Source organism: Octopus bimaculoides, chromosome 2 (assembly GCF_046866305.1).
Source record: "Octopus bimaculoides isolate indiv1 chromosome 2, ASM4686630v1, whole genome shotgun sequence".
Taxonomy (NCBI): domain Eukaryota; kingdom Metazoa; phylum Mollusca; class Cephalopoda; order Octopoda; family Octopodidae; genus Octopus; species Octopus bimaculoides.
Window position 1 is genome coordinate 150,604,677 of NC_142929.1, and position 72,089 is coordinate 150,676,765.

Consider the following 72,089-nt stretch of genomic DNA (forward strand, 5'->3'; position numbering starts at 1 on the left):
AAGACCAAGGGAAAAGAAAAGCTCACACTATTAAGAAGGGAGTCTTTGAGAGAGGAAAGTGTTGAAAGGCTAATGTACAACAGAGGGACAGGCACAGGTGTCTTGCTATAGAGGAGATATATAGCTGAGTAGATGAAAGGAAAGTAGTGATGGGGTGCCAGGGCAAACTCTAAAGGTACCAGAGAGTGAGCATAAGAGAGGATAGAGACAGTGAGTCATGGGAAGGTGAGAGGGGGGATAACAGAGATGGGGGTTAGGGATGGGAGTAGAGGTGAACATAATGAGTGATGAATGAAGGGGGTTATGCAGTTGAAGAGGAATTCCAGTATGAGAAAGAGTAAGGTGAGAGACATAGGAGTTGCTCAGGAAGAACAGATCAGATAGTAGTGGAATGATGGGGGAAATGTTGAAGCACTAAAGAGGTGGGGGAGATATAGTGGTACATAATGGGTTGTAGTAAGTTGGGTGTAATGATAGGTGTAAGAGGGCATTGAGAATAATAACAGATAAAAGAGGTGTTAAGAATGGTGTATAGTGGAAGGAAGAGAGCAGTGGCTGAAAACGTGTGTGTGTGTGTGTGTGTGTGTGTGTGTGTGTGTAGGTATATATCTGTGTGTGTGTGGGGGGGTATATGTCTGTGTGTGCACACATATAAACACATACAAAAAAAGCAAACACATGAGGGAAAAAGGAAATAGCAAGAGATTTAAAGATATGTGTTTTGACATACGAATAGTAAATGTATTGTAGCAAGAAGCACACTTCTGTAATGGTATTTCTTGAAAGAAATGAAAAATAAAAATAAAGAACAACAATAAAATATCTGGGAAGGGTGTGTTTTGTTTCTTTTCACAACCACATTGCCTCTTATATATATATATATTATTTGGCAATTGTTTTTCTCTTTTTGTACAGTTCCATAGGATTATATCTTAAATTGTTAAAGTTATGATTATGCTTTCAATTCTGCAGGGAAACTTTGAACTATTCTTGTTTCATATTTTCAAAGAATGAATTCTTTGCAAACAACAGTAAAAAGAAAAGTCTGTAATTAGAAAATGTTCATATTGGCTTTTTGTAATTAAATAAAACAAAAGAAAAAGAAATGGAAACTAATTATTTTCTTTTAATTATTTAACTTCAAACCAGAAGAAATTATTTCAGTTCTATTTTTGTTGTCCTTTCTATAGTGTATTTTTATATTTAACTTCTAGGTTGGATGTTTCTTTAAAGTTTTGCTATTAAAATAAGATTGTAAGAGTGGCATTGTTTCAAAACAGAAGTGTATTTCTTTAATTCTCAATTCTAAACAGTTGTTGCTGTGGTCATCATAATTATTACCCCTACTTTAGCGAAGGCAGAGGTATTGTTTTCAGTTGTGTTTGTTTGCTTGTTTGTCCATGGACAAGATATCTCAAGAACTGCTGGAAGGATTCAGATGCCACCTTCATGGATGTTTGGCCTCATGACTGGCACAAACTGATTAGATTTTGGCATCAACCTGGTACTGGACAAGGGTTCTGGATTATTTTTCCTGTTTTTTTTACTTAATTTTAGAGAGCAGTCAGGTTCATTTTTAGTATTCTCGTTTGTGAGAGCAGTCAAGTTTATTTCAGAATCATCTCTGACTAATTGTTGAGAGGACGTTCATGTTGCCTTGGCAGAGGTTTGCACTCTCTGAGAGCTCTTGTCCTCATCGTCATCATCATCATCATCACCATCATCACCACCATCACCATCATCATCACCATCACCACCAAAACCACCACCACCATCACCACCACCACCACCACCACCACCACCACCACCACTACCACCATCATCATTATTATTATTATCATTATTCATTCCTAGGTCAGTCCTTATAGAGCAGACAAGTCTATTAGTAAAAGCCAATCAAACCATGACCACGTCATCTTTTCTTCTGAAATAGTGTACTCCAGACATTACCAACTGTAACAGTAAGCTGGTGTTTGAGAGATATTTGCCTGCTATTTCTAGTAGGTCACACAATCACCAGTTATATGGTGAGGTGTGTTAATTTGTTTTTCATTTGTTTTAAAAATGTAAATGTTTGGCTTGAAAGCACGATAAAAATGGCAGTGGTACAAAAATTAGTGTTTATAAGCTTTGGGTCAGTAGCTTAGCAAACTTAAACATCCAGCCATTGAGCCTTAGGGTATTGTAAGTCTCAGTGAAGAATAAGAAACTGAAACACAAATTAACCAAACAAAATGGCAAATATTAACAAAATGAACAACATAATAAAAACAAAAATTCCTTACACTTCAGGGAAATTAAAACATCTTTTCTCGTGTTTTCCATCCTTCTTCACTTCCAAGAGATATGTTTATTATAGTGCAACATTCATTACTTCTGTGCTATCTTAGCAAAGATGATTTAGTATGTCAGAACAGATATTTACATGAATGTTTTAGGAGTATTATTCAAGTATGAGATAAATTTAAGTATGAAGTAAACTTGAGAGAAAGTAGTGCATTATGTATTTCAATTAAATAAAACAGCTGCAAATAGAACTGTTATATATCAGATCTGTGTAAATCAGTATTAGAAAATTTTAGCCTATAAACATCATGAATCACAGAGCTATTTCCAATTCAGTTCCGTTATTTAACCCAAAAAATCACAATGTACTGAGCTAAAGTAAAGAATAAAACATTTATACTCAAGAATAAGGGTAACAAAGTTGGTGACAGAACATTAAAGAGCCATTCTGATTCTTATAACTGTGTTGTAAAGTGGGTTCCTCCCACTGGTGTGATGTGTGACTGTTAGGCTGCTGCCATGCTGGGGCACTACCTTGAAGGGTTTAGTCAAACAAATCAACCCCAGCCAAAAGACTTTGGGCAACCTAAGGCTATAGTAGAAGACACCTCTCCAACATGTCATGGACTGGGACTGAACTCAGAACCATGTGGTTGGGAAGCAAGCTTCTTACCACTCAGTCACACCTACACCCTTTGTGAATTATTTCTAAATTAGGAACCAGCTACAAACTGTGGGATCAAATACAATTTGATTTAATTCACACCAGTGTTTGACTGGTGTTTATTTTATTAACTCCTGAAGAATGAAAAGTTCCCAACTGATTCTGTTGAATTATGTTAATAGCATCTTAGAAATTTCATTAGTAAAAATTATTATCCAGACAAATGAAACAAGAAAATATAAGATGTATTAGATATATACAGAGGTTGGACAAAATAATGGAAACACTTTAAAATTTCAAGCAAGTTTATTTTAATATGGAGTAGGACCGCATGTGGAAGTAATTACAGTTTGAATTCTATGAGGCATGGACTCATACAGAGTTTAAATTGTTTCTAAAGGAAATTTTATCCATTCTTCAGCTAAAACAGTCTCCAGTTCTTGTAGTGATGATAGTGGAGAATATCAACTCTTTACTTGTTTTTCTAAAATGAACCATAAATGTTTAATAATATTGAGATCTGGGGACTGTGGTGGCCAGATAAGATGTTCAACTTCACCGGAAACAGTTCCACAACCATAGGATGAATTTGATCAGATAAAATGCTTAAATAGTCTTTACTATTAATTCTGCCATGAAGGGAAACCATTGGGCTGGGAGATTTCCAAGATATAACCCCACCAGATCATTACAGATCCTCCTCAATGTTTAACAGTTGGAAGAGGGCAGTCTGGGTCAAATGCTTCTTTTGGCTGTCTCCACACATATACTTGGCTGGTGGTCGGAAATAAGGTAAAGGATGACTCGTCCAAGAAAATAGCATTCTTCCACTGCTCTAGGGACCAATTGTGTAGGTTTTTACTCCACTCAAAATGCTTTGCAATGTTTGTTCTTGAAAGTGGTGGTTTTCTGATTGTAGCCCTCCCGTGAAAACTGGCTTTGTGCAGCTCCTGGCAAACAGTTTTTGTGGAAACTGGGTTCTCGAGGAAGTCATTAAGCTCTGTAGTAATTTTGGGAGCTGTACTTTTGTTATCCTTTCTAACAATTCCCGTAAGAGTCTGACGGTCCCTATCTGAAAGTTTTGGTTTCCTTCCGGAATTTTGTTTCGACAATGAGGTTTTTCCATCTTTCTCAAAGGCTGTCATTACTTTCAAGACAGTACTTCTTGATACACTAAACATTTCAACTGTTTTCATTATGCTAGCACCTACCATACAGACACCAACAATTTGACCTCTTTGAAAGTCTGATAGATCTGTCATTTTAACGAACTTTAATTACCTTTTTCTGATGATATCTGAAAAGAAACAGAAATTTTAGCAAAACATATTAAGCAACACTAATAATAAATCAAAAAGCATAAAAATAAACAACCTTTTGATGGTTTTATAGATACTTCAAAATTATGATGCTATGATGCTAGGTGTTTCCATTATTTTGTCCAATAAGTACTGTTGTAAAATAGTATGATATTTGTTTTATCAACCTTAGATAGGTAAAATACGAAGTCAACAATCATCATCATCATCGTTTAACGTCCGCTTTCCATGCTGGCATGAGTTGGACGATTTGACTGAGGACTGGTGAAACCGGATGGCAACACCAGGCTCCAATCTAATATATTTATATTAATATATAAGCATATAATAGATGCATATATATGTGGATAGATTAATCCATAATACATTAACACAAGAACTTCAAGCATTGGTTCCTTACAGGAGAATGCACTTTCTTTTGACAATGATATCCAAAAGAGTAAAAAAAATTCTTTTACAAACTAACTTCTGACATTGTTACAAAGCTCAATCTTAGTAAGGTGCACGTTTACACACCTAGACAGTGACAAAATGCTAACAGATAAGCAGAAAGGCCACAGTGCTGGCTCCTATTCATGATAAGACCATCTAATGATAAATTCAATGGTAATGGAAATGCCAAAAAAAGAAACAACATCTCTCAACAGAAAGCATTTATCAGTGTTCCACACAGTTGGTTTTTGGAAATATATAAAATATAGGAACTGAATAAAATAAAAAAGAGAAAACAATTTATAGAATTCCTTGAAAACATAAAGTAAACAAGTAATCAGACCTCATTATGTGGTATGTTAATGAAATTTGACCACAACTGTTTGTATAATTAAAGCAGGTGTGTCTTCAGGTGCCTCACTTTCATTATTATTATCATCATCGTTTAACGTCCGTTTTCCATGCTGGCATGGGTTGGACAGTTTGACTGAGGACTGGCAAGCCAGTAGGCTGCACCAGGTTCCAATCTGATCTGGTAAGGTTTCTACAGCTGGATGCCCTTCCTAACACCAACCACTTCAAGAGTGTAGTGGGTGCTTTTTATGTGCTGCCGGCATGGGAGCTAGTCAGGCAGCACTGGCATTGACCACGTTCAGATGGTGCTTTTTACGTGCCTCTGGCACAGGGAGCCAGTCAGGCAGAACTGGCAATGACCCACTCTTGAATGGTGTTATTACGTGCCACCAGCACGGGTGCCAGTCAGGCAGCACTGGCATTGGCCACTACTACAATTTCACTTGATTTAACAGGTTTTCTCAAGCACAGCATGTCACCATGCAATTCAAGGCTACTTTTAAATAGACTGGTTATGTGACTCTGGTATCGGCCACAGCTATGACCTCACTTTACTTCCTGGGTCTTCTTAATCACAGCATATCTCCAAAGGCGTCAGTCTCTTGTCATTGCCTCTATGAAGCCCAACGTTCAAAGGTCTTGCTTCAGCACCTCATCCCATGTCTTCCTGTGTCTACCTCTTCCACAAGTTCCTTCCACAAGTTCCTTCCACTGTCACACCCTATCAGTGGAAGGAAGGAACCTGTTATTCACAATTGTTATTTTTTTCTGACACTAGCTCACTTAAACAGTTGAATGGGTATAAGGTTATGATCAGTAGCACACATTTTCCATTTTATAAGGCTATATAAAAATTATAAGGTACAAAACAATCAACTGAAATGTATGCAAATATAAAGTCTTGCAACTGACTGGAGAAATCAAGAATGTCGAAAATGAAAAGCCCAGCTAATTCTGGTTATAATTTAAGCCCTTGGTAACCTGGATTTAGGACTTGATAATCACGTTTTCCAGAATATACACAATGCAGAAGATAGATTTATTACTCACATTGTATGGACACTTCTGATGTAATCAACACCCCAATAATCACATCTTTAGACCATGTTCAATTTCCTGTTGCAGATGCTGTTGCTGCTACTGCTCTTCTTCTTCTTCTTCTTCTTCTTCTTCTTCTTCTTCTTCTTCTTCTTCTTCTTCTTCTTCTTCTTCTTCTTCTTCTTCTTCTTCTTCTTCTTCTTCATTAAATCAAACTTGACTGGAAAATTTCTGATCAAATTCATTTTAGACTTAAATATCCTCCTCTTTTTAGCAGCATCTTGATCTAGGTTAGAATTACCTTACCTGAGCTTCTGTTTTTTTTTTGTCCATCCTCAAACACCTTCCCTATCAAGAAGTGGTTTGAGGATGATTTAGCTGCTATTTCTGGAAAGCTAAATGACCATGTTGGGGTGTCATTGCCAGTTTAGTATTCAATCTCCTGTTTATAAATATGACCATGTGAAAAACTGCTATAATATTAATGGCTTCTGTCATGGTTTGGTTCTTAAATTTGATTATTTGATAGGAATTCTTTGTTGTAAATGACTTTTGCTTTATCGTGCTGGAACTGGCCTTCCATTTTATCCCACTACCCTCATTATTATGGACGAGTTTTAATTGTTCGTTTGCCAGTAATGTTTCATATTTTGAAGCTTCGCTGATTTTTCTTTCAGGAATATGTCTCCTCTGCTGATATACATCAGAAAAAAGACATACACACATGCACACACTCATCCACACACAAACACATATAAACACATACATACACACATATGCACATTCATGCACACGTACACACCCATAAACACACACACGCATATATATTATACTCATAGTAGGCAGACTTCTGCACATGTTTTCTACATTTCAATGAATGGTATTAGTGAACTTGAAGCTATGGGATTTATTTATTTTATGTTACAATCAGGCAATCACTGGTTTCGAGTATTTGTGACAGCAACAATGATAAGGGAGCACCGCTAACTCAATGCAGAATACATACCTCAAGTACTTCATTTGTAAAAGCCGTGGTTTTTCGCTTTTATTAATGTTTATATCTCCATTGCTGATACACATCAGCAAAAGTTACACACACACACATATACACGTAGTACATATGTATATGGGTCTGTGTTAAGAAGTTTGCTTCCCAACACAAGCATAGCATAGGCCCAGGAGTGGGTGTGTGGTAAGTAGCTTGCTTACCAACCACATGGTTTCGGGTTTAGTCCCACTGCATGGCACCTTGGGCAGGTGTCTTCTACTATAGCCTCGGGCCAACCAAAGCCTTGTGAGTGGATTTGGTAGACGAAAACTGAAAAAGAAGCCTATCGTATATATATATATATATATATATATATATATATATATATATACGTATGTATATGTTTGTGTGCATGTGTTTGTGCCCCCCCCCCAACATCGCTTGACAACCAATGCTGGCGTGTTTATGTCCCCGTCAACTAGCAGTTCGGCAAGAGAGACCAATAAAATAAGTACTAGGCTTACAAAGAATAAGTCCTGGGGTTGATTTGCTTCACTAAAGGCAGTGCTCCAGCATGGCCACAGTCAAGTGACTGAAACAAATAAAAGAATAAAAGAATAGCAAGGAAGAGCCAGTAGGGTCGGTCTGCCCCGGGCAGCACTTTTAAAGGAGCACCACTTTTGGATCTGCTGTAGGCAATATGTGTTTTTTGTGGGGTTTGGGGGTGGCAAACAGAAGGGCAGGACACATTAGTGCATCCCAACCACATGTGACACTTGGGCAAGTGTCTTCTACTATAACCTCAAGCTGATCAAAAGCCTTGTGAATGGATTTGGTAGATGGAAACTGAAAGAAGCCCATTATGTGTGTGTGTGTGTGCTCGTGCACTTGTGTTTGTCCCTCACCAATACTTGACAAATAATATTAGTTTGTTTATCTCTCCATCACCTAGCAATTCAGCAAAAGGAACAGATAAAGTAAGTAGCAGGATTAGAAAAAAAGTGTAAACACAGATCTGTCCATATGATCTTCCTCTTGGTGAGGTGTCATTCAATCTCAGCTCCCTGAGATACCAACTTCACAGCTCTTAACTTTCTTCTTTCTTCCTCCTGGTTTTATACATCTGCCTGGAGCATGACCCTCCTCTCCTTAATATCTGCCTTCTTCCATTGCTGGAAATGGGAAGAACTGAGGAACTGAAACCTTGCTGTATTCTGCTCAAAGAATTCAGTGCAAAGAAAAACAGAAGAGGAGATAGGAAGCATATTTGGTAACAGATGATGCAAAGCAGTTGGAATAGATAGCCATTATTTTAGCTGCCAAACATTTACCTAAAAGTGTAGTGATCTAGCCTCTGCAGACAGAACCAAAACCAACTGTTCTTAGGACAGCTATCTGATAGCAGTCAACCTTGTCTTGCACTTTAAACTGATCTAAATTGAACAAAACCTTACTAAAGCCGGATCTAATATCAATTAAGTCTACAATATATTAGATGAGGTGGAGATTGTTATTGATAGTTATACTTGGTTTTGCACAACTTCCTGGTGAACTCCTTTGCCAAAATGTTTAACACTGTGTTGAGCAGATTATGGGTCTTCAGCAGCATCACCAGTTTCTAGCTTGTAGAATTTGGAATGTCCCTGGTCTGCTGCCATCTGTTAACAGACAGCTGCCAAGAGACAGTTTCGAACAAGTTTGCCATGCTACAACAGCAACAACAATGATAACAACAATGATGACGACAACACCACCAACAGCAACAACAACATGGTAATGATGATGATGATGATGAGTAACAACAGCAGCAGTAGCTTTACAAAATATGATTATAATAAAACATGATAAACAAAAGATATTGTTTTCATCATGATCAACCTCATCTCAATTTCTATCCTAATTATTATCATCAATTGAAAAAGAATTGTCATTTCTGGTTGGTTTAGTTGTTGCTTTTGCATTCTTACTGTTTTGAATTGATTTTCAAAACTATCCTGCCCATTACCATTGTGCATTCTTCACCAATTCATCTCTGAGGCCTAACTTCTATGATGTGATCTTATCAATAGACTGAGGCCTACGTGATTTGTGTCTGAACTGTCAAATTAAAATAACAAAGTGATTAAGGAGACTCACCAGAGGCCAAATGGAAGAATAATTTTCAAAGCTATTCATAATGGATGCTTGACAGAACAGAAAGGTTGTAGACTACATTCCTTGAAGCAACAGAAGTGGATTGATGTTTATGCATTGTTTTAAACATGTGGTGATTGCATGGATAGGTGACTGGATTAATGTGTCATAGGTCAACATTTTTAGTGACAATAGGGTATGCTCTTCATCAAGACATTAGTTTCCTTCTATTTATCAATTCTGCTCAAAATATGCACAAACTTCACTTCACAAGTAAGGGATTTGCAGTTAGTATGGGAAATAGCATTTAGGTGAATAATCTTTGTTCCAAGAACCTTGGGTCTAAAGTATAACATTTCATCAATCCATGCTGTTAATCTGAATTTTAATATTTGTGATACTTCTAAGTATTACTTTGAATCATAATATTTTTTTCCACCATTTTTATCAAAAGAAGCAAGGTGTAAAATAATTGGTTTAAAACTTGGACACAAGGCCAGCAAGTCTTGCGGGAGGGGGTAAGTCGATAACATCGACCCCAGTGCTCAACTGATATTTATTTTATCAACCCTGAAAGGAAGAAAGGCAAAGTCAACCTCAACAGAATTTGAACTCAGAACATAAAGACAGACAAAATGCTACTAAGCATTTTGCTGGGCATGCTAACGATTCCACCAGACACTATTTTAAGGTGTAAAATAATTGAAATAAAATAATAATTAATTAATTAGTTAATGCATTATATATTACTATATTGATCAAATAACAGAATTTAATGATCTTAATCTTTATGCATAGCATCTTATAACCTTAGACAAAGTAAAACATTTGTAGTCTATTAAACCGAAAAATAAAGACCACCTACACTTTATTGTTGAGTAATGATATCCTAGTCTCACTCTTCCATGAAAGGCAAAGAATTTCATAAACTTGAATATCTGTTTGTTGTTGCATATAACAAATTTAAGAATTTTGCATATTGTTTGGAAAATAGATTTTACAGTTAAGTAGTTTTCATCTGTGAAATAAAAAAAGACTGAGTCAGACAAAGTTATGAACTTTCCTTGCAGTTCAAGCCTTAGTTGCAAAAAATATTATCAAAAATGAAAATATGTTTCAAATATCAAAAATATATAGAAATAGTAATTATTCATGAAACTATACCTGAACCATACAGGTAGCCTACACCAATCAAAACTATCCTGCCCATTACCATTTTATATTCTTCACCAATTCATCTCTGAGGCCTAACTTCTATGATGTGATCTTATCAATTGACTGAGGCTTACGTGATTTGTGTCTGAAATGTCAAATTAAAATAACAAAGTGATTAAGGAGACACACCAGAGGCCAAATGGAAGAATAATTTTCAAAGCTATTCATAATGGATGCTTGACAGAACAGAAAGGTTGTAGACTATATACCTTGAAGCAACAGAAGTGGATTGATGTTTATGCATTGTTTGTGGTGGCTGCATGGGTAAGTGAATGGATTAATGTGTCAAAAATCATGTAATCAGAATTTATAATGACAATGAGATATGCTCTTCATCGAGACATTATTCAAGGAATATATTTAAAGTGAAGTATGAATGATTCCAAGTAGAGCATAACATATGTCTATGACATACCAGTGATACTATATAATATTATTTTGCAAATTAAAGATTGAAGGTGGATAACATTAAATAATAAAGCAATAAAATAGAGATTCTAACATAGGCAAATGCAATAAACTTTTGTGAGAAGGGGAAACTGACAATATTAACCCTAGTAATCAACTGGTACTTACTATATTGACCCACAAAAAAATGAAAGATAAAGTTGCACATAGAAGATCATAGCTAAATACATTCCACTTTACCTACTTTACCAATCTGTCTCCCTACCAAATCAGATTAATAGGCTGAAGAATTAAAGAAAAATAATATCTAGTAAATTCTGAAATAATATTACAGTAGTCATAATGATATTATATAATAATATTTAATAAGCATCAATGATTCTCGACTTAACATTAGTTTTATATAATGCTTTAACATTAAAATGAAGGAAAACTATTATTAGCAATTGTAGCATTTATAAGAATCAATTAAATATAAGAACAAGACTTAACTTTTACTGTAAAACATTTTCTAATCCTGATATTTCAGCTAAAAGTGACTCAAATCATAGGTGAAGTGAGCAGGAGGAACATATTAGTTTGTCAGTGTACTTTGTCTAATTAATTGCACATTCAGATAAATACCTTTAGTTTATGTAATTGCTAACATCTACTGAGGTTATTTCTCACACTACTAATTTATAGACATAACACTTATAATAAAAGTATTCTATATGAAACAAAAAAGCTAGACAAAGAACCACAAGAATATAATTAATACTTTTGGCTAGTCAAATACTCTTTAGAATGCAATAAAATATTTCACATGAAACTAATAGGCAAATGATTAATTGATTATTCTATGGAGAAAATCTGAAGTAATCATAATACATATTTACTGAGACAACGACATATACACTAAATATGTAAATAGTCATCTGCACTAAAATCAACATGAAAACATAGCTTTTGTATATTTTCTATTGAGAGCAGAGGCCATTATATGAGATCCAGTCATAAAGTATCAGGACTGGTGTTATAAAAAGAAAACTACAACACAAACCAATTTGGCATCTAATCTTCTTCGAAGCAGTTCCCTTCTGAAGCCAGCATCGTTTCCATTATCCAGCCTCATTTCCATTGATGGATGCATTCCTAGAATTCCATTTTTTTTTTTTTTGAGAACAGCAGGCAGCTACCTTGTCACATTCTCTTGGATTTCCTCAATGTCTTTAAATCTTGTCCCTTTCAAGTGGGATTTGATTTTTTAAAAGATTCTTGGCCATGATAACCCTAAAGTTCTCATTTTCCACACACACACGTTTTCTCTACTGTTGTTACTGATGGAACTTCTGTGGTGTGATGAAATGACCACACTCTACACACTGTAATTCCAAGCACTGCTATAGACGATGGAAGTGAGTGAGAACATTATAACTTAGTGTACATCTGCACTAGTGTTTAAGGTCAATTTGTGCCAAGTGGCTTCACTATGCATACTTTAGCTCCATTACCACAGCAACAGTTCTGATACTTTTTGATTAGACATCATCTACATGAAAAGGAGCATGAATTCACAAACATGAACATATAGGCATTTGCATGGTCATGGGGGCCTAACATGTTTCCTTCAGGACAATATATTTTCAGGTTTGGTACTACTGCATGGCACCAATACCACATGAATAAAATTTCGTACACAGAAACTGTGAATATATACACTGGAAAAAGCTGAAGATAGGAAGAATAAAGTTTACATACGCACCTTTATGTTAAGCACAAACATTTCAACATAACATTGTGGAAACACTATGATGTAGCAGAGAGCTTCCTTCATTTAAGCTTATTAGCTAATTAAAACCAGATTATTTCTATAATAAATTTTTCCCATCCTATCACAGATATTAATGAAAGACTTCCCTGGTATGAGTATAAAGCATTTCACTATTGGTCTCAATGTTCTGAAAATTTCCTTTATATTTGTTAATATCTTCTATCATATCTATTCAGCTGGGTTTTCTTTCACTTCCATTGGAAGCAGATTTTCTATATCATATGCATTTCTTTTCAGCATCCTCTTGTACTAGAAAGGTCGTTTTTTTTTTCCTTGTTACAGAAGTGCTTTTCTCCGTAATGATATCTTGATTGATTGCTATACACTTCCTCACAAGTTGAAACCCTTCCCATCTCAATGTATTGAACATCTAATACTCTGTATCACTCCCAGTTAAGTACACCTATTGTACAGCTTTCATCCAATCCCCTTAACATGGCTCACTCCCATCATTTTTCTTCTAATCCTTCCAAGTGTGTCAATTATCTCATATTGTGTTATCTAATGTAACAGTACCCCTGTTTTGACATTCTTTTTTTTTTTCTTTCTTTCATTTTTTTTTTTCTTTGCAGATAACTTTCCAATACAAGGGAACAAGGCAACATCATTAGTAACTGAAAAAAATAATTCTTTCAAACAAGTCTTTATTTTTTTTTATTTTTCAATAAACAAATAATATAATAAAAAAAAAACAGTAACAAAAATAATCAAATTATGCCATTTGATATTTTTTGCCATAACTTGGTTATTTTAAAACAGTGAAAGAAATGTACAGATTAAGTAGAAAAAGTCAAGAAGAAAATTTGCAAAAATTTCACAGCTGCTTGGAGATTTTATCTGAGAAGGAAATTGGATCTATACTAGTTGAATTGAAATAATTGTTTGTTCTTTGTCACTGATTATTCTATATTCACAAGTATAACTAGAGATGCATACAATTTCGTCCACCCAGGGACACTGTTTGGCTTTTGCATACCTTGTGTTTTTTTTCCTTCCTTTGATTGTTGTAAAAGAATGCTAATAATCAAGGCCATGTAAAAATTCCACAAAGAAATGGCTGGGTAGTATTAATTTATTTGTTGTGAGTTTTAGATAATCAATTATATCCAGCTTTAAATTTTCAAAAATTTCAATTTCTGTTTTTCTAAACAACTTCCGATGAGGCATGTCATGTGTTTTAAGAATCTTGGAGAGAGCCAAGAAACTTGAAATATGCAAATTCATTAATAGCCATGTTGTTTGTCAAATATCTAAAGTTATCAACCTAATTTTTTATCTCTTGCTACAAATGGAAATCATCATCATCATTATCTACCTTTAATGTCCATTTTTCATTCTGGGATGGGTTGGACAAAGTTCCATAGTCTGTTTTGGCTTGGTTTCTATAATTGAATGCCCTTCCTAACACTAACCACTTTTACAAAGTATACTGGGTGCTTCTTACATGGCACCATCACCATTGCCTTTTATGTGGAACCATAATGATTCATGACTTCGTTGTTTTTAGTATAGTCCCACTGTGAGACACCTTGAGCAACTGTCTTCTACTATAGCCTCAAGCTGACAATGCTTTGTGAGTGTATTTTGTAGATTCCCCTCACACACACATGCATGCACACACACACACACACACACACACACACACACACACACATAATGTGTCATTATGTGTGTGTGTCTGTGTAATTTAAAAATAGGATAAAATCTTTATAAGAATTTATCAAGTAGTTAGTGTGAAAAACCTCAGAAGGGAAACATTCATAATTATTCCCTTTAAATATATTTATTTATATTAAGGGCACTACTACAAGTAAGTGCCTCATGCTATGAGGGATTCTTAAAGTCAAAAATTATGGTAGTTTTGACTTTAAGAGTCCTTCATAGCATGAGGCATTTACATGTAGTAATGCCCTTAATATAAATATATATATATATATATATATATATATATATATATATATATATATATATATATATATACAGAGAGAGAGAGAGAGAGAGAGAGAGAGAGAGAGAGAGAGAGAGAGAGAGAGAGAGAGAGAGAGATATGTGTATGTATGTATGTACTGAAAAACAGGAGATCACCAGAATTTTTGAAAAAAAATTTTTATCTATTTCAAAAAAGATTTTTTTCCAAAACTTTGGCAATCTCCCTTTTTCTCAATAACAATATCTGTACACCACTTCTAACACTCTAAACATGCATACATACATACATACATACACACACATATATATATTACGCACACACACACACACGCATATATATATATATATATATATATATATATATATATATATATATATATATATATATATACATACATATATATATGTATATGTATATATATGTATATATACATATGGTGGCCATCAATTTGCTTTCAGACATAACCACTTTCTTATTTCAGACATATGCCTGTCACAGTTTTGATAGGTTTCCTGCTATGGGCCCTCAGACTACTGCCTAACCCTGGTTTTCTTTTAAAATTTTCATAACAAATGTAGTACATAATTTTGTCAAGAATGCCACTAACAGTGACACCCTATTTGTGATATGTCTAAAATGAATTCTCAGTTCAGTAGTAGAACAGCACTCCTTCTTGATACATGGATGACAGCAATCTGGTGAGGCTCTTGGAGCTGTATGCAAATAAGCAGCTTCTGTCTAAGGTATATAGCTAAAGAATACCAGGAAGTCTTTTATGTCTGACATAGAATGAAGGTTTAGTTGCACACACACACAAATAGAGAGAGAGAGAAAGAAAGAGAGATAGACAGTTGGACAGACACATAGATAGATAGATAGATAGATAGTTAGATAGATAGATAGATAGATAGATAGATAGATAGATAGATAGATAGATAGATAGATAGATAGATAGATACACATATACATACATATGTATATATAGGTTGTAAGTAGATAAACACATTTAGACTTGAATTTAAATGAAGCACAAAATACAGATGATAAAAGAAAAAAGTTATTTAAATTCTTATCTCAACAACTGTTTCATGATAGCCATAACTCATGTAATAACCATGATCCTTACAAATATGAGCACCTTGTCATAGATGTGTGACCAGTGACAAGTCTAGATGAAATGTAATTGTTAATGTAATTTAGGGTTTCCAACTTACTTTAACAACTTCATCTGGTTTCACACTTATGACTACATGCATATGTATGTATGTATGTATGTATGCATGTATGTGTGATGGGATTCCACACAGATTTAGCATACTAAATTCTTTCGCAGGGCATTGATTGGTCTGAAACTTTAGTGGAAAACACTTGCTCAAGGTGTCACACACTGAGACCGGAACCATGCACAACACACACATAAACCTACATAAACATACATACATACATACATATATACATGCATGCATGCATACATACATAGTGACATACATTCATACATACATAATGACATCCATACATACATATGTGCATGTGTATGTGAGCATATATGTGTGCATGCATGTGTCAGTGTATATTTGTGTGTGCATCCATGCATGCATGTATGCATGTGTGTGTGTGTGTGAGATGCTATAGTGTAATGTGGTAAACACCAGCAAATCATTTCCCCCAACACCTTTTTAATTCTCGATTTAGCCATTGCATATATTCTTGATGTTTTTTTCTTGGCAGACAATGTAAATAAATTAAGTTGTTTTTATTCATGGTTGGCACATAATGTATATTTGTAATGTCTGTATACATAGGAAAGAATGCTATCCAACTAAAAAGATCTATTACTTTTCAATTTCATTGGATTGAGTATCTCCTATGTACACAAACATTACAGATAGATCAATGGGATATTATTAGACTTGTGATTATGTATATCTTTCTTCTGCATGACTATGACCATAGTAGAATACCATCTTGAAGAGTTTTAGTCAGACAAATCAGATCCTGTACTAATTTTTATGGTTTGGTACTTATTCTATCAGTTTCATTTTCTGAACAACTAAGTTATGGGGATGTAAACGAAATGACACCTGTTGTCAAGCAGTGGAGGAGGGTGCAAACACAGACAGAATCACACACACACAAGCAATATCTGGAATCAAAGAGCCTTAGAGTTAATTTAGCAAAGAAAAAAGTATTGGTAAGTAGGAAAAACAGACAAATCACAGATCCCTTCAAGGAGATGGCCCTGCTCAATATGTAGAAAAGATGTTCCCAGTGCAAGCTATGGACACATAAGAGGGGCAGCATTATTGCTGGATGACTAACGGAGAAGGTACTCTTTACATATGGCAGATGTGCAAGTATACTAAACATCAGGAATACACAAAAAGTAGACCCCCGCCTCATATGTCAGTGGGGATCCCTAGAAGTAATAGACAGTTTCCATTAGTTATGTTACCAAGTCAGTAGTTGGGGTGGTTATTCTGAAAGCATAGCTGCTAGAATAAGAATAAGGTGGGTGAAGTTCAGAGAGCTACTACCTCTGTTGGTAACAAAGGGCCTCTCCATTAGAGTGAAAGGGAAATTGAATGATGCCTGTGTATGAACAGCTATGCTGCATGGCAGTGGAACATAGGCTGTGACTACTGAGGATATACGAAAACTTGAAGGAAATGGGTAAAGTCATTTTTTTTCCGTCCTTGTTTTCGTATACATTTGCTGCTTTCTTCCAAGGAATCTAACACTCTTAGCTTAGTTTTTCCTTGGGGCTGGCGAGGTTGGAGCAATCTCGAGTATAACCAGCTGAAATTGCAAAGATAATCTGGAACTTGACTGAGGAAAGAACACTCCAAATGACCCTTCTTTTTTTTCTTTGTATCATCTATTTGGATGTTTTGTTGTCCCATTTTGAATTTTTATATATACTGGCTGTGTGGTAAGTAGCTTGCTTACCAACCACATGGTTCTGGGTTCAGTCCCACTGCGTGGCACCTTGGGCAAGTGTCTTCTACTATAGCCTCGGGCCAACCAAAACCTTGTGAGTGGATTTGATAGACGGAAACTGAAATAGCCCGTCGTATATATGTATATATATATATATATATATATATATATATATATATATATATATATATATATATATATATATGTGTATGTGTGTATATGTTTGTGTGTCTGTTTGTCCCCCCAACTTTGGTTGACAACCGAGGCTTATGTGTTTACATACCCGTAACTTAGCAGTTCAGCAAAAGAGACCGATAGAATAAGTACTAGGCTTACAAAGAATAAGTCCTGGAGTTGATTTGCTCGACTAAAGGCGGTGCCCCAGCATGGCCGCAGTCAAATGACTGAAACAAGTAAAAGAGTAAAAGAGTAAAGGAGTATATGTGTGTATGTGTGTGTGTGTGTGGGTGAGGGGCATCTACAAAATACACTCACAAAGCATTGTCAGCTTGAGGCTATAGTAGAAGACAGTTGCTCAAGATGTCTCACAGTTGGACTGTACTAAAAACAATGCAGTCGTGAATCAAGCTTCTTACCACACAGCCATGCCTGTGTCTGGTTATTAATTGAAAGTAGCTGCTTAATTAAAGACAGAATGCAAAACCCAACTCTAACGTTCTATGAGTCTTAAAAATACAATAAAGGTAAAACATAGGTAACAATTTCAAAATATTAAGAATCACTTTCTCTGAAAATTACGATTTCATGTGAAGAGAATGGATATTCGTTTTGGCTGGCAGGACCAGTGACAGCTAGGAACATGTTTCTGTATCATTACAACTCATCCCCATAGCATAATCAAAGTATCAGAAAATAAATCCCCAACTTGTCTGAATGTTAACTGAAGTTCACAACTGAATATTTGTAGCAGTTTTGAAATATGATGTGTATTGGTGGTGCTTTATGACATGCAGTTTATTGGTGTTTCTGTGTTTACATTGAACTGGTGTGTGAGAGAGAGAGCGAGAGAGAGAGAGAGAGAGAGAGAGAGAGAGAGAGAGCAACATCAACCAACATCTTCCTTGTGACTATATATCACACAACCACATATACATTACACCCCACCACCTCCTGGACACATTGGTACTTCAGTCAGCTGACTGGTCTGTGCTCTACTAGTTCTATTAACTATCCTTGACATCACATGTGCTTCATTGCTGACTCATCAGAAACAATTAAGTAAATGACTAAAATCATCTCTTAAGTATTGTCCTTCCATATGCTATGTACAACAAAAACTCACAGCCCTTAATGCTTCAAGTGTTTCATTCATAACTGCATTATGTCAGTTCAAGGAATAACACTTGGAGAAAACCACTAAGCACCACAATGCCTTTATTCAGTGTCGTAACTTCTACAAGACCATCAAATCAACTGCAAAGAATACCTTGGTGATTTATACAGCCTTCAAACTGCAGCTGATCCATTTAGCCTCTTGTCAAAAGGGTCCCTGCCAATTGTTGTATTCTTCTTTCCTATACTTTCAACCATAATGGTCCTGTGAGCACTACCTGCAAAGGAAAAAATCCCTCTAGATTATTATCAGTTATGCATGCAACTCCACATACCACATAAATCTCACAAACTACCCCTTTCTACTCTGAAATTCACCATTATGCACATGCCAAGTACAAAAAGAACTTCTAATTATTTTAGACCAACAATACTACCAACCCTGACAATATCCCTTCAATTACATTCAGACAGTGTGTCATAGGGTCAGTCAGCATACTCATCAATGTCTCTCATTCCATGGGGATATATCTAAATATTTAAAAATACAGTATAGTGCATCCCATGTTCAAGAAAAGCAACAACTCTGACCCTGCCAATTATCCTCCAAACACACAAACTTCCAACATATTAATGTTGATGGAGACAGTTGTGACATACTTCTTCCACTACCTTGAATATCTCTTCCTCCTGAGTAAAAAATTGTACAACTTTCATAAAATCAAATTTATTCTTTTCTACTCTAGGCACAAGGCCCTAAATTTTGGGGGAGGGGGCCAGTCGATTAGATCGACCCCAGTATGCAACTAGTACTTAATTTATTGACCCCGAAAGGATGAAAGGCAAAGTCGACATCGGTGGAATAAAATCAGATTTATTGGAGACCTACTCCACAATGGGATCTTGCCCACCAGACATAAAAGATATCTCATTACCCATCACATCAGCAAAATTGTTGACAACATCTAGAATGAAATTCTACCATAAAAACTGATTGTAGGACTCTTAACTCACCTGTTTCTTTTTATTCTTATCACCTACATTCTGGCTAGACCCCCTCCATACACCCATCTCATATATGCTGCACGCTTCCCACTTGATATTACACTCAAGTTCTCTATATCCAGAACATCAGTACTCTTGAACTCTCTTTCTGAGCATGTATATTTTTTAGAAATTAACTTGCAACAATTTAAGAGGTACCTGAGAAAGGCAACACAAATGATTAACAGGAAGTCAATCACAAACAGGTATCAACTAGAGCACCACAGATCTTCTGTCATATCTCTCTGCTTTTGCTATTATTATCATTACCTCTTCTCCTCAGAGTTTACTGACCTTGTAAAATCTTCTATCATGATCAAAGGCAACTTGAATACAATGTTTCGATAAGATCAAATATGATATGAACACTTCCAATAGCTGTGACTTTGACTACTAAGAAAGATCAGATTTCTTCCCAAGGCAAAAAGCTTCAGTTTGCTATGAAATTCATTCTTAATTACTCTTTTACTTGTTTCAGTCATTTGACTGTGGCCATGCTGGAGCACCGCCTTTAGTCGAGCAAATCGACCCTGGGACTTATTCTTTGGAAGCCTAGTACTTGTTCTATTGGTGTCTTTTGCTGAACCACTAAGTTACGGGGACGTAAACACACCACCATCGGTTGTCAAGTGATGTTGGGGGGACAAACACAGACACACAAACATATACACACACACACACAAGGCTTTGGTTGGCCTGAGGCTATAGTAGAAGACACTTGCTCAAGGTGCCATACAGCGGGAAGGAACCCGGAACCATGTGGTTTGTAAGCAAGCTACTTACCACACACCCACACCTGCACCTATAAGAAATATTCCTTTGTTTCTTTTAGAATCATTATCAATTACCGATACTATTTTCTTCTTTTTGTAACAAAAGACAAATTTCAATTCAATATGAATTATTTTGCATAAATCATTCAGCACATGCCCAATAACACAAGCTACCTAAATAGATGGAAGACATTGGCTCACTTCACTTTCCATTAGTTCATGTTTTTGTAATTTAGCAAATATACTTATACACTAATCACAAGTTAAAATAAGTTTATTTACATCATCCAACAAAGATTCTTTGAGATATTGTTTCTTCTCTTCAAAGCAGACTTCCATCAATCAATAGAAAACTATATTATAAGCACACATAATCTTGTGAAATAGAATCTCTTTTCTGTGAATAATGAATTATGAATAAGTATGAATGTATGTATACATGCATGTATACATGCATGTATGTATGTATGTATGTATGTATGTATGTATGTATGTATGTATGTATGTATGTATGTATGTATGCCTGCTTGTATGTATGTGTGCACGCGTGTGTCTGTGTGTATGAGTGAGTGAATAAGCAAAAGAACAGTGTGTTCAACCTATTTGGTTGGAATTCTATGTATTTAAGAAAAGTTTGACTTGGTGTCATATTTTTTAAAGATCATGGGTGCAGAGTATGTCTACATCAATAGATGATATGGATATGTTCTATGTCCTGGGCTCTTTAAATAATATGGAGCCAAATCATTTATCTGTATATAAACACTCACACGCACACACACACACACACAAGCACACAAATATGTTGAATCATTAATCCCTACACATTTTTTTCTCTCCCAAATGGTGCTTTTTATGTGCCACCAGCATGGGTGCCAGTCAGGATGTACTGGCATCAGCCACAACAATGATTTCACTTGACTCAACAGGTCTTCTCAAGCACAGTTCATTTCCCAATGATTGAAGGGTACTCTTAAATGGGCTGGTTATGTTGCACTAGCATAGGCCATGGTTATGGTCTCATTTGGCTTGCTGAGTCTTCTCATGCACAGCATATCTCCAAAGGTCTCAGTCACTTGCTATTGCCTTTGTGAGGCCCAAAATTCGATGGTCGTACCTGCTGGATATTTGTGACATCAGTGACTGAAAAGCTATTGTTATTCTATATGATGATAGGAGTGAGATTTGGCTGGTATGGAGCAACTGGACTCTTGCCACTGAGGAAGCACAGTATGTAGAAATCAAGTGATCCGACAGTTCTCAAGATCCAACAAGTGGTTCTCATCTGCTACAATATATGTCAGTGATTTTAGCACCATATGCTTATATGAGAGGACCTTTCGTCACTCATATTTATATATGTATGTATACATCTATATTTATATATGAAGGCACATGGCTCATTGGTTTGAGCATCACACTTACAATTATGAGGGCCAACTGTGTGTTGTATTCTTGAAGAAGACACTTTATTTCTCATTGTTCCAGTTCATTCATCTGTAGAAATGAGTTGTGACATCATTGATGCCAAGCTGTATCGACACTTGCCTTTCCCTTGGACTAGGAGAGAGGAGACTGGTACACATGAGCAACTGCTGCTTTTCTGCAGACAACCTTGCCTGGACTTGTGCCTCAAAGGGAAACTTTCTAGGTGCAATCTCACGGTCATTCATGACCAAAGGAGGTCTTCACCTTTACCCTTTTATATATATTTCTCTCTCTCATATTCTCTCTCTCTCTCTCTCTCTATATATATATATATATAAATATATATATATATATATATAAAAGAGAGAGAGAGAGAATCCCAGCTAGTCCAAGGGTGATATGGGGGTGGAACAAGGAGATAGATAGTGCTATAAAAGCAAGAAAAACAGGCTTGGAAAGACTGGAAAAATAGTGGAAGCAGAGAATTATATCATGTAACCAAAAGGGCAACTAGGTGTCAGGTTTACATAGAAAAAGGAATATCTGAGTGTATGAGATTTGCAAATGTTGTACAGCATGAGGATTAGAGGTGTGAGGTGTTCAGGATTGCAAAGCAGTGTATCAGAGAGAAAAGAGATGTGGTGGATGAGAAATGTGCGCGAATGGATAATGGTATGCTTGCACTTAGTAACTCAGAGAAGAATGATGCATGGAAGTGTTACAATGAAATGTTACTAAATGTGGAAAATGAATGGAAGGAGAGTCTACCAAATATCAAAGTAATTGGGGGACCAGCCATTACAGTTGACAGCAGCATAACAGAAAAGGTAATTAAGGCTATGAAGACAGGGAAAGCCCCTGGGCCATCAGGAATCACTGCTGAGATGATTAAAATTTTCAGCAATGTAGAATACAGCTTAGTCACCCATATAGTTAATCAGGTTATTCAGGAAAGCACCATCCCCAATGACTGGTCTAGAAGTATTATAGCTAGCTGCTACAAGTGTAAATGTGATGCCTTTGATAGAAACAAATACAGAGGCATTAAATTGCTAGACCAAGTCGTGAAAGTTACTGAGAAGGTTATAGCTCAATTGATTAGAAATTGAAGTAAACTAGATGAAATACAGTTTGGTTTTGTACTTGGGAAGAGTACCAAAGATACTATCTTCCTAGTGAGACAGCTACAGGAAAAATACTTGACCAAAAGTAAGACATTGTACCTAGTCTTTGTTGACCTGGAGAAAGCTTTTGACAGAGCTTCCTGCTCTGTTATATGGTGGTCTCTAAGGAAGTTATCAACTACTTCTAGTTGTTCACCCTGGAAAGTGCCAAAGGTTGTTTTCTACACATTTTCAGTGTTTATTGCTCCTGAGCATCTGCCACATACAAAATCTATCTTGCTAGTTAGCCTTCTTTTGATATTGCTGCACCTCTTATGTGTCCATAGCTTACACTGGGTACAAGTTATGGAGTTTCTACCTACGCCTTTTCTACAGATCGAGCAGAGACATCTACCTAAAGGGGTTTGTGTTTTGTCTACCTTCCTACTTATTAGGACTTTGGTTTTAGCTAGGTTGACTCTAAGGCCCTTCGATCCTAGTCCTTGCTTCCACACCTGAAACTTCTCTTCCAGTTCTAGTAGTGACTCAGCAATTAGGGCAAGGTCATCAGCCTAGAGGAGCTCCCAGGGGCATCCCCTCTTGAATTCCTGTGTTATTGCCTGGAGGACTATGATAAATAGGAGGGGTCTGAGGACTGAACCTTGGTGGACCCCTACCTCTACACGGAATTCTTCACTGTACTCGTTGCCAACCCTCACCTTACTGACAGCGTCTCTGTACAGGGCTTGCACAGCTCTCACTAACCATTCTTCTATCCCTAGTTTCCTCATTGACTACCAGATAAGGGATCAGGGGACCCTGTCAAAGGCTTTCTCCATGTCAATGAAAGCCAAGTACAGAGGTTTATCCTTGGCTTGGTATTTCTCCTGAAGCTGTCTTACCAGAAATATAGCATCAGTGGTGATTTCCCTGGAACGAACCCAAACTGCATCTCATCTAAGCTGACTCTCACCCTAATTAGTTGGGCTATGACCCTCTCAGTGACCTTCATTACCTGGTCCAACAACTTGATACCTCTGTAATTGTTTGTGCCTAAAGCATCACCTTTACCTTTGTAGTAGTTGACTATGGTGCTGCTACACCAATCACTGGGTATAACTCCTTCATGTATCACCTGATTAACTATATGGGTGACTAGGCTATAGCCGACACTGCCAGATATTTTGAGCATCTCTGCAGTGATTCCTGATGGACCAGGAGCTTTCCTTGTCATCATACTCTTGATCGCTTTATCTACCAAGGTATTGTCAATTAGGATAGCTGGTCCCTCTGTTGGGTCGACATGCAGCAGACTCTCTTCCTCCCATTCATTCTCTTTATTAAGCAACCTTTCATAGTGGCATTTCCAAACCTCTCTCTTTGCAGCCTTGTTTAGTGCAAGTGAGCCATCATCCATGCGGACACATTTCTCTCCTACGACATCATGATTCTCTCTCACACATTGTCTTGCAACATGAAATACCTCAAGTCTTTGGTCCTCACGGCGCAGAACATTGGCAAATTTTTCTTATCTGCTTCCCCTCTGGCTAAATAAACCTGTCTCCTAGCTTCCCTTCTGGCTATTTGAAACAGTTCCCTGCTACCACCACACTTCCAGTCCTTCCAAGCCTGTTTCTTTTCTCTAATAGCTCACACACATACACACACACACATGCATACACAGACATGCACTCACGCATGTACACGTGAATGTGTGTGTGTGTGTGTGTGTGTGTGTATGTGTGTATCTGTGTGTGTGTGTGTGTGTGTGTGTGTGTGTGTATGTGCGTGTGTGAAATACTTCAGAGACCTGACTGTGTGTCTATTGAGTTACATATAGAACAAAAGCAAATGCAATGGGCTGGGCACCTTGTAGTTATATTAGATGGGAGACCACCCATGTAGTTGTTTCAGTTTGGAAGACAACCACAACATAAGCCAAAGAAAGTGTGCAAAGACCATAATCATGACAACTTAATGAAATTGAGAATTGATGTTCAATTCAGGGAAGAGAAAGTTACAGATAGAAATAGATGTCTTTGATGAAGCTTGATATTGCCAGCTTTAAGGAAGCCAAAAGCCAGATTACACATTTAAAACATACTTTGAGATCTGGTGCATGCACCTGATGAAATTAAGAATTGGAAATGTAGACATTGTGACTGGCATTTCCTGTCAAAAGCTGGTTACATAAACCACACGAAATCACAGAGTAATTTGTGTAGTCAAGATGCATCTAATGATTATTTGCAACCTTTTAAAGGTAACAACACCTCTATTGTATGAGGAAAAAATCTGAGTAATCCCTGTTTGAAAAGACACATAAAAGTGCATAAGATTGCCATAGCACAAGGAAGCTATATAAACCCTCTGGAAGTTTGGAATCTTATCTGTCACACATTTGAAACTTTGCCAGTTAACTGCTGATCTTAAAAGTCATCTCAGAGTGCACAGATGTAATGGAGATTATCAGGATAATTGAGATTAATTGAGACAGCTATAATCTGTCAAGATGAAATGATCATACATGTACATACATATACACATATATTCATACACCTACACATGTACATATACACACACACACACACATATATATATATGTATGTATGTACATATATATTGGAGCCTGGTGTTGCCATCCGGTTTCACCAGTCCTCAGTCAAGTCGTCCAACCCATGCTAGCATGGAAAGTGGACGTTAAACGATGATGATGATGATGATGATACATATACACACAAACACCCACACATTTATTTATTCAGGCACTTGTATTATATATACACACTTGAACCCATATTCCATGTATAAATGTTTATATACTTCAATTGGAAGCAGAAATGCTAGAGATGTTAGTACATGCCTCTTGAGATTTAAACTTGGTAACTGTGCTTTTTATTTTCTCTTATTTTTTTTAGTAAAAATAAAATTTGAAGAGTTTTCAAATACAATTTCAAGATTATCACTAAAATGCTATTGTTTGTTCTGTTCTTGCTAAAATTATATATGTGTATATATATTTTTTTAATCTATAGTTTCTGTGCTTACATTTTGTAAGTTTCTTTTCTCTTTTCTTTTCTTGTTTGTTTTTCTTTTTTTTTTTCGTTTTGCTTTTGTTTCCTATAAGAATATCAACAATCTATTTTTATTTTATAGCACAAAGAAAAACAGCAGCCATTTTGGTTTACAATTACCATTTTTTTCCCCTTTTCTTTGTTTTTTTACATAAATATTTTTTCTTATTTTCTTCAACCACTTCTTCTCTCTACTCACCTTCACTCTCTTTATTCTCTGCTCTTTCTTCTTCTTTCTTTCCCTTTCTGTCTAAACATCCATCTATTCTATTTATTCTCTCCTTTTCTTTTCTCTTACTCACTTCCCTTCTTCTCTGTGATCTTCCTTGGTTTTGATTTTCTCTCAGCTTTAGGCTTCTTATATTGACCACTGCTCAGTTTTATTTCTCTCCCTACCTCTCTTCGCTCTCTCATTTACTTAATCCTTCTTCATGAAAAGTGTTATACCTATTACTGCTTATTCTCACTCCCTTCTTTTTTCTCTCTTTCTCTTCTCCCCCTCCACCATTATTACCTCAGTAAAATATACTCACACATAACATTCACCTGTTTGTAAACTATTTTCAAGCGTATATTTTATATTTCCAGCATTCTTATTACAGTATCAACTATTCATGTTGTGTAAAAACAACCTTGTACCACTTATAAAACTTTTGCAATTTCAACTAATGAAGACATTATTACTTGCTAGTGCATATTTGACTGGCAGAAATAAATATGTTGCTCAGAGCATTATTTTCAGGGAGGTAGTACAGATTGTACCAGTTGTAGATATAATCCCTCTCTATTGATCACCTAGTAGCATACATCAATGTGGCTGGTTTATAAAGCAAATGGTCTCATTCCACTATCAAATTAGAATGCAGATACCCAGGCGCAAGAAGAAAAGCTAGGCTCAACATTCCTAGCATAAAGAAATCTGACTTCAGTTTAATTCTATAGTATTTAAACCAGTCATATCTGGCTCAAATATTCCTCCTGTTTTATGCTTAAACCAACCAGATTTGGCCTACCATGCCTACCCTGTAATGTCATACTAAAAGTAAGCAACCACATCAACAAAATCTTAAACCCATGATTAATACAAAATAATGTGAATAAATAAGCATTACATTTGACAGAGTGATCTGTATGCTAAATGGATAAACTCCTAAATTCTATTTTCAATATCTTCCATGATCATACCAAAAATTTTTATGTGAACTGCTCTATTTTAATATTAATGTACAGAATGATGTTACTCTTATATCATTAACTGAGTCCAGTTGATTTTCTTAATGTAAGTTTCATCTTTCACTCTGTACTCCTCCAACACAAATCGCATCTTACCACAACCCCCACCCACCACCTTGTTGTTTACATATTTCTTTCATTATTGCATTCATCACACAATTGATGGTTAAAGCTCAGAGACTCTGAGATAGCTGGTCTACAAACCTACCATTTAAACTACAAAACACCATTGACCTAGTTATACCAAGAAAATTGAACACATTTACTTTTATATATTTCATACCCTGAAAGAAGGTCACATATTGATAAATAACAAAAATAAAACATTCACGTGTTCATCAATAAAGTATTTTTAGTGACAGTCATCTGCCTTAGCACAATTTTTGATACAATTAATACACTCTCAATATCTGAGAAAAATTTTCTAAAATATATATGACTCCAAATTTTAGCAGAAATCAAGCAATTTCAGGTTAGGGCATAAATCAATTACATTGACCCCATTGATCAATAGGTACATATTTTATCGACCCCTAAGGGAGAAAAAGTAGAATCAGCCTTGGTAGAATTCAAGCTCAGAATGTAAAGGCAGACAAAACGCCAGTAAGCATTTTGCTCAGCATCCTAACAGTTTGGTCAGCTGGCACCTTACATAAGGCTGTAAATAATAAAAGTGTGTAAATATTAGGTTAAAAAACTATTTGAATGGAAAAAGTAAAAGATTGCTAATAGAACTCAATCTCGCCTATTCTATATACATGAGAGACATTCTACTATTATACCAAAGCAATCCGTCGAATTCCTCCACTTGCCCTAAATTGTATACTGAGGGATTGAACCCTACCAAACAGCCATGCTTCCACTTTTAAGACACATATCTGCATGTGTGCGTGCGTGTGTGTGTGTGAATCCATATCATCCTCATTTAATATCCATTGTCTATACTGGCATGGGTATGTCATTATTCAGTTTATTTCAAGATTTCTTGCCAATAGAGAAAGAATCATTTTCTAACCTAGATCCGAGGTTCCTTCATTGGAACTTCAACATTAACAACAGGGTATTTTTGTTTGTATGTATGTATGTATATATGTATGTATGTAATTGCGTGAGTGTGAGGATACTTCTGCTTCTTTGTCTTGACATTGAATGGTTGTTATAAATGTCATTCATTTCCAATATTCTACAGAAATATAACTAACTATGGGGAAATATCACTTTACTTGGAAACAAGTAAGGAATGGCAGCTGGAAGGGCATCTAGCTGTAGAAAATCTGCTTCTAAAATCTCCGTCCAACCTATGCAGGCATGGGAAAGTGAACGTTAAAATGATGATGATGATGATGATGATGATGATGATGATGATGATGATATATACCAGGATTGTATGGATGTGTTGATGTGTGTATATAAATGTCTGAATGTCTGTACATTCTCTTTTTCTGCCTCCTCACTTACATTTTTCATCATTCAATCATTCGATTTTTTTTCTCTTTCTCATTGTATTTCAATTTTCTTTTTTATTCTCCTTTTGCTCCAACTATTCAAACTTCAATAAATACATGTCCTTTTTTCAAGTGATTTTTAATTGCAGTGGTATGCACTTTTGGTTTGCAGCTGACTAATACTCCATATACATATACGCACACAACGAGTGTGTATTTGCATGTGTCTGTGTGTGTGTGTACGTACATATATATACATACTTATGCATACATATATGTATATACACAAACATGCATATATACATATGTATGTGTATACATACATACTTATTCATACATGTTTGTATATACACATTTATACATATATATATGTAAATGCATATAAATGTGTGTGTGTGTAAAATACTATATAAATAAACCACTTGCTGGAAACTAGGTCAGAAAAAATGATATACTTCAAAATTGGTTTCTGTCAGTTTGAAAATTATTTATGTTTAAAATTGTTTCCTCAATAGATTGCTGTCAAATTTTCTCTTTGCAGATCATTCTATTTGAAATTCAACTCTTAACAATTTTCACTCTGAATTTTATCCCAGTCTTTCTCAGTTAATTTGTTTGTATTGTTGTAAAGGATGAAAAGGTTATATGGTCATATTTGATCTTGTCTGATATTGGTTTTTATACATTTTTCTGTTTCCATTCTCATTCTTGTAGGCTTTTGTATTTTCCCTGACTTTGTCTGAAGTAGAAGTACATTTCCAGTAACCCCTCTTTTCCAGAGTTCTTTGAACTGAAGGTGGAATGGAAGAAGTTATCCTCAGATCAGATAACTGATCTAAACGCTAGCAACAGAGAGGACATTATCTTTAAGCAACAGACTGTGGTGCAAAACTAGGCAAAAGATTTACTCTACCACCAAGAATTGGATCTGTCCCTCACAGTCTTTCACATAATTTCTGTTCATTATATTCCCTTTACAATTTTTTACAAAGCCTATGTCACTCACTTTTAAAGTCTCAACTTAATAAATAACAAATAACATCGACTTGACACATGTATGAAGAGAAAGGATGTAGACAATATATAATGTTAGTATAATTGTAATTATTCAGTTTATTCAACCATCTTCAGCTTTATGAATGCTTCATCTGTCAGACATCTATGCAGAACTATGAAAAGAAACAATGTTGAGATCTCACTGCTTAATTGGTTAGATACAGTCTATGAGAGTCACACACAGATAATAATAATTCACAACTGAAGAATAACCATACACTGCAACAGAGAAAAGCATTCTGTAAGGAATCTTCTCTGTAAAAATTCTATTCTGTAAGGAGTTCACTCCGTAAGGTTGTTGGCATTAGGAAAGGCATCAAGCCATAAAAACCACGCCAAAACACACAGTGAAGGGGGGACAAACATAGATACACAAACACATGCACACACACACACACATGTACATATATATACGACAGGCTTCTTTCAGTTTCCATCTACCAAATCCACTCACAAGGCTTTAGCTGGCCTGAGACTATAGTAGAAGACACTTGCCCAAGGTGCCATGCAGTGGGACGGAACCCGGAACCATGTGGCTGGTAAGGAAGCTACTTACCACACAGCCACTCCTGCGCCATTTAAAAAACATTGTTTAAAAGACTTTTGTGTATGTATATCTTTCATTAATGCTGAGACCAACAAATTTATGTGGAGGCCAATTAAAAATGGAAACTTTCTAAATGATATTAGAATAAACCTCGTATACAAAGTGGGTCTCTTTTATTGCATGACTACAATAAAAATCGTATATGTGGAGGAAAGAATCTGAACAAGAGACTGTTTGAAATGTGATAATACTCTTTACATATGTGAAATTTATACCGCTCTATTAATAGACTATAATTCAACCATATTGAGTCACTTGCAAAAGTGTCATAAGGAATATAATATTCACTAGTAGTCGAACATGACATTTAAAATTCTACAAGAATGATTCTATACCAGAAGTCAGTGGAAATTTTTGAATGGAATTAAATTATGAAAGAGAATCCAGCAATGAATGTTTGATTCTGCATTTAATATTGTTTCTCTCTTCTACATTTCTTTTCCTTTTCTCTGTCCTTTCATTTTGCTCTTCTGCTCATAGTTCATAAAATCTAAAGAAGTCTATATTTAATTTTAAAATTTAAAATTTCAGAATTTTGTAATTGCTATTTTTAATTCCTAAAACATATTTTAAATTTTTTACAAACATTTCTTTAGTGCAAATCTTCCAGACACAAGGCCCGAAACTTTTGGGAAGGGGGTCAGTCGATTAGATCAACCCCAGTACGTAACTGGTACTTAATTTATCAACCTCAAAAGGATGAAAGGCAAAGTCGACCTTGGTGGAATTTGAACTCAATATGTAAAGACTGATGAAATACTGTTAAGCATTTTGCCCAACATGCTAGCATTTCTGCCAGCTCGCCACCTGCTAAAAGCCATTATTATCATATGTAAAATAAAATACTTAGTGGCATTCCTTCTGAATTTATATTTTGAGTTCAAATTCTGCCAGGATCAGCTTTACCATTAATCTTTTCAGTCAATAAAATTAGAACCAATTGAGTGCTGAAGTTGTTATAACTATCTCCCTTCCCCACAAATGGTTGGGAAGCAAGCTTTTTACCATACAGCCACTCCTGCTTGATATTGTTAGGGCAGAAAGCTGGTGGAAACATTAGCACATCAGGTAAAGTGTTCAGTGGTATTTTGTTCATCTTCACATTCTGAGTTCAAATTCCACAGAGGTTGACTTTGTCTTTCATCCTTTCAGCGTCAACAAAGTAAGTACCAGTTGAGCACTAGGGTTGATGACTTAACTACTTGACTTAACTTCTCCTCAAAACTGCTGGCATTGTGCTAATATTTGAAACCATTGTTAAGGTGGTGAGCAAGGCATTGGGTTGACATTATTGTTATCATGCCAAAAACAATGCTTAGTAGTATTTCTTCTGACTTTATGATCTGAGTTCAAATGTTGCCAAGGACAACTTCCTCTTTTGTCCTTTCAGGGTCAATAAAATGAGTACCAATCAAACACTTCAGAAATTTCTGGCCTTGTTCCAAAATTTGAAATCATAAATAAAGTAGTAAGCTGACAGAAGCATCAGCACGCTGAACAAAATTCACTGAAGTTCTTCCAGCTCTATGTTCTGAGTTCAAAATCTGCCAAGATTAATTTTACCTTTTATTGTTTTGGGGGTCAAAAACATAAGTTCCAGTTGAGCACTGGGGTGAAAGTTACCAACTAGTTTCCTCCTCCAAAATTTGAGGGCTTGTACCTATAGTAGAAAGTTTTATTTCTAAATACCACCTTCCAGTTGGTCTTCTGCTAGTTATTATTGTTTTATGTATGCATATATATATATATATATATATATATATATATATATATATATATATACATACACATATATGTGCATATGTACATTTATTAAGATATGGTACAAATGACTGTGTGAACAATGAAGAAGAAGATGAAAAGCTGTATTAAATACACATTGGAGATGTTTATCTTATTTTTTGTAAGCTAAGAATTTCTCTAAATATTTCTCTGAGTTTCACATTCCTTATCTTTGGCCAGTAGTGAAGGTTGGAGCAAACATCATGCTTTCTGTCTGTACAGCTTCTTCCATAAAAAAAAAAAAACACATGAAAATTTTGAATATAATTTTGAGTTTTGATTGGATGTTGGAGAGGAAGAAATATTATATTTTTGTATTTTGCATGTGAGTGTTTGGGTATAAAACATATTTTTTCTTTGTTGGTAGAATGTATAAAAATACTGAAAATAAATTCTTTATTTGATAAAAAAAAATACGAGTAAATAAATATGTGAAAAAATTTAAAAATTATAAAAATGTCTTTTTCATATTTGCACTTCAATTCTACAAAAGTTAGAATCACACTCACATGCATGCACATACACATTCCAACACACATCTAAACACGTAGTTTCTTTTACACGGATGGACAGTCAATAAATAACTAAATCCCATTCGAATGTGAAGCTGATAGAAAAATGCATATTTAAAAAAATGCATATTAAAAAATGGAAGAATAATGTAAGTTGCATTATGGTGATGGAGCAATGAACTGAGTTGGATGGGCAATGGATAAAGATAAGTGGAAATAGCTGATGTATCTTAAAAAATGTATAAAATATTTCTTTATCAGATGAAAAATATATCAAATATATGATAAAAAAATTATAAATTTATAAAAAATATAGAATTAAAATAGTGGTGAAAAAAAATCAAAATTGATTTAAAAGGAGATTGAAAATGAAATCGATTAAAAAGAATAAAGATAAAAATAAGGCAAAATAGATTTTAGAAGAATTAAAATGATGCAAAGTGAAGTGACTCAAAATAAAGTAAAAGGAATTGGTGTTAAAAGAGCATTGATTTGGTTAGCAAGACTGTATGAAGCAAGGGGGTGTTACTTGGATAGATGTGCAGAGTAACCAGTAGTAACAACAGTTCTTGGGAAAGAGTTTATGAAAGTTGATAAAGATGGCTGTAAAGTTTCTCAATAGATATTTTCTATCCATTTCAAAGCAACGTTGCGATTATATGTTGAGGTGGCCTATAGTGAACCAAAACATACTCAGATATGTATTTCATGAATTTAATCCTTCTGATCTAAAATTTAAGTTGTTGGAATTTTTTTTGCAAGACAAGTGTTTTCTCATTTGCACAAAACTTTGCATTTGAACCTAAGTGAGACTGTTTCATAATAAAATGGCTGTGCACAGTTTACAATACCACAAGTAATTTGGAACTGTAGCAGTCTTCTCTTAAATTTTGTGTGTGTGTGTGTGTGTGTGTTATCTAAATATCATCTTGTAAAGCAAATGGACACATCATAAACAATGTTTCTTGGAGTCAGTGCATGCTCCAGGTCTTTCAACAATCAGAAACACTCACTCAGGTGACCCAACCAGGCCTGATCAAGCCCCATCTGTGATCAGTTTGTACTAACCCTTTCAAAGTTCTCATCTGACTCATAGCCACCTCTACTAGCTCCAGAGCCAACTTGGTGGCCTTCTTCTGACTGGGCCCTGTGATACTCAGTGTGTTGCAAGCTCTGCAGCTTTATATACATACATACATGTATATATATATATATATATATATATATATATATATATATATATATATATATATATATATATATATATATATATATATATATATATTTATATATACATATATATACATATACATATATATATATATATATATATATATATATATATATATATATATATATATATATACATATACATATATATATACATATACATATATATATATATATATATATATATATATATACATATATATATACATATATATATATATACATATATATATATATACATATATATATATACATATATATATATACATATATATATATATATATATATATATATATATATATATATATATATATACATATATATATATATATATATATATATACATATATATATATACATATATATATATATATATATATATATATATATATACATATATATATATATATACATATATATGTATATATATATATATATATATACATATATATTTGAGAGACCTGCAAGACACGGATGTGGAGGTCTTCAAGACAAAACTCGACGCTTTCCTCTCCACGATACCAGACAAACCAATGGCTCGAAATGAGACACAGTTTAGGGCAGCGATGTCAAATTCTCTTATACACCAGATGTGCCATCAAAACTCTTGATTGGACTATATCAGGTGCAGGAGAAGAACCATGCAAGGAACGTGAAGAGAGCAAAGCATAAAGACAGAAAATCACGGTGGTGCTCCAGCATGACCACACCCACTTGGCTGAAACCCATAAATATATAAATAAATAAAAAGATATATATATATATATATATATATATATATATATATATATATATATATATATACATAGTCCAACCCATGCTAGCATGGAAAGCGGACGTTAAACGATATATATATATACATATATATATATATATATATATACATATATATATATATATATATATATATATATATATATATATATATATATATATATATATATATATATATATATATATATATATATATATATATATATACATATATATATATATATATATAGCGCCTACATCTCTCTCAGATCATAACATTATAGAATTAACTATGTATGGTCCTAGACAACCCACTGACACCCACCCCACCAGGAGGACTCAAACAATATCCAACCTGAATTTCCAAAGGGCGGACTGGAAGTCAATTCGCAGAGAGATTCGAAATCAAAACTGGCATGACAGCCTTTCTATACAAGACAATGACCTCAAACTAAATCAATTTATGTCAACCATACAAGACATATGCACCAAATACGTGCCATATAGAAAGACCAGTAAACATGCCAATAGAATTCCTAGAGACAGCAAAATCCTTATGAGACACAGAACAAAGGTCTCAAACCAGTTAAATAGAGAACTGGAGGATAGGAAAAGGGCTAAATTAAAACTAACACTGTTAGAAATAGAAAACAAAATTAAACTCTCCCATGAAAAGGAGAGATCAGAGAAGGAGAAGAGAGCAGTAGAAAGCATAAAAACAAACCCCAAGGTTTTCTATAGATTTGCAAAAGAGACTGCTACAGTACAGTATAAGATAGGACCCCTATTCCTGCCTAATGGCTCACTGACTGCAGATCCCACATGGATAAGTGAAGTGCTCAGTACACAATTCAAGAGTGTCTTCACTTCTCCTCTGAGTCACATGCAGATAAAGAACCCAACTGATTTCTTTGACAATAGCACTCAGCAGAAAAAGACTGCATCCATTACCTACATCGACATTGAAGAGGAAGATGTGATAGCTGCCATAAATGAAATGAGCTCAAATTCGGCAACTGGCCCCGGTGGTTTCCCTGCTGCCCTCTTAAAGTCGTGTAAACAAGAATTAGCAGGACCACTCCGGATACTCTTCCAGAGTTTCCTTGCAAATGGTAAACTTCCCAAAAAGCTGAAGGAAGGCACCATATGTCCTATCCATAAAGGTGGAAGCAGAGCAGAGGCTGGGAACTACAAGCCCATCTCTCTGATTTCACATATTAGCAAAGTCAGGGAACGAATTGTCAGAAGGAGATTGATTGCGTTCCTAGAAGAAAATGATTTGCTGAATGAGACCCAGCATGGTTTGCGTCCAGGTAGAAGCTACCTCACGCAGCTCTTGCAGCATTATGACTGGGTCCTGAAGCAGCTACTTGACCATTCAAATGTTGATGTGATATATCTTGACTTTGCAAAAGGCTTTGACAAAGTTGATCATGGCTTGATATGTCACAAGCTGTGAAACCTTGGCATAGCTGGTAAATTAGGAGAGTGGCTGCATGACTTCCTGAATGGTAGAAGTCAGACAGTTGCAGCCAATGGAGAACTATCTAGGGAAACACAAATATTGAGCGGTGTTCCACAAGGAGCTGTTCTGGGGCCACTACTGTTCATAGTGGCCCTTCTGGACATGCCCACGGTCACTCGGACAGCCACTGTCACTAGCTATGCTGATGACAAAAAGATATCTCAGGCAATAAAGAATCCTGATGATATTGTAAGCCTGCAGAATGACCTAAATGCAATATATGAGTGGGCAGAGCAAAATAATATGCAGTTCAATGCAAAGACATTTCAAGTACTGCGCTACAAGACCACAAGTACCTCCCAACTGGCATACACAGGGCCTGGAGGTACTGCAATCCCAGAACCACAAACAGTAAGAGATCTGGGCATCAACATGTGTAGTGATGCATCATTTCACATGCACATTGTCAAGTTGACAGCAAAGTGCAGACAACTGGCAGGGTGGATACTGAGGACATTCCATACAAGGGATCAAAAAATCATGTTGACTCTATGGAAGACATTTGTTCTGAGCCACCTAGACTATTGCTCTCAGTTGTGGTCACCACACAGTGTTAAGCGGACAGCAGAACTCGAGGCAATTCAGCAGCATTATACAAAAAAGATCGCCACAGTCCAACAGATGAACTACAGGGAGCGACTGAAGGCACTAGGTCTCTACTTCCTGGAGCGCAGGCAGGAGAGATATGTAATAATATACATATGGAAAATATTGGAAGGACTGGTGCCAAACTTTAGCATCAAGTACTATAGGAATGCCCGCACGGGTCGCCACTGCATGGTGCCAAAGGTGCCGTCCACTGCATCTCACATAAGAACGAGATACTGCAGCAGCCTCGGTTTCAGAGGACCTCAGCTCTTCAATGCCCTGCCAAAACATTTGAGAGACATGCAAGACATGGATGCGGAGGTCTTCAAGACAAAACTCGACGCTTTCCTCTCCACGATACCAGGCGAACCAATGGCTCGTAATGAGACGCAGTTTAGGGCAGCGATGTCAAATTCTCTTATACACCAGATGTGCCATCAAAACTCTTGATTGGACCATATCAGGTGGGGGAGAAGAGCCATGCAAGGAACGTGAAGAGAGCACAGCATAAAGACGGAAAATCACGGTGGTGCACCAGCATGACCACAGCCACTTGGCTGAAACACATTTAATAAATAAATAAATAAATATATATATATACATATATACACACATATATATATATATATATATATATATATATATATATATATATATATATATAAAGTGAAGTATATTGCCACTTAAGTGTGGCTGACCCCTAGGGGTGGATGTTACTGTTGCTTTTAGCCTCAGGAGGACATTTCCTCCAGCTGGCTTGGGTCAGCCACACTTAAGTGGCAGTATACTTCACTTTATCGTGCAGTTACTGTTAATACTTCATTTAGAGAATTAACATTGCTTGTTTTCACCTTTTCGATATCAGTGAAGAATTTCACTGGAAAAGTATACATAAGATTGCCAAGAATTTATCTCTCTCATCAAGGATCAGTGGCTATCGGATGCTGACGAAGGGAAATAACCCTGAAACCCGGGTCCGTTCGTGCTACAGATCATGATGGGAGGGATAACTTCCCTTGGCAAACAGGACACAGTAGTGTGTCGATAAGCCAGCTGGAGGAGATGTTCTCCTGGGGCTAAAAGCAATAGTAACATCCACCCCTAGGGGTCAGCCACACTTAAGTGGCAATACACTTCATTTTATATGTATACATACATATACATATATATATATATATATATATAATTTGAACAGCAGCAGTTTGCAATGTTTCACCAAAAAGGGAGAATTACAAATATCACTACATGCAACTATGCTGTCAGAAAATGCCTACATTGCTAGAAATAAGAGCCAATGCTGACATGTTAGTATTAAGAATTCTCGATCAGCACTTTTCAAATGATTTAGGTCCCTGTTAGTGTATATGTTTTCATTCATGTGTATTAACTACCGCATTAGTGCATTTTTGCTCTTATTTCTAGCAATGTAGGTGTTTTCTAACACCCTAGTCACATTTAATAATGTGTGTGCGCATGTGCGTGCGTGTGTGTGTGTGTGTGTGTGTGCGTGTGTGTGTATGTGTGTGTGTGTGTGTGTGTGTGTGTGTGTGTGTGTGTGTGTGTGTGTGTGTGTGTGTGTGTGTGTGTGTGTGTTTGCATAAAGCTTTGCAGCTTTACATGTATGTATGTATGTATGTATTAGCTCAGAAGCAGCATTAAGAGTGTGGTTATGAAAATCTCTTTTGAATGCTCAAAGGTCTCCAATAATACTTGGTTGCCTCCATTAGCCACGTGATCTGTTTATCATTGACGGAGGATGTTCTAAATGCATAATAGCAAGAATAACAGCAGGGTGGAGAAGAGTTTTTCATGCTATCATCTCTACAGGCACCAACAGTGCTCTCTCTCTCTCTCTCTCCCAATGAAGAGCAGATTGAGTGAAATGTGACATGGCATGAAACTGAAACAAGCACCAAATATTTGCTTCAAAACATAGATTCTGTGCAAAAGTTTGGTGGAAATGAAGTAATCGTCATCCATTGATGCTTGTATGATGAAGCAAAGAAGAATTAGAGAGAAAAAAATGAGGAAATGAATAATAAAATATTATTGAATACAAAAGGGATGACTAATTTGGTATGGAGAATAACAGTTGGGCTAAGAACTGCTAAGCTAACCAAGTGGAAAGGATTTGTGGAATAGAGAGATCAACATAGACTTGAGAAGAGGTGATAGATGATCTCAGGAGGCTGAACATGTTGAAAAAGATAACAAGGTTGATAAAATCTATTGAGGTATTGTACTGGTGAAGGTCCATAACCAATGCAAGCATAGTAAACAGGACCAAAGATGGGCAGGAGCAAAGACAGAAGATGAACAAACACATAAAAACATATGTATGCACTGGCACTTAAATTAAAGAATCTAAACCTGTAAGATGAGGTCGATACAATTTTTGAACTTTAGTGCAACAACTGTACAACTTGTTTCTTCCCAAACAGAGTTCATCGAGCATTCATAAAAGCAAGGAATTGGTCATACTTATTGGTGTATCATGAGATATGGAAAAGAAAGACGAAAAAAGCTAAAAGCAATAAAAGCAGGAAATGGGAAGAGTTTAAATATTTGTAGAGAATACTTACGCGCTGTATTTGAATAGAAATACACAGAATATTGATTAATTTTATATTATCGAAACATAAACAATAGGTTTGATTATTAATGGTAATGACGAGTTCTATTCTGTCATCTAATTATAGGATTTTTGAATAATTGTATTTTCACAAAAAAAAGTGGTTAATAGGCTTTAATGTATATGGCTGTGAATAAATGGTGTTTGTACAAAGCAAAAAGAAAATTTGTTGATGTGGTTGGTTACAAATATAGGTTGGATGCACAGGGGATCTCAGTAAAAATATATAGATATTTCCCTTAGCGATTTGATGTATAGCTTTGTGAATAATTGTATGAGAGAGAAATAACCTCTCTGAGACTCATTAGTTGGTATGTCAGTTCAACTATCAGTTATTAGAAATACTTGTATGGAATGATGTGTTGTGGAAGTTAAACAAGCCAAACAAAACTGACAGATGAATTTTTGAACTGACATATTTACTCCTATGTTGGCAAACAACATTAATAAATTCAGTTCTTGATTTTTATAAGAGAAGTAAATGATTAAGAGGAGATGATTAGGGGGTTGCTGCTTTTTTTTTTTTTTTTTTTTGTGATGTGATGTGAGAGTGTGAGTTTGCACAAAAATCATATATATATGATCTTTATGCAATACTTGGGATAGAGAAATGTACTACTTAATTTTCATGGACAAGTAGCTGTCTGCACTCCATCAACATTGTAATATCACACCTTGGGTGTAGATTTGCTTCTTACTATTTTGTAAGATAAATGTGGTTCATTATCATTATCATCGTCATTTAACGCCCGCTTTCCATGCTAGCATGGGTTGGACAATTTGACTGAGGACTGGTGAACCAGATGGCTACAACAGGCTCCAATCTGATTTGGCAGAGTTTCTACAGCTGCATGCCTTTCCTAATGCCAACCACTCCGAGAGTGTAGTGGGTGCTTTTATGTGCCACCGGCACGAAGGCCAGTCAGGAGGTACTAGCAACGGCCACACTCGAAATGGTGTATTTTACATGCCACCTTCACAGGGGCCAGTCCAGCGGTACTGGCAAGAAACTCACTTGAATGTCTCTTCATGTGCCACTGGCACAAGTGCCAGGAAGGCGACGTTGGTAACGTCATGCTCGAATGGTGCTATTTACGTGTCACTAGCATGGAAGCCAGACAGCTGGTGCTCTGGCAACGATCAGGCTTGGACGGTGCTCCTAGTGATTTACTGGTACAGGTGCCATAAAAAAGCCTCGGGTGGAGGGGTTGCGCACATGTGTGAGTGTGTGTGTGCATGTTGTCCACAGTGCAAGTAAATCATTGTGGTTGGATGTCTTACTTATTATGTTCTTTTAAACTTATATGCACTGTTTTTAAAAATATTACTTTAAAACATTATTTAAACAATAACATTATTTCATGAAGAAAGTTATTTGAGTGACCAGGATTGTATAAAGCTTAAGACATTCAGAATATTCCCAGAAGAGCCAGAAATGAAATGAAAAATGTAAGCTTAAAACAACAAATTTTCACATGTCTGTACAAAGTGTTTTTTTTTTTTAAAAACTAAAATGTAAAGATACATATTTCATTCATAATTTCCACATATAACATTTCGAAATATATCGAAACAGCAGATATTTCAAGACAAAGCAGATTCACATTCCTCACTGAATGATCAGAAAGAGTAACTCAGAGAACTGGAATTATGAGCCTTTCAGTTACAATGCATTAAAGAAAACTCTATACCAGGCCTGGCCAACTCGAATTACATTGCGGACTACTTTAATCACAGAAAGGTTTTTGAGGGCCGCTTGTATACTGACAGAATTGGAAAGCAGTTTGCTTTCTAATGCTATTATTACAATAATGAATGAATGATCGTTGGTTCAACATGAAATATTATCGTTGCAAAAACAGTGGTATCTTTTTTTTTTTTACTTTCCATTACAATCTTTAATTTTTGATAAAATTTTAGAATATTTCTTTAAATAAACTCATTTCAAGAAAGTATCAAGTGGGCCACCAGATAAAAATCTGTGGGCCGCATGCCACCCATGGGCCTCGGGTTGGTCAGCCCTGCTCTATACTTACCATTGACTTCTACAGTTTATTGCTTCCTGGTGAATCAAAAGAAATTTTACACACACACACACACACACACACACACGCACGCACGCATATATATATATAGCTAGATACATATATACATACATGCTCACAACACACATGCATATACATACATATGCATGTATATTTGTATTAATGTTGAGGTAAATTTAGCCCTTTAATATACTTTAGATTACTATATTTTTTTGTAATTAGCTAATACAATATTCTTTATTAATTACATTATATTGTCTTATCTAATAATGTCGCATTTATTTTGCATACTTAGAGTTATATGACTTGCTTAAAATGGTAGAAAGTTATAAAACAATACATACTTCATTATCCACAATATATACACCTTTTTTTAATGTCTGCAGAAGAATAGCTCCATATTTTAAATAGAAAAGACCCTATAGCATGCAGTAACCAATTCAAAGCCTGCTAATAGCAAATAAAGTCAATATAGTAGTTGTATTTTATTTTGTAATTATTCTCAATTTACTTCTAGAGAGATTAATAGATGATATGAAATTGGCAGAATTTCAAACTCATCCATACTCATCATTATAAAGTTCTTAATAATGATCTAACACCGAGTTATTGTTCCACTTTTAGAAAATAAGAATTCTGGAAGTGGATTAGATAGAGTGTCTAAAAATACAACTATTCTCTTCCTAATTTGATCTATCTATTTATCTATCTATCTATCTATATGTATGTATATAACTTTATATGTATGTATATATATGTGTGTGTGTGTGTGTGTGCGTAATTCTCTGTCCCCTTTCTCGACATTTCGGTCAGCATCCTCCACTCCGCCCTTAGCACCTCCATCCACTACAAACACACAGACTCACACTCCTATCTCAACTTCTCCTCCTCCCACCCTAGACACACAAAACTTTCCATCCCCTATTCCCAATTCCTCCGTCTACGCAGACTTTGTAGCGACAGCCATGACTTTGAGACTCAGTCTCAACTCATGGCTCACCACTTTAGCCTGCGTGGATATCCACCCACCACCATCCACACCGCCCTTGCCAGAGCACGTTCTGTGGACCGTGCATCTGCTCTCTCCCCCCGAACCCGCCCTGCCGTTTCCCGCCTCCCTTTTCCCCTCACCTACCATCCCACCACCCTACCCCTCCAACGCTCCATTCTCCGAGCTTTTCGGCGCCTCCAGTCCGCCCCCTCCACCTCCCACATCTTCCCTAATCGACCCCTCCCCTCCTTCAAACGAGCCCACAACCTACGGGACCTCTTGGTCCACAGCTTCTTCCCCAACCCAACCTCCCAACCTGGCTCGTTCCCCTGCTCCCGCCCACGCTGCCGCACTTGCCCTTACCTCTCCAACACCACCCTCCTCACCAGCACCCATCACCGACCCTATCGCATCACCGACTCCTTCACCTGCACGTCTACCAACATCATATATTGCCTCTCCTGCTCTCTCTGCCAATCCCTGTACATCGGACAAACGGGGCGCCGCCTGGCCGACCGATTCGCGGAACACCTCCGAGATATCAACGTCGGCAATGACACCCCGGTGTCACGCCATTTCCGTTCTGCCGGCCACTCCTTGCGGCAACACCTGTCGGTGTTTGGACTGTCCATGCACAGGGGCCATCCGGACTCCCGTTTGCGCCGTGAACAGGGATTAATCTTCTATCTTCGCTCCTTTGCGCCACATGGGCTCAACTCCCCTCCACTCTTCATCTAACCCCCTCCTCCTGTCTCTCTCCCCCACCCTCCCTCCTACCACCCATCTCTCCCCTCCCCCACCTCCTGCTCCGACTCCTACTTCTTTGTACGTCTCTTCACCTCTCTTCATACTTCTCTCCACTCCCACTTCTCTTCACCCCTACTCTTTCTCTCCTCTCTCTTACTCTCTCTCACTCTCTTCTCTCGTACTCCCCCCTCTCTCACTCTTACTCTCTACACTCTTACTCTCCTACTCTCTACACTCTTACTCTCTTACTCTCTCACCCTTACTCTCTCACTCTCTTCCCCTCTCTCTCACTCTCTTTCTCTTCCTTTCTTTCTCCCCCCCCATACCCCTCTTCCCTCTCTCTCACTCTCTTTCTCTTCCTCTCTTTCTCTTCCTCTCTTTCTCCCCCCATACCCACCTTCCCCTCTTTCTCCCCCCATACCCACCTTCCCCCTCTCTCCAACCCCCTTCCCTCTCTTATACCCACCCTCTCTCCTCTCTTCCTCTCCCCTCCCATACCCATCTTCCCCCTCTCTTACATCCACCTTCCCCTTCTCCCTCCTCGTCAACACCCCCTCATAAGCTCATCCCACCACACCCCAACACACTCCTACTCTACCTTCCCACTCCACCCCATCCAATTCCTTACACCCACCACCCACCCCTACCCACATACCCCTACCTCTACCCCACACTCCACCCATGCCTTCCCCACCTCCCAACACACTCACATCACACCACACCAATACCCTCGCATCACACCACGCACACCACACCAATACCCTCGCATCACACCACGCACACACTACAACTGACCAACTACTTTCTCCCTTTCTCCCTTCCCCCATTTTCACACTACATACGTCAAGAACACCAGCAGTCTACCTCCCACACACAGCCCCTCGTTCCCGATCACCGTTTGTTATCTCCCCCTTTCTTAGCTCTCCTGAAATAAGAATTTCTAACTTCCGGTCAGCCATTGTTATGATCGGCCATTATTATGATTGACCGTTGACTGAACACTATTCAATTTTTTTCTCCGTGTTTTTCTCCTTGTCTCCGTATTCTTTCTGTTGAAGAGCGTAGCTCGAAACGTCAAAGACTTTCCGTATTCCCGAGCGTCATACTAATATATACTTTTGTTATTTACACCACCTGTCCTGGTCTGTTGTTATTTTTTGTATATTCTCCCATATATATATATATATATATATATATACACACACACATATACATGTACACATATATGTATATATATATGTGTGTGTGTATGTTTACATGTGTATATATATATATATATATATATGTTTATATGTATATATATATATATATATATATATATATATACACACACACACACATATATATGTATATATGTTTATGTGTGTGTATATATATATATGTATATGTATATATATGTGTGTGTTTATATACACATACACACATACACACACACACACACATATTTGATATGGCTTCTCAATTATTAAGTCAATCAACTTGTGTAGCAGTCTCCTTATTGGTTAATAATTTTCAATGTTAAAAATAAACTAAGCTCTATTCTCTGTATCCCCATACACGCAACTCATCTATCAAATTCAATCTTCTTGAGGTCTACTTATATTTTTGATTTAATATTCGGCAAGTCTATGAAGCTATATTTTATCACAAATTATTATTCTCCTCACAGATGTATAACTAGTCTAAATGTTTATCTCATTGATGAGATCTTATCAATAACTTTAATTATCAGCTGCTCAAGTCATAGTAGTGCCTTTTGTCCTTTATATTCATTCATATTGCACTTTAAGAAAAGCAAGTAATATTTTCTTTTAAAGATATATACATTGTCAGAAAGCAATTTGAACAGGCGTATTCTCTCCCTGATTGCTTTATGTCTTTGGCATCAAATTATTTTCAGCTTTGAGTTAGAACTGAGCACTAAGGTAACAAGGTAACTTTGGTTTTCTTATTCAATATTGATTACTTCTCTTATATTTCAATGTAGCTTGTTCAACTTCTTCAGAGTTAAAATATTAAAAGTTCTTAAACATAACTATAGATAATAGAGCAGTTGCAGAACAGACTTCTGATTATTGAAGATACTTTTTATAGAAGCAAGGTCGAACCTGTCAAGAACCATGTAAAGACTACCTATAATCCATCTGCTAATGATTCTAACACTATTTTCAATCATTCACATTATTTTCCCTCTAAGGCGGTGAGCTGGCAGAAACGTTAGCACGCCAGGTGAAATGCTTAGTGGTATTTCATCTGCCACTATGTTCTGAGTTCAAATTCTGCCAAGGTCAACTTTGCCTTTCATCCTTTCAGGGTCAATAAATTAAGTACCAGTTATGCACTGGGGTTGATATAATCGACTTAATCCCTTTGTCTGTCTTTGTTTGTCCCCTCTGTGTGTAGCCCCTTGTGGGCAGTAAATAAATAAGAAACATTATCATACTGAGCGAAACAGTTAGCAGTATTTCATATCTGTACATTCTGAGTTCAAATTCTGCTGAGGTCGACTTTGCGTTTCGTCCTTTCAGGGTCGATAAATTAAGCACCAGTTGCACACTAGGGTCGATCTAATCGATTGGCTCCCTCCCCAAAATTTTCGGGCCTAGAGTAGAAAAGAATATTTTCCCACAAGTAACAAAATCAGATTCCGATAAGAAATAACGGTAAAATTTCACAGAGACACAAGACAATGATTCTTTTTAATTTTGGCTCAAAGTTAGCAGTTTTGAAGTATGAGATCTAGTCGATTACATCAATGCTAATGCTGAGCTGGTATTTATTTTATCCACCTTAAAAGGATAAAAAGCAAAGTTAATCTCAGTGAGATTTGATCTCAGTATGTAATGATTTGGAAAAAAAGGCCACTGAGTATTTTGTTCAATATGCTAACAATTCTGCCAACTCATTGCCTTGAGACCCAAGAAGGTATTAAAACTTGACTGAAAAAAACTCAATCTCTACCCTCTCCAATGCCGCCAGGAACACTACATCATTTGTGTGATGTGGAAAATATTCCATCAATATTGCATAAATGATGTTGGCATCAATTTTAAAATCCATCCAAGACTTGACCCCCGTGCTATCCGTCCACTACAAAAATCGAACTCAGGACACATAACAACATTACATCACAACTACTTACCTCAACCAGTCCAGCTCTCTTTAATACCATACCAAAATATGTGAAAACGGAAATGGATCCCATAAAATTCAAAAGTTCACTGGACAAATTTCTTCAAAAAATCCCGGACCAATATCCTGCACATGGATATGTCTCCAACAATAATAACTCTTTGCTAGAGTGGGCCATGGTACCCCATATACGACTAAAAGACCTCACCAGGCGGCGCTATTAAATTAGACATGGCCTGGGCCTAAACTGGCCGAAACCTATCAAAGTTATCAAAGTTATACGCTTTGTAAACTAATTCATGTTTATGCATTCTCTTTGTATTTTCATCATTGATATTACAGATGATGTGCACTATCAAGGCAGATGCAAGAAGTATTTCGTTTTGCTCATATTCATTTGGTGCTGAAATTCATTCATCACCACTTTTGCTCTTCCCATCATTTCAAGGGTGATTTAATAAGCACCGATAATACATGTAGACACCTGTGTGGTTAAGGAGTCTGTTTTAAAACCAATGGATTCTGGATTCAATCCTATTGTTTGGTGCCTTGGGCACTTGACTTCTACTGTAGGCTGACCAATCTTGCAAGTAGAATTTGGTGGAAGAAAACTGAGCAGAGGCCAGCTGTACATGTGTGTGTGTATACACACACGCATACATACATACATACATACATACATACATACATACAAACATACATACATACATACATACACACATACATACGTGTGTGTATGTGTGTACAATATATATACACTATAAATATATACAATCTATATATATGCAAGTAAAATATATATAATGTGTGTGTGTGTGTGTGTGTGTGTGTATCTTCTCTGAAAGTTGACATGAGTGCAAAACTAGTGTTCTTCAAATGAAGTCCTTTGCAACATTGAAGTCCATGCACCAATTTACCAACACTGTTGTTAATCATACCATCAAAAATGCAGCAAACTAATGATTAATTCTATTAGAAACCAATAGGCAAGGCATGAACATCCCTTGAGCAATTCCTCAATAATGTACTCACTCATAAAGGCACAACACTTCTTACAAATTACTTCCTCATTTAAAGAAATTGAGTTAGTTACTAAATTATTAAAGTACTTGGATGATAATTAAGGATTATATGTTGAAGCTCTTCCAACTTTTTATTCTCTCACTTAATCACATATTAATGAGTCTTTCAATTAAATATATAAGATTTGCTTCTGTACTGCTGAGTAATATATATTTAAAATCTTAAGTCATTAATAACCTTGTTGAAATTCCAGAGCATTTCAGCATCTTCATCAAACTTTATTGTCACATTTCTCATCAGTCATCTGGTTCTTTTTTTTTTCTCTCACCACTTCTATTTTGCCATCCAAACCGTTCATTACTGAATTGCACTCTCTTATTTACCAGTCTAGATTTCTTGCTTGATGGTTTGTGTTTGTTGGGTTATGTACTAACCATTTATCCTTATATCTGTCTGTCTGACTGTTTATCTATCTATCTATCTATCTATCTATCTTTCTGTTTGTCTGTCTATCTGTCCCTGTCTGTCTGTCAGTTTATCTATCTGTTTATCTATCTGTCTATCTATCTATCAATCTGTCTGTCTGTCTGTCTTTCTGTCTGCCTATCTGTCTGTCTATCTAGCTAGTTATCTGTCTATTTATCTAGCTGTCTGGCTGTCTGCCTATCCATCCAGTCATTCATTCATTCAGTCTGTGGACTGCTCAGTCACTTGTACGTTAATTTCATGAGCAAGCTGTTCTGTTGATCAAATCAACTGGAACCCTCGTCGCCGAAACCGACGGAGTGCCACCACATTCTGAGTTCAAATTCTGCTGAGGTCGTCTTTGCCTTTTATTCTTTCAGAGTTGAGAAATTAAGTACTAGTTGCGTACTGAAGTCAATCTAATCAACTCGCTCCCTCCAGCAAAATGTTGTGCCTAGAGTAGAAAAGAATATACAAAACCATCTGAAAAGAGACGGTCTTGGAAGAGATATAGAGAAACACACACACACACACACACACACACACACACACACACACACACACACACACACACATACACACACACACACACACACTTGTTTCTCATCAAGTTTCTCCTAAGTGAAAACATAATAAACCAGATATAGTTTCTTGGGACTGACAAGGAAAAGTATGTGAATATGTATTCAAAAATCAAAGAGAAAGAGGATAAGTACAGTTCATTCCCACTGCGTGGCATCTTGGGCAAGTGTCTTCTAATATAGCCTCAGGCCAACCAAAGCCTTGTGAGTGGATTTGGTAGACGGAAACTGAAAGAGGCCCGTCGTATAGATGTATACATATGTATATGTGTGTGTGTGTGTTTGTCCCCCTAGCATTGCTTGACAACCGATGCTGGTGTGTTTATGTCTCCGTCACTTAGCGGTTTGGCAAAAGACACCGATAGAATAAGTACTAGGCTTACAAAGAATAAGTCCCAGGGTCGATTTGCTCGAATAAAGGCGGTGCTCCAGCATGGCCACAGTCAAATGATTGAAACAAGTAAAAGAGTAAAAGAGTATAACTACTTCAAAATCTTCAGCTTCTGTACACAGATTCTAAATTCACATTTATATCAAGCTAAGGTATGTTCTTTATTTTGTTAGTAAACTCCTCAGTGACAATCACGGGCTTTCAGAAACTAAAAATTGACCAGCTGACATGCATATTACCTATATACAGTCTGTATATAGAACAGTAAGACTTTTCTCAAGTTCAGTATGTGATATCGTTTTGTTATCTGCATTGCAATAATGGAGCTTTGAACCTTTGTTAGAAACTAACTCCATCCTTACAGAAAGACTTCAAATTATCAAAAATAGAAAAGAACCTAGGTACATGCACACACACACACACACACATACACACATGCATATATGGTACAGGATGTTACCAACTGTGTAAACAACATGAAATACGAAGACAAACGAGTTAAATATGCAAACAATAAGAGAAAAAATAGAAAACTGGACAGGTAAACACAGAGAACGGCCCTTCATCAGTTGTCGGCTGTCTATCTACTCCTCATTTCGAGCATTCAATGGCAATATGAGTCTTCAAAGATAGTTGCTCCCATAAATTCCAAAATTAAATTTTGGATTTATGGAGGGTCAAAGTTGGGAACAAAAACAGGACAGTTGAGACATACAAGGAAACTGAATGCAAACATGGAGGGTCATTAGACCAGAACGCGAGGAAAATAGTGAATGCTAGGAGAAATATTTTCTTTGAAAAGGAAAATGATAGAAGAAAGAAAGAAAACGTCCAGTCCTTTGAACGTCTGTGCAGGTAAAGAAAGATGGTCACGTGAGGAAAAGATGGACGATGGTCACATGTGAGCAACGAGAGAGAGAAAAAGAGAAAGAGGGGAAAGAGAGAGACAGATAGAAAACGGAGAAAAAGGGAATTAGAGAAGGATGGAAGAAGAAAACATATTACATTTATAGACAGACCATCAGAGACAAACTGACTGACTGACAGACAGACAGACAGATAGATGTAGATATTACTCTATTAATGCAAGAGCAGCGATTTATTGATTGATAATATATAAACCAGCAGCCACAACAGCAGCAGCAGCATTTTTGTATGTGCTTTCTTAGTCCTTGAAGTGATGAATTATTAATATTAACCTAGGAAAATATAAACATTTCCAAGGACTTGAGGGGTTGATAAACTTGTGGTTAGGCTTGAGATTTCATAGTATTTAATGATGAGGAATACACCTCCTCCTTAAGATGCCAGTCAACCAAAAACATGACTTCTACATGATCTGACCTATTTTACCAATAGCTAGATGAACTGAGATATGTGAAATGAAGGATGCTTCCCCCCACCCCAAGGCCTTTAAGCTGCTTGCTTGATTTAATCTAAGTACACAAGCTACTGAGAAACTAAACTAATGTAAATTCAATCTTAGTGATATTATTCACCATTAATTATTTTACCCTATAATTTGATTTAATTCTATATTTGCTTATTTTTCTAGTTGTTTAGTATATGATAGTGGTGTTGTCACTTCAGGAATAACATTTAGACATCTAATCTACCGTAGTGATGTCTTCAGGAATAATTCCAAACAAACATTGTAGTAATTTATTATGCTCAAAGCTCTGATTTTGAAACTTTTTTTTCTGGATGAGACAGACGAAACATAGTAGAGTCCATAACATTTTGTGGCAGTTCTGAGACTGGTGAAAAGAAAGAAGTTGTTCTCTGATCAAAAGCTGATCCGGAATGCTTACAACAGAAATGGACCTGTGAATGGAATCCATAGACCAAGTTGTGCGAAATTGGATGGCAGATTAAGTTTACCATGTATAAAAAATGTATGGTTCATTAACTGAGTTTTCACAAAGTTTCTGTCAAACCAAAAATGGTTTGGGCAATTTACAGTAATGGTAGAAGACATCAGCACAAGATATCATGCAGTAGGATCAAATCTAGAAACACATGATTGCAAAGCAAACTGCTTAACTACATGGCCATTATCAACATTTTTTATCATAAGGTGTTCTGCTTTTTAATTAGCTGGATTAATAAGGTTTAGAGAATCTATGCAAAAATGCATAGATTATTGCTTAAAGGGCTCTAGAAGGGATCTGAATTAATGGGAGAGAGAGAGAGAATATATACAATACATAAAAAATTTACATCATTATTTTAAAGTGCCTAATAACTGTAAAGCAATATCATATGGAATTAGAGCAGTCTTATACATTTCAGTGAAGTAATAAGATATAATGTATAGTGAGGTATATACTAACATACTTCACTATACATACTTTATATAGCAAACATAATGTATATTTATTAAAACTATGGTTATATCAAGGAGAAATAAGCATTGTTGAGCAATGCTTAAGTAAACCAAAAGAAAAAAAAAGGCAAAGGCACCAGATGCACCAATGCTCCAATTAATTCAAATTAGAAATAGATAATGTAATAAGGAGAGCAAAAGAAAATAACATTTTAGATGATGTGACAATGTGGAAATTATTGGTCTTCCTAATTCTTCTCCAGAACTTTGTACTCTCCTGTTCATGATATCCATTAAGTGATTAGCATACAACTGCTCAAAGTGAACATCAATTACATAGATTTCATTTAATTATCTCTGTCACTAAGCATAAGAGGGACAGAAAAAAAACGGAATGCATGTTAATTCTCTTGAAATTAACTGATAAAAAACACTACTTTTGAGAAACCTTCTTCAATAGAATCAATAGGCAGATATACTCCATAAAAATAAACCCTGAATAAAACACAGCTAAAATCTTCATACAACACACACTGTAAAAATTTTAGACTATGAAGATCACAACCAAGATCCAATTGTAAATTTCCAATTTAGATGTAGAAAATTCTTCAAATCTGATTGGATTAACTTTACATTTCTGTGTTGACAAAATAAGTACCAGTAATATACAAGAATTTAATGAATTAACTACAACTTTTCCAAAGAATTTGCAGCACTGAATGAAATTAAAAATTATATTATCATCCTTTCATTCTTTTGTGGGTTCAATAAAATAAACTCATGTCAATTATTATTATTATTATTATTATTATTATTATTGTTGTTGTTGTTGTTGTTCTTGCTTTTGTTATTATTATGTTATGTTTTGGTTTTGCTTTAACCAAGTCTCAACCAGAGAAACTGATCAATGAGTGCAAGTACTCCTTCACACAATCAAACAATTTAGCAATGTACACTCTGTAAAAATGGTTTTGCATTAGGAAGGACATCCAGCCATAGAAACCATGGCTAAACAGACTATGGAACCTAGTGCAGCCTCTGGCTTTGCCAGTTCCTGTCAAGCTGTCCAACCCATACCATCATGGAAAGCAGACATTAAATCTTGATGATGTATATATATATACAGAAGCATAGCCAGGTTCTAAATTTAGGGGAGCAAGCTCATAAAAAAGGGGCCATGAGACATACCAAACAATTTTTAACTCATTTTCCTTATATTACATAAAATATTTCATTAGTTATAGTATAGGCGCAGGAGTGGCTGTATGGTAAGTAGCTTCCTTACCAACCACATGGTTCTGGGTTCAGTCCCACTGCGTGGCACCTTGGGCAAGTGTCTTCTACTATAGCTTCAGGCCAACCAAAGCCTTGTGAGTGGATTTGGTAGATGGAAACTGAAAGAAGCCTGTCATTTATATGTATATATATATATATATATATGTATGTGTGTGTATATGTTTGTGTGTCGGTGTTTGTCCCCCAACATCGCTTGACAACCGATGCTGATGTGTTTACATCCCCGTCACATAGTGGTTCGGCAAAAGAGACCGATAGAATAAGTACTAGGCTTACAAAGAATAAGTCCTGGGGTCGATTTGCTCGACTAAAGGCGGTGCTCCAGCATGGCCGCAGTCAAATGACTGAAACAAATAAAAGAGTAAAAGAGTATATGTAATTGATTTCTACATTCATTAATTTCATGTTTCATTAACAATGTCATTATGTATGAAACTTACAGTTACTGATATAGGTGTGACATGAAAAAGATGAAACTCCATGGGATTGTCCTGTGTTGAGAGGTTATGACGTCAGAGTTTGTTTTGGTCCTTAAGATGTCAGTGGTATCACAGAGGATTGAGTTCAAAAACACGGGAGGTTGGTCAAATAATAACTCTTTAAAAGTTCTTCCAAGCAATTAACCAAAAAGGAAGAGAGATTCAACTTTTATTGCATTAGTGAACTAAAGTGTTAGAAATAATTGTTGCAAAGGTGTCAATTTTGAAAAATATGCTCAGGAGTAGTGGTCACCCCCAACCTCCACACCGCTTGCTCCCCTATTAGCTATTAGTGTGTATATATATATATGTGTGCATGTGTGTATTCAGTAAAAGAGACCGATAGAATAAGTACCAGGCTTTAAAAACAATGTACAGGGTCGATTTATTTGACTAAAAGATTCAAAGTGGTGCTCCAGCATGGCCACAGTCAAATGACTGAAACAAGTAAAAGAATAAAACGCAGAATAACATTAGAAAACCCTAAAAGTCCTCTCTTGTTCACATTCCTTCCAGCTTGAACTAACCTACATTAGTTCAAGTTGAACATTATCTAGTTAGTAAGGCGGCGAGCTGGCAGAAACGTTAGCACACCGGGCGAACTGGCAGAAACGTTAGCACACCGGGCGAACTGGCAGAAACGTTAGCACATCGGGCGAACTGGCAGAAACGTTAGCACACCGGGCGAACTGGCAGAAACGTTAGCACATCGGGCGAACTGGCAGAAACGTTAGCACACCGGGCGAACTGGCAGAAACGTTAGCACATCGGGCGAACTGGCAGAAACGTTAGCACACCGGGCGAACTGGCAGAAACGTTAGCACATCGGGCGAACTGGCAGAAACGTTAGCACACCGGGCGAGCTGGCAGAAACGTTAGCACACCGGGCGAACTGGCAGAAACGTTAGCACATCGGGCGAACTGGCAGAAACGTTAGCACACCGGGCGAACTGGCAGAAACGTTAGCACACCGGGCGAACTGGCAGAAACGTTAGCACACCGGGCGAACTGGCAGAAACGTTAGCACATCGGGCGAACTGGCAGAAACGTTAGCACACCGGGCGAACTGGCAGAAACGTTAGCACATCGGGCGAACTGGCAGAAACGTTAGCACACCGGGCGAGCTGGCAGAAACGTTAGCACACCGGGCGAACTGGCAGAAACGTTAGCACATCGGGCGAACTGGCAGAAACGTTAGCACACCGGGCAAAATGCTTAGCAGTATTTCGTCTGCCATTACGTTCTAATTTCAAATTCTGCCGAGGTCAACTTAGCCTTTCATTCTTTTGAGGTCAATTAAATAAGTACCAGTTATGCACTGGGGTCAATGTGATCGACTTAATTTCTTTGTCTGTCCTTGTTTGTCCCCTCTATGTTTAGCTCCTTGTGGGCAATAAAGAAATAAGAAACATTAGCATGCCAGGCAAAATGCTTAGCGGTATTTCTTCTGTCAAATTCCACCAAGGTCTACTTTGCCTTTCATCCTTTCGGGATCAATGAAATAAGTACCGGTTGTGTACTGGGGCCGATCTAATCGACTGTCTCCCACCCCCAAAATTTCGGGCCTTGTGCCTAGATTAGAAAAGAACATTATTTAGTTAGCTTTCAATTTGTTAATCTAAGAGAAACCAAAATATCTATGGATTTTGCCACAACCTCTACTTAAATGATACAAAATTTCATGAATCTATTTGTGAAACACTTTCAGAAAGAAATATGTTGAAGAAATCCTACCATAAGTTGTGACTATGATTTTTTTGTCTTTTCCACTAGCTGCTGAAGTTGTTGGTGGCGCTGTTGATTGACCCGAATTATTCTGTGATGCAGAATTCTGGTTCATACAATCATCATATTTGTCCATTTTACTTGCATTCTCAATACCTAAATACTCACGCACACATATGTATGTATGTATATATGTATGTATGTATGTATGTATGTATGTATGTATGTATGTGTGTGTGTGTGTGTCTATAAGTAAATGTATATATGTGTGTACGTACACAACTATGCACATGTGTACATATATCTATCTATCTATTTATATATATATATATAGAGAGAGAGAGAGAGAAAGAGAGAGAGAGCAAGAGAGAGAGAGCAAGAGAGAGAGAGAGAGATACATATTTATAGGGAGAGAGAAAGAGAGATATATATATGTGTATATATATACACATGTATATATATATGTATATGTATACACACACGCACATACATACATACAGACAGACATACAAACATACACATATATGTATATATATATATATGTGTGTGTGTGTGTATATATATATATATATATATATATGTTCACATGCATGCACACACATATATTTCTATATACAAAGCACATCCGTTTGCTTCTGTCTATTTTATATGTGAAATACCCCACCTCTCATATCCAATATTCTGCCAATCGAAATTCTTCTTCAACCAATTCTGATGCAAATTCCTTGAAGCTCTTTGCGAGAGAAACTGAAAATCTCCATGTAACAACTCGTCCATTGTTGTAGCACTGCAACACTCACAATATTGATTTATCTCTTCGTTCCTTCCTTTCAATCTTCTTTTCTTTTATACCCTCTTTTTTTTTTTTGTCTTCCAATTTCTGACAATAAGTATGCCAGCCTGATCGTTGAACCAATCTTTACAACTAATTTCTATCAGCCAAGCCTCACATTATAATTTCTTATTTTTCCTGCCATTTAATACATAAGAAATTCCTCCTGTTTCATTGAAGATTTTTTTTTCTTTCCCACTTTCTGTTTTGCTTCAAACTTCATCTTGTACTTCATGATATTCAAAAATTTCTTCACTTTAGGAATGGATTTCTTAGTGAAAGCCAAAATGTCACCAGACAAATAATGTATATGGTAAAACTATGTGACTGATGTATGTGTGTATATAACATATGTAATATGGATGTTATGTAATAGGCATACCAAAATAATGTAATAACCTTTGGTGTGTGTGTAGGAGTGGCTGTGTGGTAAGTAGCTTGCTTACCAACCACATTGTTCCGGGTTCAGTCCCACTGTGTGGCATCTTGGGCAAGTGTCTTCTACTATAGCCTCGGGCCAACCAAAGCCTTGTGAGTGGATTTGGTAGACGGAAACTGAAAAGAAACTCGTCGTGTATATATATGTATATATATATATATATATATATATATATATATATATATATATATATATATATATATATATACATATATATGCATATATATGTATATATATGTATATATATATATATGTTTGTGTGTGTATGTGTTTGTCCCTCTAACATCACTTGACAACCGATGCTGGTGTGTTTATGTCCCCCGTAACTTGGCGGTTCGGCAAAAGAGACTGATAGAATAAGTCCTGGGGTCGATTTGCTCGACTAAAGGTGGTGCTCCAGCATGGCCACAGTCAAAAGACTGAAACAAGTAAAAGAGTAAAGAGTAATATATATGTATGTATGTATGCATGCATGCATGTATGTATGTATGTATGTATGTATGTATGTATGTGTGTATGTATGTAAGTTGGTAGATAGGTAGATAGGTATAAGAATGAGAGATGACAAAGGAATGAACGATTATCTTCATTCCTTCGTCATTTCTTTTTCTTATTACTGCTCTATACTCAGCTAACATTTCATTCTGAAACATACAGTAATACCTCACTTTACAAGGACCCGTTTTACGAGACCCTGTCATCGATGCAGACACATTTCTCTCCTATGACATCATGATTCTCTCTCACACACTGTCTTGTAACACTGCAACACAAAACACCTCAAGTCTTTGATCCTTACAACACAGAACATTGGCAAACTCTTTTTCCTTTCTGTTTCCCCTCTGGCTAAATAAACCTGTCTCCTATCTTCCCTTCTGGCAGTCTGATACAATTCCCTGCTACCACCGGTCTTCCAGTCCTTTCATGCCTGTTTCTTTTCTCTAATGGCCCTGTCAACTACATTGTTCCACCACCACATTACCTTGGGTTGAGATGAGACTTTGCACCATCTACAGAACTGGTCAGTGGCCCTCAACAGGTTGTCCAGTAGAAACCTCCAGTTGTCTTCCCCATCATGTGATGCTATATCCTCCTCTACTTTGTCAAAAGCTTTGAGTAATATGTCTCTAAATCTCTGCCCATTCGCAGGATCCTTAAGCTTCCAGACCCTTCTTCTCCATGCAGGTTGTCTTCTGGGCATCTATTTTAGCCCTGATCCTGAAGTCGCTAACTTCTAGTCTTTGTTGTGGGGTGCATCCTTCACCTGGGAAGGTTTTGGCATTTATAAGTAGCCATCTTTCCAGTTTCCTTGTGAGAATGTAGTCAATTTGACTAGTATGTCTACCAGATCAGTAAGTGAATAGGTAACTGGCATGTTTCCTAATGTTAGTATTACAAACTTCAAGATCATTTGCATTGCAGAACTCCAGCAGCCTGGTTCACTCCTCATTGTGGGAACCAATACCATAGCCACCATGTATGCCATGGAAGTCCCTGCATGTTGTCCAACATGCCCATTGAAGTTGCCAGACACAAAGAGAAGGTCCCTGTCATTCGTTGACAAGGTAGTCTGCAAGAGGGTGTCATAAAATCGGTCTCTCTGTCCATTAGGTAGCCCCAACTGAGGGGCATACGCCAAGATAATGGTTGCTAACCCATGTTGCAGCACTAATCTAATCTTAAGTATTCTATCACAGACTCTGACTACCTCAATTACCTTATCAACCCATTTCTCCACAAGAAGTATATCCATGCCTCCGACCCCGTCAGTGTTCTCTGCCCAGAAAATCTTATACCTATATTCTTTGCCTGTGAGGAACCTAGCAGAAGCTAATCTCCACCTTACTTCTTGGATGCAGCACAAATCTACACATCTCCGTTCAAGCATCTCAACAATCTCACAAGACCTACCTTTCAGTGTGCCAACATTAAGTGTGCTAACCCTGAGGGTGTGGGAGGTGTGGGCCCATGAGACCCTGGGATGGGGGACAGCAGCGTCATAAACCTGAATAGAAAGCTCGCATTTGGCAGAACTCATAAACATACAATAGCCTTCAACCTGCATACACTACACCATCACTTCTATGTGCTGCATAATCACTACAATACATAGGAGATAAACCTTAAGTAGAGATAGGGGAACTTTAGAAGTGTTCGTGGGAGAGACATCCAATAGAGGTACAAGTAGTGGGGGTTGGGAGGGTGAGTGCACTCTGAAACAGCAAAAACTCAGGCTGCCGGTGTGAGAGAATATTATGATAATAATGAGATAGAATTGGGTATTTGAAATTCTTAACTAGAGCTATAGCCAAGAGCTTTCAGTCAGCCAATCTGTGACAAAATTAGATAAATGAATAAGTGACGATAATAAATGAGCATGAAAGAGAGGGAGAAAGAGGGGAGAGTTAGATCGAGCAAAGGGATCTTAAGTTTTTTTTTTTTCTTTCAAACATACAGCATGGAAGACAAAACTGTGTTTACATAGATAATGAAATAAATAGAATAATGAAATGAACTAATAAGGTAATTTTGATCTGCGCTGAAAAAAGAGAGGTTTAGATAAACTTGGTTGAAAAACAAGATTGCTTATCTGAACATCTGATTTTCTACTCCTTTTGGTGAGGTGTTAAAATGAGATAGGGGAATCTGAATGAGTTAGTTTATATAGGGTGGGTTGGAGTGAAGGAGATCAGAGGTAAGTGTTGGGAGAAACAAGTGTTGGAAGAAACAAGTGGTTATCAAAACAGAGAGAGAGAAAGAGAGAGACAGAGAGAGACAAGAAAGGCCAGAGTTAGGCTGGTCAAAGATAGAACATGAGGAGATGGAATTTTGAGATTTAGAGTAACATAATTTAATGAATGCATATAACATAGCTGCAAAACAGCAAAAACTCAGGCTGCCAGTGTAAAAGAATATTATGATAATAATGAGATAGAATTAGGTATTTGAAATTCTTAACTAGAGCTATAGCCAAGAGTTTTCTGTCAGCCGATCTGTGACAAAATTTGATAAATGAATGAATAGGTGACAATAAAAAAATGAGTGTGAAAGAGAGGGAGAAAGAGGGAAAGTTAGATTGAGCGAAGGGATCTTAAGGTTTTTTTTTTTTTGAAACATACTTTGTACTGTTGATTACTATTTCAGAATAAGGACCAGCTTCTTCCTATCACAGTATTTTTTCTCCTGTATTTTTCACAATAAACCATTTTATAACCCCACTGTTTTATCTAGAAGAAGAATTTTTCTTTTTCGTGATAAACATAATTATTTATTGTTGAATGTAATGCTTAGGGGAACATGAAATCATGTCCAATCTCAGTAACCTGTGCATTACTTATGAAAAGGAATTTTTCTCCCAACATGTTGCTAATCTTTGAAATCTAATTGCTAAATTTGTAATCTAATTGAAGTTGAGTATTCTATATTGTTACTTCTTTTGCCATTGTCTGTAGATACATATTTCAATACCTTTGTATCATGTCAGCAAAGTTCAGGGACAATTTCGTGTGTGTGTGTGTGTGTGTGTGTGTTAATAGTGAATTCAAGTCAAAGCCCAATTATTCAAAGTCATATATATACCATAACTTTACAAGAAAAATGAAACGGAGGAGCAATGACAGACATGTACCTTCAGCCACTTATTATATTAGAGAGAAACAGTAAAAGAAAAAAATTGGATGTCACATCATCATCATCGTTGTCATCATCATCATTTAACATCTATTTTCCATGATGGCATGGGTTATATGGCTTCACAGGAGCTGGCAAACCATAGGACTGCACCAGGCTTCACTGTCTGTTTTGACATCGCTTTCACAGCTGGGTGCTCTTCCTAACATCAACCACTTTACAGAGTGGACTATATGAGAAGTAACATGTATTATGCTGTATGGTAGTTAATATAGGTCGTGCTTCACACCTCATCCCAGGTCTTCCTGGGTCTACCTCTTATGTGTATATATATATATATATATATGTTCATATGTATATATGTATGTGCATAAGTATGTGTGGGGGTATTGTTTTTCTGTGCTTGTGTCTCCTTGTCTTGACATTGTATGATAGGTGTAAACCAGGTGAGAATTGGTAACAAAAATGACTTCCAGCTGTAGTAAATTTGCCTCAATAAACACCATCCAGATCTTACAAGAATGGAGAAGTGGGCATTAAAATGACGATGATAATGGTGGTGGTCATAGTGGCGGTGGCGGTGGCAGTGGCGGCGGAGGTGGTGACAGTGGCAGCAGTGGTGGTAGTGGTGGTGGTGGTGGTGGTTGCGGCGAAGGGGGGTGGTGGTGGCGGTTGTGGTGATGAAGATGATGATCACTTTCCTATTTTATTTCGTTCTTTTTCCTCTGTAAACACATGATTTATATATATATATATATATATATATATATATAGCTTCGACTTGAATGCTCTAATAATATAATGTCCACGAGTTGTTTTTAAAGATATCAAAATGTGCATTTACAGATAATGGAAGAAAGAAACAGTGAAGAAACATCAGTAAAAAATACTTAACTTTAAGTAAATTTGAAGCTTCATTCTATATTTTATGCTAAAGATTAATGCCGATAATGGAAGATAAATATCCCTTTTTATAAACGCAATACAAAATACTAAGCTTCCACAGGATTTGAACTTTTACCCTATGCTTTACATTACACAGTAAATAACTGTTTCTACTTTCTAAAGAAAAACAGTTTTATTGGATGGAAGTACCAGGGTAAAGAGTTAATAATATGGGGCACTGGCATGAAACATGATGTAAGGTGTACTCTTTTTTACTCTCTCCCTCTCTTTCTCCCTATGGACTGTGATAAACGTACAATTGTACTCTCGCTTTGGACAGTAACAAAATAGTAACAGAAGAAAAAAATGGGATCAATAGAGTTAATTAGAAGCTAGAATTGCTAATCAAAAAATGCAATATATCTTACATCATCATCATCATCATCATCATTATCATCATCATCCAGAGTTTTAAACCCAGGTTTTGTCCCCATTAACAGGGGTGGCCAGATCTACCTCAATGCCATAGCAACTGAGGTAGGTAGGTGCAGCCCACCCCAAAAATTTGGGGCTGGCTGGCTGGCTGGTGCCCATTCTCCTTTGCTATCGTGAGGCTTTTTTGGGGGCTGGATTTTCTATGGGGAGTATGCCTTTGGTTACCCCCAACCTCAGTTTCTAGACATGAGTGGTCCCAAGATCAAAGCCCCTACCATGATTTTTAAGAAATGTGGTGGAAAACTAGCTCAGAAAGGCAGGAACACTACTCCCTGAGACCCCTTTCGGAGCCCCCCTACCATCACATTATATAACAATTCAAATTATCCAAAAGTGCTAATTAATTAACTACACTGTCCATTCATGCGCCATTATGCAAATTAGGTTATCATATGTGCCTTTTCTCAAGACAACAGACACTTTTATTCAGAATATTTGGCTCTTAGTTCTAGCAGGTTAAGTAACTGCATAAATGATCACTAATTACCTCCATGTGTAATATAGGTTATTGATGTAATAGAAGTGTGTTAATATATTTACATGTTTACACATATGACATTAGAGTACAGCTAAGCAATTCACACAATCAACCAAAGAATAGATGGTTGACACTTTGTTGCCAAGACAACTGTATTGCAACATTGGCCATGATACAACCAGTGACCCGCAAACCAGCTGACTATTGTCTCATTACTACAACAGCCACAACACCTCTGAACTCTCTAGTTGCTTATCAACTGCTTTCACATTCATCCATTGCATTCACCTCTCTTCCTCTTGTATTGTTGTTGGCACTCCGTCACTTACAACGTCGAGGGTTGCAGTTGATCCGATCAACGGAACAGCCTGCTCATGAAATTAACCTGCAAGTGGCTGAGCACTCCACAGACATGTGTACCTGTAATGTAGTTCTCGGGGATATTCAGCGTGACACAGAGTGTGACAAGGCTGGCCCTTTGAAATACAGGTACAACAGAAACAGGAAGAAAGAGTGAGAGAAAGTTGTGGTGAAAGAGTACAGCAGGGTTCGCCACCATCCCCTGCTGGAGCCTCGTGGAACTTTAAGTGTTTTCGCTCAATAAACACTCACAACGCCCGGTCTGGGAATCGAAACCGCGATCCTATGACCGCGAGTCCGCTGCCCAAACCACTGGGCCATTGCGCCTCCACCTTCCTCTTGTAGTTCCTTCTATATGTCACTCTCTACATTTTGCACCAACCATATTTGAATTCTCAGTCTTTTTACATTAGTTATTTTTTTTCTTGCAGACATTATTAAAAATGTTTAAGATTAATATGAATTGTAATATAATTGTACTAATCTCAAAAAAAAGCTGTAAAGGACCCTGATCTTTCTTCATTATGAAACACACACACACATACACAAAATAAAGCATAAAAAAATATTCTCAGAAATGTTTGGTCCACTGAACTGAAAGTGGTTACTGCAGAGTAGGAAGGAAATGCTGCTGGAAGCATTGGTGCCAGTGGAAGATTGACAAGAGGTGCTTTAGTTTAAAGTGTTGAAGTCAACTCCTCATGCAAGTCTGGAGAAACCACTTTAGTATTCACTCTCAGACTAGAGTGCCTCCAATTATTTCTGTTTAACCAATAGATCCAGACTCTGGTACAGATTACAGACGCTGTGTGTGTATGTGTGTGTGTATGTGTGTGTGTGTGTGTGTATGTGTGTGCATGCGTGTGTAGGTGTGTGTGTAAAAGAGAAAAAAGAATGGGAAAGAGAGAGGGGGGGGGCAAGAGAAAGCTGGCTCATATACTTACACACAGAAGTCCAACACTAGCTGCATATCTTATTTGGTTATGAGAGATTCCCTGATGTATTCATATAACATTTCTACAAAATGTAGGCATGTCTTTTATTCTTCTTTTACTGGCTCTGGTCATTGGACTATTGTCATGCTGCAGCATTATCTTCAAGGGGTTTTAACCAATTATGTTGAACCCCCACCAACACAACCACAATTATATTGCCCAGTTTATTTCATCAGTCTCAAAAGATACAAAATGCAAAGTGAGCGTTGTCTCAAGGAGAGATATCTCAGTAAGGCATAAATACCTACCATAGGATTGTTTTTTAATGCGCATCTTTCACCCCATGTTGATATATTCATTCAACAGTGCAATGCTCTCACTGCATCGGCATTGTTGGCTAGCATCCTCTGCTATAGCCATGGGTTGACTCCAACACATTGTGAATGAAAGACGGAAACTGGAAAAAGCCAATCATGTGGGTGAGTATATGTATATGTACATATGTGTGTGTGTGTAATAATATAAATAATATATGTATATGTATGTGTGTATATATATATATATATATATATATATATATATATATATATATATATGGCGTTAGGAAGGGCATCCAGCTGTAGAAACTCTGCCAAATTTAGATTGGAGCCTGGTGTTGCCATCCGGTTTCACCAGTCCTCAGTCAAATCGTCCAACCCATGGTAGCATAGAAAGTGGACGTTAAACGATGATGATGATGATGATGATGATGATATGGGTACAGGACGTAACCAGTTGTGTAAACAACATGAAGTATGCAAACAAACAAGTTAAATACACAAACACTAAAGAGAAAATAATGGAAAAAGGGAGAAGTAACACAAAGAACGACCCTTGATCAGTTGTCAGCTGTCTATCTACTCCTCATTTCAAGCATTCAACGACAATATGAGTCTTTGAAGACTGTTGCTCCCATAAATTCTCAAATAAAATTTTGGATTTATGGAGGGTCGAAGTTGGGAACAAAAACAGGACAGCAGAGACATACAAGGAAACTGAATGAAAGCAAACATAGAGGGTCGTTAGACCAGACCGAGATGAAAATAGTGAATGCTGGGAGAAATATTTTCCTTGGTAAGAGAAATGATAGAAGAGAGAGATAGAAGGCATAAAGTCCTTAGAATGTCAGGCAAGAAAAGAAAGATGGACGATGGTCATGTGTGAACAACAAGAGAGAGAAAAAGAGAAAGAGGGGGAGAGAGAGAAAGAAAATGGTGAAGGGGAGAAAAAGGGAAGTAGAGAAGTAGAGAAGGATGGGGAAGAAAACAGGATAGAGTCGCATCAAAAAGGTTTAAGATAAACTTACTTGGTAATGGATGCATGGTGCTCAATTAAATAATAAGATGAATAATATATATATGTATATATATATATATATATATATATATATATATATATATATATATATATACATATATATATATATATACATATATAAGTACAGGATGTCACCAACTGTGTAAGCAACATGAAGTATGAAAACAAACAAGCTAAATACACAAACAATGAAAAGAAAAAATGAAAAACAGGAGCAACTGTCAACAAAGACTCATATTGTCGTTGAATGCTCGAAACGAGGAGTAGACAGACAGCCAACAACTGATGAAGGGTCGTTCTTTGTGTTACTTGTTTTCCATTTTTTCTCTCGTTTGTGTAATTAACTCGTCTGTTTTCATACTTCATGTTGTTTACACAGTTGGTGAAGCCCTGTACCCATATATGCATACATATATATATATAAATAATATATAAGTATATGCATATATACATACATATATACACATACTTACACACACACACACACACACACACACACACATATATATATATATAAATGCATATATGAGTACAGGACATCAAAGCTAAAATATCACGAGTAGCCCAGTAAAGCCTGTTTTCCAGTCAAATTTTTGAAGTACCACTCTGGTCTTTTGGAAATCGGTAACACAAAATCACTCAAACGCTTCCTCAATATGTTATCATATTAACATTTTCCAAAACATGATTATATGGGGGAAAAGGTAACCACAGTTGTATCAGGTCTAAATAACAATGCCACAAAGTTTTTCACTGTGAATTTCCTTGTTTGCTTCAAAATATGTAATCACTAAAACTATACCAAACTAATATTGATCTGTCCAGGCAAATAATGTAAAAGCCAACTGTTTATAACTTTCAACCCCAGAGCAAAACACCATGCCCGCAAGCAATGGCAAATATCACTTGTATGGAATTTCTTGCTTAGTTTGATTCTGTGGGTTAAAAATGTTATAAAATTTATAAATTGGATGGTTTGCCACCTTTACAAGTACACTTGCACCAATGTCAGGGAGGGAAATTATTTCATTGAAATATACTGTCACTTATGTCAGATATGCCCATTTTTCTCCCTTTCTGTTCAACTAGATCAGGGGTTCTCAATCAGGGTCCATATGACCCTTGGAGGTTCATATAAGATTTTGATACTAAAATTTATGTACAATAAACTGTTTATGTTTCTACAATACATAAAATATTTTGCTGATTTTTTGTCATAGAATCTTAATAATATCTAATTATAAGAATTTAATAGGATTTTTTAAAACATCAAATGGTTATGAGGGTCCAGCCAAGCAAAATAGGAATTAAGGGGGTCCTTAAGTAAGAGAATGGCTGGGAACCACTGAATTAGAGGGTTGATTAGATACTGAAATATGATGTTGAAAAACATCCACTAATTAAAGTCTCCCCCTACATTGTAACTGTGGATCTCAATTAAGCTGATGACATGTCATTACTTGCTTCATCCTAAGATTATGTGTATGTGTGTGTGTGTTTACATGTGCACATGCACACTTACACACACACACACACACATGCGTACTCTCTCACACACACACACACATATATATATATATATATATATATATATATATATATATATATATAGTCATTGAGTGTGTATGCGTGTGTGAGAGAGAGACACATAGAGCAAGAGAGAGCTTGTGTTTGTGTAAGTATATAAGTTTGTGTCTATAAAACAACTATAAAATATTTATGCTTTTTATCTATATCTAATTTCTAACAGAAATATTGAACTACTATATTTGCAAGTATTTCATAATTAATTACAAAATTAATTGTGCACAAATTAATTAAATATTTCATTTATATTTTGAAATTAAAACTAATTTTCCATAATATAATCTCTATAGATTTTTTTTTGTTTTTTTAAAAGAAGAAAAATCAATCATTTTTTGCAATCAGTATTCAAAAACAGTCGGTGCAGTGCAGCAAACAATATACAGCTATCAGAAGTTCCTCGGATTAAAACTGTCTGTGTGTGCATTTAAAGTTTTATCAGTGATAGAAGAGATCTATAAGAAAGTTTCATAAATTCATATACCATAAAGAACGTAGAATTTAATGTTTTAAGTCTTTGTGTTGTGACAATACTTTTCTCCTTAGACTTTATCACAGATGAATGACAAGGTCTAAATTGATTAATTCTTTTCAGGGCAGACAGCATCAGAGGCTGAAAATTCGGATGTTCACACTATCAGTAATGCTTGGCAAATGGGAGATCATAAGATCACAATCAATCTTACTTGTTTGCAAGGCATTTTAGAAGAAGACAGAACACTTTTATTCTACTCTCTCATTTCATCTGAGACAAAAAATGCCCATTGAGCTAATCATTTTAAAATCAGTAAATCAGTGGGACTCATTTGATAATGTTGTCCTGTATTTGCTATACATACACTATGTCTAAGAATCTGATGGTATGGTCACATTTGGAAAACCATCAATTATTGGTCTTCTGAAACAGAACTGTTCTTGACCTAAACAAGAACATCAACAAATGGACCCTAAGTTTTCACTGAAAATTTTAGGCAACTGATCTTAGTGCAGTTATCTCTCTTACTTGTTGTTTTAGATTTTATTTTAAACACTACAAGGGGTAGTTTTTATCAATTAGTTACTTGAATAACCTCATTTGACTACAGTCTTTCAACTCATTATATTACATATGTATTCCCCTAACACACACACACACACACACACACACACACACACACACACACTCACACACACACATATATATATATATATATATATATATATATATATATATATATATATAGTATTCAAGATGCCTCCATAATGTGTTTTCCCTCAACCATATTGTTGATATACATAATCAATGTAAGTATATTCCCTTTATATATAAATACCTAAATTGATCCCTCATAGTCTTGTCATTGAGGAAAACAGACTTCAGTGAGGAAGTCCAATACTAAAACATGTTTGTTTTCACTCTCACCAGTTGGTTTTTGAAAGACTATGTTCATTACAATCTGCATTGTTTACAATACGCAAAAATTTTAATCAATTTTATTAGAATTATCTCCCTTGTTGGTTGCTTTTAGAGTTTAAACAGCCATAAATGGAGTTCTGTCTGCTAATAGGAAAGCATTGGGCAACATTTGTAGTGATGAATGGAATATGCCCATGAATCCTCCTCTATGGGCTTGTATTCACACTGAAGAGATCTTCAAGTACACATCATCAAGGTAAAGCTCCTTCTTCATAGCTATTTCCTTTGTATATAATCAGTTACATTGACAAGACAACACTGAATGAATGACAGATAGTGACATATTTTTGTTGACAAAAAGGAGAAACTAGTAGGATTCACAGTGACTAAGTAAAGTTTGTGCGCGTGTGCCTGTGCGTGTGTGTGTGTGTTTGTGTAATGTTTACTTTCCTTTGATACTTCACTACAGAAAAACTAACCAAACTTTTTTCCCCACAGTAAAACTATTTTGAAATTTGAATTGAGGAAGAAACTTGTTTTTGTTGTATAGTGTCAGATAATCCTATCTGAGTATACCCCACTCAAAAACGTTTTTGCTACGATCACTTCATCTTTTATTCAAACATAATACACCCAAAACTGTATACTCTAATTAGATGGTAGTGTGTGCTTTAGGGGTAGATCTGGCTGCTATTTCTTGCCCATCAAGTGACCTTGAAGAGAATTGCTCTATGAAACTGGAGATGTCTTTTCCATTATAGAAATATCCTGAATTTACATTAAAGTAAAAATGGAGAAGCATCATGTAACTGCTTTGATATATGATGTTTCTTTGTTCTTTATTATCATTGAAAGTAAGCTTTAAAGACTTCCATTCATCACTACAGCTCATTGATTTAAGAGCCAACAAAATCTGTAAAATGATCCCTTCATTTACAAAATAAGATTTCTTATGTTTGTCCATTATCAGGTTCTAAAAAGTAAAGCTCATGCTATTTAAACATAAACAGCAAGACTGATTTTTTAAAAGCTGTCTGAATTACAGAAGATTGTTTCTCAAACTCTCTTTTAAGTTTTCAAAATATACAGTAACAACATAGGGAAGCTTTTTATATTGTCTTCTGCTGAAAGTTACTTTAATATAGAAATATATCAAATTATAAATCTAAACCACGAACAAAACTACCACAGTAAAAATCAAATTGTCTTATAAAGACCAGAAATATTTTTGTTTCATATATCTTGAGAAAAGGATTTCAGTTTTTAGAAAACAATAATTTTTGTACCAAAGTTCATACTTTCAATTACACTTATGTTTTTTTTTTTTTTTAGGTTTTTTGCTCATATATACCACTGAAACAAAATTTTTAGATTTCTGCTAGATGTTTCAAAAAGTGGATTGTGTCACCTGAATATGTATAAGTCAAGACATATAAAGGTCTTAAATTATTACCAGAAGATAAGATTAATGCTATTTTTTTTTTTATTAATAGACTTACAATTAATATTAAATTTGAGAGAGAAAATCATTGGAGTGTCAGACAAAATGGCTTTGTGTAATATATTTATCCAATGATTTAAAAATATAACCTTACTTGAAGTAGGTAAGCGTTGGCAACAGGAAAGGCATCCAACCATAGAAAATCTGTCTCAATAAATTCGACCTAACCCATAGAAGCATGGAAAAGTAGATTTTATAACAATAACAATAAGGATGATATAGTTGCCCTCATTATCCCAATATGACCATTGCTCCTGTTTCTAGCTTGCACATTGTTGAAACTTCACCAGAAGACTCAAGGCAATATTTTGCCTTTGTGTGAAATTTCATTTCCAGACTTCTACCATAGATGAAACAGTTTGCAAAAGTATCTTTCTAAAATTAGTATAGGTTAACTGGCCATTACCTCTCAATGTGAAGAATGAAAGGTTTTCGTCCCTTTTAGGTATTACTGCAGAAAGAAATTCCCTTGTGGCACACTGAAACTTAGAAATTTTGAATAAATCATGAATAAAGAAGAGAGAGAGAGAGATAGATAGAGAGAGAGAGAGAGAGAGAGAGAGAGAGAGAGAGAGAGAGAGAGAGAGAGAGAGAGAGAGAGAGAGACTCAGTCTGTAGCATATTTTCCAAGTGAAGTGAGTTTAATGTTGACAATTTGGCAAACTGATTGAAATTTGTGCTGGTAAACTATTATGTACTATTCATATAGCTGGCAGCATAATTACATTAGATAATGTAAATTGCATTAGTATATCTGAAGATAAAAATAACTTGAATTGTCTTAAGTTTTAATATACAATGTTATTGCTTTAAGAAATAGTTTACATGTTTAGTTTCAAAAGATAATGCTTTTTCACATGAACATACACCCCCCCACAATAAAAAAAAACATATATGCTATTTTGCTACAATAATATTGTATGTGTTTTTGTGTGTGTATGCATGTGTATGTACATGAGTGTTCATATGCATTAGTATAATTAAAACTATTTATCTCAATTTTCAATTCATTTTACACACACACACACACACACACACACACACACACACACATCTATATATAACCATTAAAACATATATCAGGAAAGAAGCAAACTCTAAAGAATAGAGAAGTAACTATTTAAACAGTTAAATTCTGGTCATAGAGTTGTATCCACGAAGGCTACAGCCATGTGGACAACTCATCAGACTCTATACAAGGACAAAAAAATTAAACTTTTCTGTCACGTAGATGTGAGGAAATGCTGAGAGATCGAGATTTAACAGCTAACATATAAAAACATTAATGAGGATGGGTTATCTCCCCAAGACCATAGGATAAATAAACCCTTACAGACCCAAAATAGCCTAACAAGAAAACAGGAGAGATCCAATTTTCTAGAAGGTAGTGCTTGAAATGGACACATCTAGAGAAAACATGCCAGATTTAGCATAGTCCTTAAAAATTTGGGTTCTCTCTGCGATGCAGATTTTGCAACAGCCACTCCCATTAATATGGGCCTGGATGATCTATTATTTTTTCACCTGATACCACATGGGATCCCTTGGTCTTTGAGGTGCCACACATGGCTGGCCAGGGATGTGACAGAACATCTTTCTGGGAATCAAAAGGATGACTGGTGGTTGCAGAAGCAACATTTGAAAGATGTACTGAACAATCCAATATATTTACAAACTTGGGATGTGGATCTGCAGTCTTCAAATTAGCTTTCTCCTTTCTGGTTTTGAGAAGCTTAATTTCTCAAGATTTGTATTTAGACAGTGTGTTACATATCCCAAGGCCCCAATAATTACAGGTATAAACCTGAACTTGTAATTTGGATAAAGGAACTGCAGATTTCTCAATGGTTCAGCATAAGTATTCTCTTTTTCACTGATCTTCAGCCTTATATTAACATCTGCTGTGCAACTAATTTTTACAATTGTACACAGTTTCTCTTCTCTATTCCAAATCATTATATCAGGTCCGTTGTGCTTACACTTTTTGAGGTTTTCACTTTGACATTCCACCAGTACTCCTTTTTATTATGAATGGCTATGGCTTCTATCATACTGTGGATTCTTATTTCTTTGTTCTCTGGGTTATCTTTCCAACAGATTTCGTGATAGAGTATCCTAGCGACAACATCATGTCTCATTGGTAAATAATACCATGATGACATTTTCGGACAACTGCTATCTTCAGTGTGAACTCCACAAAGTCTGCATCAGTTGTCATATTTTACTGCTTTCCCTGTATCTCTGTCCCTTTTGTGCATTAGGTATTTGGTTTATATTTCCTGTTCCTGAATTGCAAATGCATATCCTTCAAAGTGGGAGTTAGTAATCCAGTTGTCGGTCTATGATAGACTGCTTTGATGATCAATGTTATTATCATCACGGAGTTCTCTACAAACATATCCATGCATAGTCTTCTGCTCATATAGGCTCATCGTTTCATCTGATGATACATTGCAGTAGATTCATGCAACTTCTTTGGGCATATATTTAAGGTTATCAAACAAGGAATGTTGAAGGAGCTGCCTTCCAAGTCTTATGATGTTATCAGCCTCATGCAAACTTGGTCAAGGGAGGCACTTCGACACTTGGTGGTTAAAAGATGTGATGTGATATTCAAAAGCATTTTGGATCAATGTTAAACCTCTGCCACCTTGTCTTCATTTTAGGTAGAGCCAGTCTGTGTCACTGTTTATGTGGAAATTATGTGTGCTTGTTAGTATTTTCCGGGTTTTCACATCAATGGCTCAGATCTCATCAAGCATCCAATGAAGCAGCCCAAATGTTGTTATGAGTACTGGTACTGCAAACACATTGTGGACCATTATTTTATTGAATGCAGAGAGTTTTGAGGTCCAAATTTTCTTTACTCAACTGTAATATTCTTTAGTGATATGTGTTTTGTTACAGATGCCATTGTAAACTATGTTTTCATCTACCCCTAGATACCTGTAACATTCCTTGTCAGATATAGGGTTGTTTCATTGTTACAATTATAGATGTGTGTGTGTGTGTGCTATTATTGATTACAGAATATTATTAAAGCATATGCACTTCAAAGGAGCAGTTTCAGGGTGAATGGTGAATGTGTTGTACTTAAAAGCAGAGTTTCTCCTTGTCTGTATGCAGGCGAAAAGAAAGTGCTTTGTGTATGCAATAGAAATGTAAATATTGAGATGCAAACATCTGGAGAAATAGTGTTATGGACCCCTTTGTATGTATGTAAATTTAAGTATGAACTGTCACAAGGAATCTCATCTGACACTCTAACATTCTACCAATGCACCATCCTGAACTTGTATTATATTTGACCAACCCGAAAAGGATATAATGCAACATTAACATCGATAAGATGTGAACTCAGACTGCAGAAGGCTGGAACAAATAACTCAAGGCATTTTATC